At 36.2% G+C, this 56,221-nt stretch overlaps 2 protein-coding genes and 1 long non-coding RNA gene across 4 annotated transcripts; 1 reads left to right on the top strand and 2 right to left on the bottom strand.

The window, feature by feature from the left end:
- Positions 1-5,264: 5,264 nt before the first annotated feature.
- LOC107813887 (uncharacterized) lies at positions 5,265-11,465 on the bottom strand. Of its 2 annotated transcripts, none has more exons than XM_016639203.2 (5): positions 11,186-11,465; positions 8,869-10,163; positions 6,319-6,722; positions 6,147-6,207; positions 5,265-6,054 (listed from the first exon to the last, which is right to left on the bottom strand). In XM_016639203.2, exons 2-5 carry the CDS (start codon positions 10,072-10,074, stop codon positions 5,512-5,514), a joined length of 2,214 nt encoding a protein of 737 aa, XP_016494689.1. In that variant the 5' UTR covers positions 10,075-10,163; positions 11,186-11,465; the 3' UTR covers positions 5,265-5,511. The 2 variants fall into 2 exon arrangements, with proteins under 2 accessions (XP_016494689.1, XP_075078141.1); XM_075222040.1 differs by having other exon boundaries at positions 8,869-10,180; positions 11,186-11,322.
- A 10,562-nt stretch (positions 11,466-22,027) lies between these two features.
- LOC142164388 (uncharacterized) lies at positions 22,028-24,619 on the top strand. Its single transcript, XR_012695164.1, has 3 exons — positions 22,028-22,134; positions 23,658-23,719; positions 24,320-24,619. It is a non-coding gene; the product is annotated as an uncharacterized LOC142164388 (long non-coding RNA).
- Positions 24,620-25,350: 731 nt separating this feature from the next.
- LOC142164089 (zinc finger BED domain-containing protein RICESLEEPER 2-like) lies at positions 25,351-26,872 on the bottom strand. The gene is made up of 4 exons (XM_075221265.1): positions 26,313-26,872; positions 26,053-26,228; positions 25,658-25,861; positions 25,351-25,400 (listed from the first exon to the last, which is right to left on the bottom strand). Exons 1-4 carry the CDS (start codon positions 26,870-26,872, stop codon positions 25,351-25,353), a joined length of 990 nt encoding a protein of 329 aa, XP_075077366.1.
- Positions 26,873-56,221: the final 29,349 nt, after the last annotated feature.

The following is a 56,221-nucleotide window of genomic DNA, read 5'->3' on the forward strand; positions in this document are numbered from 1 at the left end:
ATATTTTATGGAAATTATATGATACTTATATGTTTTAGAAAGAATTTCTATAAAATTGGGCTGAATGCCATGTTTGGGCCTTGCGCGAGTGTTGTTTGGACCCTTGGGGGCTTTTTTCTTACTATCCTCTCATTGTTTTCGATTGAAAATCTATACTTAGTCATGTTTATACTTGTTTACCGCATAACTCAATTTTTGTGACTCTAATTTTGATGCATATAAATGTTTTGGGCCGAATGCCCTGTTTTACTGAAATGTCCGAGTGGCTTGAGAGGTTTATGACTGAGTGAGGCCGAGAGCCTGATTTGTGAGGATATTTATTCTCTCTCTCTCTCTCTCTCTCTCTCTCTCTCTCTCTCTCTCTCTCTCTCTCTATATATATATATATATATATATATATATATATATATATATATATATATATATATATAATATTATTGCACGTGAGTTGGCCGTGCAGATTTATATATTATACTATTGCACGTGAGTTGGCCGTGCGGATCCAGATATTATTATAGCACGTGAGTTGACCGTGCGAGATCCAGATATTATTATTGCACGTGAGTTGGCCGTGCGGATCCTTATATTATTATAGCACGTGAGTTGGCCGTGCGGATCCAGATATTATTATTGCACGTGAGTTGGCCGTGCGGTTCCTTATATTATTATTGCACGTGAGTTGGCCGTGCGGATCCAGATATTATTATTGCACGTGAGTAGGCCGTGCAAATTCAGATATTTATATTATGGCACGTGAGTTGTCCGTGCTTATAGCGCTTGGGCTGTACGAGCCCCTCATGAGTCTGTACACCCCAGTGAGCGCGGGTACCCATTGAGTGAGGGCTGGGAGCCCAGGGAGTGATGAGGGCTGGGAGCCCAGTGAGTGATTGTTGTTTTGAGAGGTTGTACTTAAATTCCATTTGTTGTTGCATTTAGTTGCTATCTGTCATTGTTGTGAAATCTGTGAAAGATTGTTGATATACGGATTACATGAACAGGAACTGTATAAAAATTGATTTGACATTAAACTGCCAGATTTGATAGCATGTCTATTCTTTTATGGGATTACTAGAAATGAACCATAACTGTGTAGCTCGTTACTATACTCAGTTCCTTATTTATTATTGTTACTTGCTGAGTTGGTTGTACTCATACTACACCCTGCACTTCGTGTGCAGATCCAGGTGTTCCCGGACATAGCGGATATTGATTCTTCCGTACAATTGATTTTTCGGAGATTCAGAGGTAGCTGCCGTGTTTCGCAGACCTTGTCTCTCCTTCCCTATCTCCGTATTACTGTAATTTTTGGTCTTAGACTATTGTAGACCGTACTTTTCCAGATTTGTATTCATATTAGATGCTCATGTACTCAGTGACACCAGGTTTTGGGGAGTGTTCGTGTTTGTATTTGGGAGATTTTGTATTGTATTTAAATATTATATTCTCAAACTTAAAAGAAATTATGGTTTAGTGACATTAACTGCTTGCCTAGTATCGAGATAGGCGCCATCACGACGGGTGAGATTTTGGGTCGTGACAAATTGGTATCAGAGCTCTAGGTAATATAGGTCTCACGCGAGTCATGAGCAGGTTTATTAGAGTCTTGCAGATCGGTACGGAGACGTTTGTACTTATCTTCGAGAGGCTGCCGAACCCTTAGGAAATACACGCGCACTTTTTAAAAGGGAGAGAGAGTGTGTGTGTTAGTGGGCCGAGCCCAAGGAAAACTCTGACAGTGTCAAAACAAAAGGGTATATCTTATATTGTGAGGGGAGAAGGGCAACATCCAGCAGCAAACAATAGAGAAGGGAAAATTTTGGACGAAATCCTTGAAAAGAAAGCTTAAGAAAACAAAGAAGAATTAGAAAGTTTTAATTTAATAATTCCTCCAGCTAATGTCTTCCTCGTCTCAAAAGGTCAGCTTTCTTTCTTTGATTTTGCACGAGTTTGTTTTCTTGTTTGGGGACTGAAAATAAATATTATGGGCTGTGATTCTATTTGCTTCTGGGGACTGGGGTATATATGTACGTATTTGGTATAACGTGGTGTTAAGAGCAAGATGACTATTATATCAATGGGTAGATTATAGATTTGGTTATAATGATACTTCTTAAAATTAATATATAGATTGGTTTTATAATAACATATGTAATTGATAAAGACGTCGAATTGATCGTCTGGTATTTCAATACGAATATTATGGGTGATAATATCACAACTTGTACTTTTATAACTTACATAATTTTCATGATTTGACAATGTAATGTGTTACCGAATATTTTAGAATATTACATCGGAGCAAGGGTATATACAGAATTTTGAAAAACAGTATCATCATTGGAATGAGCATTATAACATTAATTCAGATCATATTAATAAAAAATAATTTAAATACATTAGTATTAATTTTTTCGATAAATCTTTTATTTTTTTTAGAAAAGATCACGATAGCCTTATTAGAAATGTATTACATAATAAGCTGAAATAAGAAATTATTACTATAATTATCATGAAAGTACCTTTGACTGTCAGAAATTACCTCGTCCTTACCTCATACATCATGTCTCTGCATGTCATTATTCTTTTGAATACTCCCTCGTGATCCAAACACATAAAAAATTGTTAAGTATATGTGAAATTTTACAATCTTTCACATCAACTAAGTATCTATAGCTTGGACCATCTCCAACCCTTACCTCAATTTTTTTCTCCAAAATACAGTAATCTCCAAAATGCAGGAAAGTTACTCCAATTATTACTTTATTTTTTACTCCAAAAAAATATATTCCATTTTATATATTCTTCTCTCTTCAATATTATATTATTATCTTTATATAAATTTTATTTTCTTATTTCTATTAAAGAAAATCTATCTTTTTTTCTTTTTTACATATTCATCACATATAATTTAATATAAAATTATTTTACACCATAAATTTTTAAATAATATAATTTGTAAGCAAATATTATACATTATATATATTAAAAGATAATTCAAATAAAAGTGAAATCATTGAGATACATATTACATAATATTACATAATGGTAAAATTCATATTAAATATTATAACTTATAATAAAATTAACTTAAAATTTTACATAAAAATAATAAATGCATGAAAATTAATTTATCAAAATTATACGCCAAAGTTAAGATGTAAAACTAATATTATAAAGATATTACATAAATATAATTAGATATATAAAAAGAGATAAATTAAAAGAGTTAAATAATAAAAAATAAAAAAAATGCATGAATAGTAATGGAGAGATGAATAGTGTCCCACATATTTGGAGGAACACTATTCGTCCCCCATTTTGGAGGCAAAAATGGGGGAGGGTTAAGTTGCCCCCATTAGGGAGAAATGGGGAGGTTTGGAGATGACCTTATTTAAATTAAAGAAAGATAAATCTATTTTAGTTTTTATTTCAAATATATAACAAAATTTAAATTATAGAAGGATAATTTTTTTTAAATTCACGTATCTAACAGAAGAATTAGAAGGACTCCACTTATCAAAGATACTAAACCAGTATGAGAAGTAGTTTTAATTCGATCATAATTTTATTTTTCATTCATATATCCGTATTTTAAATTCAAAATTTTATTACAACGATGAATAGTTTTGTCTTATGATTTTCAAGTGGCCTATATATATATATATATATATATATATATATATATATATATATATATATATATATATATATATATATATATATATATATATATATATATATATATATATATATATATATATATATATATATATATATATATATATATATCATGTAAAATTGTGATCTACGAGGTAAGGACAGGGTAAACTTATCAGTAAAAGATACTCCATGATAATTACAGGAATACTTATTTATTTCAGCTTATTATGTTCTAGTATTATTCCTAATTAGGCTAGGGCTGTGCATAATTTGGTAAATATCGAATTACCGTATCGAAACCAAAAATTTTGGTATTCGGTATTCGATATTTTGGTATTCGGTATGTTATTTGGTTTATGTTTTAAAAAAAATTTGGTATTAGGTATGGTATTTGATATTTTAAAATAAAATACTGAAATATTGATATCGTACCGAAATATATATTATAATACACAATACACATTTTATTAATTATAACATAAGTATAAGAAATCTAAAATTTTACTTTCCTTTATTCTCTAAGTTCATCAATTAACTCTAAGCAAGTAACAAAACATTTCTCTAAGTTTTCTCTCTCTAGGTTGGTATATGTTAGTTTTGGACAAAACTTTTGTCAATAAACGTTTTTAGTTTTGTACTTTTGAATATTTTAATTAAGAATATTACCGTCTATGACTCTATGCACTAGTTAGTATTCAAACCGAATAAACTGAAGTTACCGAACCGAATAAACCGAAACCGAATATCGAAAATATCGAACCAAAATATCTAAATACTGTACCGTACCGACCGACGAACACCCCTAAATAAGGCTATCATGAGCTTTTTTCTAAATAAAAAATTTATCAAGAAAAAGTTTACCAATGTACTTTGATTTTTTATTTTATTAATATGATTCGAATTTTGTTTTCTTAATAAGATGTTGTGCTGATATGTTCATTCACTTTTTAAAATGGAGACTTCACTTTTTAAAATTTTTGTGTACGCCCTTGGATAGGATCTCATTAATCTTAATAAGATGTTTCGGGTCTGAAATTTAGGTATATAAAAAATCATGGTACAGAGAATCCCAGATGCAACATTAAAAAAAAACTTGTGTTTTAATCTAATAAGGTACTAAACTTTATTTTTGCAGAAGGTTTAGGTGACGGAAAATATTTCAAGAAACTTATTTTTTGAATAGTATTTTCGATGTTAGACAGTGAAACAATGTTTCCAATTTTTTATTTATTAAAGATTGAGAATAATCTTGGCTAATCGGATAGTATTTCGATATATTTTTCGGAATATTAAAGAATAAATTATGACAATTCATTTAGCCAATTCCAACTTTTTGGGATTGAAACATAATTGTTATAAAACGTGATACATGAAGATTCACATAGCCAATTTCAAATTTCGTACTACTTGTTGTTCGTTGAACTTTACACTATTTTCCTGCTTGAATATATGTTTTATGATGTCACTCAATATAAATAACTGAACATATTATTCCAGCCCATTAAGATCTCTAACTCATTTCCTAGCACAATCTTAAAAACATCAAAAGGCTTGACCTTTAACACAACAAATTTTAGAACCTTAAGTTGCATTTCCACAGAGCAAAGGCTAGAACATATGTTAATTCACTTGTATTTGAGAATCATAATTCAAGAGCCTCTTCAAAGAGCTTTGTCATAATATACGGATAAGCCCCCTATACTACATAAATGACAATCTACAACTATTTTCCCCATACCTTTTTGGTGCCTTCCACTACTCAATATATCAACAAAATTCAGCACATTTATCTTGTGATATCATTGTGTGTCTTAAACTTAAACCAACTCAACAATTGCCATAATAAACCATTCAATCTACAAAGTCATGAATCATCTGACCTCCAAACTGCTGTCTGAGTCGATGTTCGTGTAGTTGCTGCAACTGTTGCTGTTGTTGTGCAGCCTCAGCATTTTGCCTTAGACCCAATGTCAACGACACAGCTCCTATACCACCGATTTCAAGTCCATTTCTCTGGTAAGGTACAAACCCCATTAACGAACCGTCCATGCTAGCAGGAATGTGACACTCTAACCTTGACCGCTTTTCTTGATTCTTCCACAACATATCTTCGTCTAATCGTTCCGAGGGACCGATCCCTGGGCAGTCATCTTGCTTCTCTGACATGCCACTCATGTTGAGCACATTGAAGTGTTGGCCACAATTTGAAATGCTGATGCTACTTCTATGCAATCCATCATTTACTTGGTTTGGTCGTTCTGTCACGAGCTTCCCCTCTGATCTTCTGATACTAGAACCGGTTTGATCTCCCAATCCTTTAGTCTCCAGTGTATGAATTTCTTCAACCATTGGTTTCCAGACACGAACACGTGCATTAATGAACCAATTAGAAACCTGTATTAAACATATCAGGCTTCGTTTTCTGTAATATCATGAATGTAGAACATAAAGTTTAGGCATTTCTTTCGATACGCTGCAAACCGTACCTGGTTTCTAGTTAGGCCAGTCTGAGTGGCCAACATGTGTTTATCACTATCAGTAGGATACCTAAAAGTAAAAAAAATTCATTCATTCATAACATTATCAAATGGAGTCAAATGCGGCAGTGGATTTTCAACTATTTAAAAGTGAAGAGGGCGATAGAGGATAGAGATTTACGGGTGAAGGAAGTGGTCGAAAAGCCAAGCTCTAAGAATAGCCACAGCACGCTCGGGTAAGCCTCGTTGGGGCCTCCAGACATGTTGCTGGGATTCAAAAAAGGCCACCCCGGCTCCACCAGCTTTCTGCTTATGTAAGTTCTGGTCAATGAATTTCATCTTCGATGAAGTTCCATCACCTTTGCTCATGCCAGTTGTTGCAGGGGAAGGCAAATCTTCACCTAATGCTTGCCTTATATTCTTTAGGTTATCCGAGATGGAATTCCTCAGTGATCTAAAATGTTGCGAGATCGATTTGAGAGCTAAGGAAATGTAAGGGGTCGCTGCACTAAGCCCAGCCACAGTTTCAAAGGATGAGACCACCATTTGCATTTGCTGATGATACTGTTTATATCTTCTACAAATCTGTCACAAGTATATTTAAGTCAATTTAAAAAGTTGTCCTCTAAATTAAATGTGCACCAAATATAAAGAAGCAATATAGTGGAAAATGTTCCATTTGTTGCTTCTATTTCTGGACTTTACTATAACGAAAATTTCAAATACAACTTTGAGCCGAAGGTCTTCGGAAACAGCCTCTCTACCTCCACAGGGCAGGGGTCAGGTCTGCGAACACTACACTCCCCCGGTCCCACTTGTGGAATTATACTTAGTTTGTTGTTGTTCAATTTAATCCCAATAATTTGACAGTGAAGTTGGGTTAATCTGTGGTAGAATGTCAAATCAATTGGTAGAACAAGTAATTTTTTAATAAATGTCGGCAACAGAGGTACTTGGTCAGGACATTGCTTTACAACTATGAGAACATCAAAGTATGGTCTTTAAATGATGAGATTCTACTTTAATAAAGTCACTAAAACATAACATCATTGATTGAAAATCATTCTATTCAAAGCAATGCTCTTTGTTGAGTAAATAAATATGTTCATGCTGATGGAGAACGTAGATGTTAAAGGCACCAAATCATATAGATCGGCCGGCAAAGAAAAAAAGAAAGTAGGTTTAAAAAGGTAAAACTATGTCCTACAACAAAAGCAACCAACAGTCTCTTTGCCATGTACCTTTAACAAGCTGCATATTTGCAAGAAACAGTAACTAAAGCTGAGAGCCATTACAAGTGTAAATATTAGGCAGCGAAAACCCCACGAAATCACCAATCTAAGAAAATAGTCTTAAGCAAGGGAGATTCAATCCCAAGGAGTACCATATGTTGTGATACTTTGAGAGAGTAAAAACATATATGATGTTTATTCAGCCAAGTGAACGAACAAACTGCGCATTTTGATTATAGTATATGTTTTTTAATAAATCCTATATCTTTTCCAAAAGAACGAACAACTTCCTTCAGTTTTATGGAGCTAGTGTACAATACATCATATTAAGAACAGTTTCACAGAATTTGATCGGAGTCTAATTTTTATTATAGCCAGGTTTAATATCAATTTATAAAAGTAGGATGCAAATAAGTCAATGTACCTAACATGAATTTTATACTGAAGGGCGCACTAAATACTATAACAAGTGCTACTATCGATAATCATCAAAGTTTCTAGTTCAGAAATAGGGCTCTTGATTTATTCCAACTATTAGAGATACTATACCATGTCCCATTTTACATAAGAAAAGTGACATAGTGAGATACCATTATTTCATCAATGCTTCAAGTTATAAGTTTAGCTACAACGGTTAGCTAAACTGATGTCTCTATCATATGAAACTGAAAATGGAATATCGAGCCTATTAGAAACTACTCCATCTGTTTCAATTTACATGAACCTATTTCCTTTTTGGTCTGTGCCCAAAAGAATGACCCCTTTTCTTAAATGGAAACAATTTACCTTTATGCAATGATTTATACCCCACAAAATATATGTGACTCAATTTACACCACAAGTTCAAAAGTCTTCTCTCTTTTCTTAAATTCAGTACCCGGTCAAATGGGTTCACATAAATTGAAACGGAGGGAGTAGAAAGTAGATAACCGTACAAACGTCCTTCAAAAATCCGCATACGAATGAAGATAAATGAAAAAGCAATTCCTAATGTATGAAATATCTTCATTCTTGTTCTACGGATATTTTGAAGGATACTATCATTTGTAAACGTTGCCAGGCCGGGGCGGTCTAACTGTAAGAGCACAACGCGTGATGTGTGGGTTGGGCGCAAGTCAACTTCTCAAAGATTTGAGCTGCACTGCAGACATAAATCTGAGATTTAATTATAGAAGGGTAGAAGGATAAAAGGGCAAGCTCATTATCCCCGAGCTTCAAACCGTACGCCACTATGCCTTCGGGCTTTGTCAGTTGTAAAAAAAAGTAGATAATCTACCCAGTAAAAAAAATCCACAAGACATAACGGTGGGGATGCATGCAAGAAAAGGATTCACCGACAGAAGAAAAATGAGAACTCTTGAGAAATTCTAGACCTTACGAAAATTACATTATACATCAGATTAAACATTTTTGTGATTGGAAGTATGCTATGCAGGAAAACTAAAACATCAATTGTGTGACATTAAATTAAGCTAGATAAAAGGAAATATTGCACAAACCTCATCCTGCATATATATTAGCTTCGCCTTCTTTTGCAAATAATCAGGCCGGCCATTGGATTCGGCTGATGAGCCACCCGAATCTCCGACAATGGCTCCTGATGAAGACTCAGCAGCATTACCATCACAAGAAACCCTAACACCACCCTCACGAACTTTCTTCGAGAAAATGCAACTTTTAACGGCGTTTGATCCAGCTGCAAGATTGCAAAGTTCATCCATCAATTGTTGCGCCGGCCTTAGAAACTTTGAGCTTTTCAGTATAGTTGCATAACCAGTGAAAGGACCAAGTGGCACTGCACTCCGATGTGCAATTGCAAAATTCTCAGATAATGGATTTCTTTTTTCCATCTGTACCATATTTGTTTTTGATGTTGGAACCGGCGAGAGCGAAAGAGCTAACGCCTGAGCGTTAGAATTATCAGGAGCAGTACTATTTGTGCTCACATTTGTACCCAATTCACAACTAATCCATTGATGACATCTCTCAACCGGCCTGCTTACTAAGTCAGAAGAGTTTTTCACGTGTAACGGGCGAGAATGATCAACATAATTTGGAAGCAAAAGAAGTTCATTCCCGCTCTCCGTCCAAGAACCACGACCAACCATTTCTACACCTTGGGTTCCAACAGTAGCTGAAGTAACAACTTCTTGAAGAGTGTCATGGTAAAGTACTGAAGTGGAACTAAATTGCATATTACTCGACGAATTAGTCATGGGAGAGTGCTGAATTTCTTGATAATCGAAAAAATTGGGCTTCACATCAATGGTAGAAACATTATTCAAATTCAATGATCCCGATAAACCTTGATCCTCTACAAACATTGGAGTACTTAAATTGCTTTCAATAACAACTCCAGAACCACTTGAATAATTTCCAACATTATTCCAATTACAATTACCGGTCTGTTGCAAATCAACGCTTTTCCAATTGCTACAATTTTGTGTAACATCATGACTAACTCTATGATCAAGCCGATCACTAGCAGCTCGCAACTCTAGATTATGCATCATCATAGTATCCTTATTTGACACTACAACAGGTTCCGTGCTTGTACCGAAATTAAACATTTCAGTTGACAATACAGATGGATCATAAGATATATTTCCATATTGATATGGTTGAATTCCTTGCTCCGAATTAAACCTCAACCTTTCTCTCCTGCTTTGTTGTGCTACATGAAATTCAGACGTTTGGTCGCTCATCTCCAACTAGAAAATTAAAAACCCAATCACTCAAACAATTCTATACTTTTTTTGATATGATCCACTTTTAATCTTTTATCATTCACTGCCTGCATGGTCCAAGAAACTGGAAAATTTAAAGTTCAGCAGAAAAAAAGGCGTAAACGAAGTTGAAATAAATATCATGTTATAATGTTAAGAGTAGTATAGTAACATGAAATAGCACTGGAAGTCTAAGTTTGGTAGGTACAATAGATACATAGGAAGCAGATGGGAAATAATAAATGAGAAATTAATAGAGTTACAGTGACACAAAACAATAAAAAGATACTACAACAACAAACCCACTATAGTTTCACAAGTGGAGTCTGGGAGGGCAGATAATACGCATACCTTATACCTATAGTGAATGAGACTGTTTCCGATACACACGCTAGACTATCGGCAAGAGAAAAAAATGTGAAAAGAACGCTGTAACACACAGGGACGAAGAAGGGAAGGAGACACAAATTCCAGTCCAAAAATTTAGTACTGTTAAAAGTTTTCCCAGTCTGAAATGCTAGGCAGTAATGTCTCCTACAATTAGCCTTATAGGACAAGCAACAACATTTTACCACGCTATCTCTTCACAACAGTTGCCACAAATTGATTAATAAGTGTGTGGAAGGAAAGATTTACCACGAGTAAACTTACACCAAAGAAGTTGCTAACAAGAAAAAAAGAAAACATACTGTAAAACGTAAAGAAAGAAAAGAAGATGTTCCTAACAAGTAAAAACAAACCCTAATTATAACCCCAATATGAAAACTTTATATTTTTTTTATTTCACTTCATTTCCCGCGGTTACAAAAAAAAGTTGCGAATAAGCAAAAGGACCACGAGTTCTAAAACTAGGAAACTAGAAAATGGCCGCGACAAAATTTCATGAAAGTCTCTTTTGAGCTATAACTAGGCTTAAACAGTCTTTCTAAACACAGAAATACGTACACAGTTAAAACTTTCGAAAAGAATTCTTGTATAAAGGAGAGGAATAAAAGACAAGTGATTTAGTTACACAAAACCAACCTAAAAAGATTGAAAACAAAAATAACAGTGTTACAGTAGTAAAAGTTTCAAGTAAGAAGATAATTACCAGTAAACAAATATATGATCAGTAAGAACTCGGTAAAACTTGATATAGAGAAAAATCCATTAAGGAGAAGAATACGCCGGCAAGATTATTTCCCGATGAGTTTTCCGGCGAGAATATAAGTGGAGAGAGCTAGCTGTAGTATAGAACTAAGGAGAGGGAAGTAGTAGTAAGTAGGACAATGATTGCCAAAGTTGGGGGTGGGGTTGGAGTGGGGGGTGGGTGTGTTAGAAGTGATAATTGCCAAGAAATTTTAGCTTTAACGTGTAAGAGAGAGAGAGAGAAGTAGTACTTGCGTAGTAGGTTAGCTTTTTAAGGGTTTTTGGCGGACAAGGGATGGGATTTTAACGTCTCTTCGACGTTAGATTTGACGGCGAATATTGTCACAGTCAATGAATCTTCATGAAATGAAATGGATTGATTTGAATTGAACAAGAGCCTTTTGGACAAAATATTATTTAACCATAGTTTTAAAGGAGAAGAAGCTTCAAATTTCTTTTTTGTAATAAAGTATAAACTATTACGAGAAATATAAAATTATAGTGAATGTCTATTCTTCCTCCATGGTCTCAACCCCGAAAAGGTCGAATTCGTGCAAAAAAGTAACATCCGAGATTTGTGAACAAACCGGCTTGGGACAGAGAAATTCGGATGAACACCACAAGGGGGGCATAGGGCTGTGTGAACGCGACTTTCATTAAGAGAAAGACGTGTTCATCTCAAATGCTTAATGACATATTCAATGACTATTTTCTTTACTTTTCATGCCTATACAAAGGCCTTGTAATAGATAGGATAATACACATAATTGAAAAAAAAATAAGAATCTCTTCTCTATATATATATATATATATCTCTTAGCTTATTTTTTCTTGTTCCATTTTGTTACTTTGAGTTATATTTTATAACAAGTTATCAGCACGAAGTTCTAGCCAGCTGAGTATCACGACCCAAAACTAACCCCTGTCGTCATGGCGTCTATCGTGGAACTAGGCAAGCCGACTCATTTCTAAAACAAAACGATATTTTCATTTCAAAGATAATTTCAAGGTTATTTAACATAAAACCTCCATTTAAAGAGTTCAAATCAAAGAAAAACAGAAGTGCGGAAAAGAAAATCCCGACATCGAGGTGTCACTAGTCATGAGCATATACTACAATCTGTCTAACAATATCAAGGCTAACTCAGCCCGGAAAATAGCTAAATAAAACTAGAGGAAGATAAAAGGGAGAAGAGCAGGGGTTGCGATCGCCAAACAGCTACCTTGCTATCTCCAAGAAAATCTGCAATCAGATCACTCAATAATCGCTACCGTGTCCAGCTACACCTGGATCTGCACACAAGTTGCAGGGAGTAACGTGAGTACGCCAACTCAGTAAGTAACAACAATAAATAAAGACTGAGCAGCAGTGACGAGCAATAAAGTATATAACGTTCATATCAGAAAATCTCAGTAAAATACCACATACTCTTAAAAAAATCAGGATTTGAATCAAATATCTCGTTTAAACCCAGTTCTAGTAAAAATCATTTAAAGACATTTTTTTCCAACAGTTTTTCAAATAAAGGCTCAATGCAAAGGTGAGCAAAAATGATGAAATCATAAACAACCCCTCGGGCAAAACATCACTCATATACAGCCCCTCGGGCAAACCTCACAGTCACTCGTGTCACTCGGGCATACCTCATAATCACTCTTGCCACTCAGACATACCTCACAATCACTATTGCCTCCCAGTCACTCGGCACTCGTACTTAGTAAGTACCTGCGCTCACTGGGGGTGTGTACAAACTCCGGAGGGGCTCCTTCAGCCCAAGCGATATAATCTGCACGGACAACTCACGTGCGATAATAATAAAGTATGCTGCAGGCGGGCAGCCCCGATCCACACTCATCCTCACCAATCAGGCCCTCGGCCTCACTCAGTCATAAGTATGCTGCAGGCGAGCAGCCCCGATCCACACTCATCCTCACTAATCAGGCCCTCGGCCTCACTCAATCATAAATATCTCAAGCCACTCGGGCATTTTAGTAAAACAGGGCATTCGGCCCAAAATATTTATATACATCAAAATAGAGTCATAAAAACTGAGTTATGCGGTAAACAAGTACAAACATAATTGAGTATAGATTTTCAATCGAAAACAATGAGAGGATGGTAAGAAACAACCCCTAAGGGTCCAAACAGTATTGGCGCAAGGCCCAAACATGGCATTCAGCCCAATTTATAGAAAAGCTTTCTAAAATATATAAGTATCAATGGTTTCAACAAAGTATGCAACTTTACAGTTGCTACGGGGCGGACCAAGTCACAAATTCCCAACAGTGCATGCCCACACGCCCGTCACCTAGCATGCGCGTCACTAAAAATAGTAGAATGATATAAAATCTGGGGTTTCATACCCCCGGGATTAGATTTACAATCGTTACTTACCTCAAAACGTGAAATTTTTTACTCTGCTATGCCTTTGCCTCACAAATCGACCTCAGAATACCTCGAATCTAGTCACAAATAATTTATTTCAGTCAATAAAATTTATTGAAATTAATTCCACAAGATAATAATAATTTTTCCATAAAAATTTGAAAATTAGCTCAAAAATCGCCCATGGAGCCCACATCTCGGAACCCGACAAAAGTTACAAAATCCGAAAGCCCATTCAACCACGAGTCTACCCATACTAATTTTACCAAAATCCGACCTCAACTCGACCCTCAAATCTATAAATCTTATTTCCAAATTTCTAAGTTCCAATCTCTGATTTACACCTCAAAATCATGTAATCTAGTTGGATTATTCGATGATAATTCAATATTATGGAGTAGAAATGATCACAAGGGACTTACCTCAAGTTTTCCTTGAAAATATATCAAAAATCGCCTCTCCTCAAGCTCCAATTCGTCAAAAATGGCAAATGGGACGAAGTCCCTGTTTTTATAATTCTGCCTAGACATCCTCGGTTCTGCCTTGATCTTGGCCTTCGATCGAGGTCCTCGATCCTGGTCCTCGGTCCTGCCCCTCGATTATGTCTTCGACCCGGCCTTCGACCGTGACTCTCGACCCTGGGCTCGATCATGCATTCGATCGTGGCCCTCGACTCTGGGCTCGATCATGGCTTCGATCGTGGCCCTCGACCCTGAGCTCGATCTGGGCTTCGATCGTGGCCCTCGACCCTGAGCTCAATCTGGGCTCGATTTCTGGGCAGAAGCAATTTCCAATAGAAGGAAATTGCAGCAGCTGTTCTAGTTCAATATTTGATCCATTAACCATCCGAAACTCACCCGAGGCCCTCGAGACCTCAACCAAATATACCAACAAGTCCTAAAACATCATACGAACTTAGCCGAATCCTCAAATCACCTCAAACAACGCTAAAACCATGAATTACACCCCAATTCAAGCCTAATGAACTTTGAAATTTCTAATTTCTACAAACAACTCCGGAACCTATCAAATCACGATCGATTGACCTCAAATTTTGTACACAAGTCCTAAATGACATAGCATAGGTATTCCAATTTTCAGAATCGGATTCCGACCCCGATATCAAAATGTCAACCCCCCGGTCAAACTTCTCAAAAATAAAACTTTCGGCATTTCAAGCTTAATTCCTCTACGGACTTCCAAATAATATTCCGGATATGCTCCTAAGCCCAAAATCACTATACAGAGCTATTGGAATCATCAAAATTCAAATCCGAGGTCGTTTACACATAGGTCCATATTCGGTCCACTTTTCTAACTCAAATTTTTTATTTTTTTCAATTATGAGACTAAGTATCTCATTTCACTCCGAGTTCCTTCCGGACTCGAACCCACTAACCCTATATAACATAATATAGCCGAATAATACCAAAAAGAAGTAGGAATGGGAAAAACGGGGTTATAACTCTCGAAAGGACCGGCCGGGTCGTTACACTGAGTTGTTATGATGCGGCCAATGCCAGTAGCGTCATTTAATATTAATAATATGGTAAGAACGATGATGATATAAGGTGTACAACGCCAACATATATTCGGCCATCACAATTAGCCTTTTCTAATTAGTTTTCAAGTTTCTTTACACTTTGCTATTTATGTTTCCATAGATGAACAAACTTGCTTTACGGAAAAGTTTTTCTTGAAAATTCATCAAGTCATGTAAGGATTTTTGGTGTAAAGAACGATAAATATTTTTCCTATAATAAGTATTATGTTCCTATGTGTTAATATTAAGAAACACGAAGTGAAGACTTTTGAGAGAGCACATATTTTTCCTTTCTATTTTATCGCATATCTCTTTCATCTTAAAGTGGGATAATTATCACAAAGGACACATAGATTTTAATTGATTATGTATTTTTCTATATTTGCTTGATACTTTTTATTTGATTGAGCTCAATTAATGAAAGTTCGCATATGCAAATTAAATTTAATCGTCACCAATAGTGAAAACCCGTCCCATAAGTCTAAAATAAGACATGATGTTATCGTGGAGGTATGAATGGACGAGGACGTGGTAATAGACGAAATTATAGTCGTCATCATTATGGTAATGAGAACAATAATGGCTCTCAAAATAATTCTTCACTTTGTGAAAGTGATGTTTGCCATTGATATGGCATGAGATTTTATAAAGCACATATAGATTATTATGTTCTATTCCTGAAGTGAATGTGAAAATAATGTGATAATCATTATGAATACATATTCATTATTGGAAGAATATGAACGTGCTAGTGGTAGTAAATATACCACACTCACCTCGAGGAGGGGGTTTGAGATGAAATAAGAAAATAATATCATTATTATGGCATGAATGGTCATTGGTCACGTACCTATTGTACGCCAAATATTATGGCAATGTGATTATTAAAGGGCAACAATAATGCAAGAAACAGATCTTGCATCTTATTTTGACCATGACCATAATGGTATAACTTTCTCTTTAAAAGAGATATTCACCATATAGACGTTGATGAATATATGGTAGTACAAAATTAATTGAAGGCTCTAGAAGAGCTACTATAACTCTGCCTAAGGGAACAATACTTATCATAGAGAATGCAATGTTCTCCTCCGAGTCCAAGAGGAACTTGTTGAGTTTTAAAGATATCTTCCGAAATGGATTTCATATTGAGACAATAGATGAGAATAATCTCGAATATCTCATCATTACCAAGAAGGTCTCTGGTCATAAAAGGGTTATTGAGAAGTTCCCATCTTTATCTTGTGGCCTGTATTGGATAAGAATTAGTGCAATTGGGGCACATTCTATCGTAAACCAAAAGGTTACTGATTTCAATACTTTTGTACTTTGGCATGATCAATTGGGACATCCTGAATCAATTATGATGCAACGAATTATAGAAAACTCAAATGGGCATCCATTAAAGAATTTAAAGATTCTTTTAAATAATGAAATTTTTTGCAGTTCTTGTTATCAAGGAAAGTTAATTATTTGACCATCACCAACAAAGGTTGGGATTGAGTCCCCTGCATTCTTGGAATGTATACAAGGGGATATTTGTGGACCTATTCACCCACCTAGTGGGTCGTTTAGATATTTTATGGTCTTAATAGATGCATCTTCTAGATGGTCTCATGTATTCCTATTGTCATCTTGCAACCTGACATTTGTAAAATTAATGGCACAAATAATCCGATTACGGGCACAATTTTTCGATAATCCAATTAAGTCTATTAGACTTGATAATGCCACTGAGTTTTCATCCCAAGCATTTAATGATTATTGCTTATCAATTGGGATAAAAGTGGAATATCCTGTAGCTCATGTTCACACTCAAAATGGCCTTGCAGAGTTTTTGATTAAATGTCTGCAATTGATAGCAAGACCATACCTCATGAAAACCAAGTTACCCGCTTCAGTTTGGGGTCATGCCATTTTACATGAAACAATGCTAATTCGTCTCAGACCGACAAATTATCATAAATATACCCCGTTACAATTAGTTTTGGATCATGAACCTAATATATCCCATCTAAGAATTTTTTGATGAGTTGTATGTGCCTATAACACCGCCATATCACACCAAGATGGGTCCCCAAAAGAAGGTTAGGAATATATATTGGGTTTGAATCGCCCTCTATTATTCGCTACCTTGAAACATTAACAGGAGATTTGTTCACTGCTCGATTTGCAGATTGTCGATTCGATGAGACATTTTTCCAAAATTTGGGGAAGAAATTAGTAAAATCAAACGTGAAATTTTATGAAAAAATACATCATTGTCTCATCTTGATCCATGTGCCTCTATTTGTGAAAAAGAGATGCAAAAGATTATCAATTTGCAGAAAATAACAAATCAAATGCCAGATTTATTTACGGATCTGAAAAGGATAACAAAATCACTTATCCCTGCAGAGAATGTTCCTATACGTATTGATGTTCCTGTTGGACAATCTTCTAGTGTCATAGCTAATGAGTCAAAAGCACGCCTAAAGCGTGGCAGGCCATTAGGTTCTAAGGATCAAAATCCTAGAAAAAAGAAAATAAATTATCAAGATGACACTACAAATGATAAATTATCAAGATGACACTACGAATGAGTCTCATAAAGAAACTTATGATTTAACCAATCCTAAAATTCAAGAGAAAATCAATGAGGCCGAGACTCAAGAAAATAAGGAGCTATCAATAAACCCAATCGATATTGAGACAGATTAGAATCGATTGAATATAGTTGTGGATTATGTATTTGTATACAATGTTGCATCTAGCATTATGCAAGATAATGAGGATCTTGAACCTCAATCCGTTGGAGAATATCGACAAAGACGTGATTGGCCAAAATGGCAAGAAGCAATCCAATCTGAGTTGGATTCACTTGCGAAACGTGAAGTTTTTGGGTCTGTAGTCCAAATACCTAATGGTGTTAAACCTGTTGGCTATAAATGGGTCTTTGTACGTAAAATGAATGAGAACAATGAGGTACAAATATATAAGGCACGCCTTGCTGCATAAGAATTTTTACAAAGGCCTGGTGTGGATTATGAAGAGACGTATTCTCCTGTTATGGATGCTATAACGTTCTGTTATCTCATTAGTCTTGCTGTCCATGAAAATCTTGACATGCATTTAATGGATGTGGTTACAGCCTACATTTACGACTCACTTGATAATGAGATATAAATGAAAATTCCCGAGGGATTTAAAATGCCTGACGCATATAATTCAAAGTCTAGGAAAATATTTTCAATCAAATTGCAAAGATATTTGTATGGTCTAAAGCAATCAAGAAGAATGTGGTATAACCGCCTTAGTGAGTATTTATTAAAGGAAGGTTGTATAAATGATGCTATTTGTCCCTGTATTTTTATAAAGAAAACAACATCTGAGTTTGTTGTACTTGCCATATATGTTGATTACATAAACCTTATTGGAACTCCTACAAAACTCCAAAAGGCAATTGATTATTTAAAAAAGGAATTCGAGATGAAAGATCTCGGAAAGACAAAATTATGTCTCGGTTTGCTAATTGAACATTTGAAAAATGGGATTTTTGTTCATCAATCTGCCTACATAGAAAAGGTATTAAAATGGTTTTACATGGATAGAGCACATCCATTAAGTACTATGATGGTTGTTCGATCACTTGATATGAATAAGGACCCGTTCTGACCTCAAGAAAAGAATGAAGAGCTTCTTGGTCCTGAAGTACCATATCTTAGTGCAATTGGTGCACTAATGTATCTTGCTAACACTACAAGGCCTGACATAACTTTTTCAGTTAATGTCTTAACAAGATATAGCTCCGCTCCTACAAGGAGACATTGGAATGGAATCAAACACATATTGCGGTATCTAAAAGGGACTACCAATATGGGCTTATTTTATGACAATGATTGCAATCTCGATCTTGTTGGTTATGCCGATACTGGATATTTACTTGAACCGCACAAGGCTTGATCTCAAACAGGCTATGTGTTTACACATGTGGAGACACTGCCATATCTTGGCGATTGACTAAGCAATCAATCGTGGCTATTTCTTCTAATCATGCCGAGATAATTACTATTCATGAAGCAAGTCCAGAATGTGTTTGGTTAAGGTATATAATACATCTTATTCGAGACAAATGTGGTTTGAAGTGTGACAAACTACTCACAATTTTGTATGAAGACAATGCTGCATGCATAGACCAATTGAAGGGAGGATTCATAAAAGGAGATGGGACAACACACATTTCACCAAAGTTATTTTTTTACACATGATCTTCAAAAGAATGGTGATATCAATATGCAACATGTTCTTTCAAGTGATAATATGGCTGATTTGTTCACCAAATCTCTACTGACGTCAACCTTCAAGAAACTAATGTACAAAATTGGGATTCAAAGGCTCAAGAATGTGAACTGATGCTCTCATCAGGGAGAGTTAATACGCGTTGTATTCTTTTTCCCTTACAAGATTTTATCCCACTGGGTTTTCCTTGCAAGGTTTTTAACGAGGCAGCCAAAAGGCGTATTTCTAAACATGTATACTCTTTTTCCTTCACTAGTTTTTTTTAATAGGATTTTTTTCTAATAAGGTTTTAACGAGGCACATTATCTATGGATATCCAATGGGGAGTATTATAAGAAATATCAAATTATGGTGAATGTCTACTCTTCCTCCATGATCTTCATCTCAAGTGCTTAATGACATATTCAATGACATATTTTCTTCACTTTTCATGCCTATATAAAAGCCTTGTAATAGATAGGAAAATACACACAATTGAAGAAGAAATAAGAATCTACTCTCTCTTTCTCTATATATCTCTTAGCTTGTTTTTCTTTGTTCCATATTTGTTACTTTGAGTTATATTTTATAACATAAACGAAATAATTTTGTGAAGTTTTCATGTATTTTTGTTCGATTAACGTTTTTATTCTGTATACTTTTTGAATACAAATTTTAACTTTATATGAGAGAGTACTTTTCGCAATTTAGATGAAGCTTGCCCTTTAAACTTAAGCTAAACATGCATAATACATTAATTTCTAATTTGATGATATCTAAAGTCTTCAAGTAACATGTAGTTTAACCATGTTAAAATACGGTGTACAAATAAATAAAAATTCCTGTATTTTAGGTTTTTTTTATATATATATATATATATATATATATATATATATATATATATATATATATATATATATATATATTATAAACTCACGTCATCTAGAAAAATAGAAAGTCATATCCTAATAAGTTGGGCGATGTTACTGACCAAATAAATGGTAATTTATCTTTCAGTAGAGAAAGAATAAACTATTTCCTCACAAATTGAAGACTTTTATATTAAGATCCTGTGAAATATTATATTTTAGTACCTTAATAAATCTTGTTATTTCTCTATTTACTCTAGCCTCAATTCGATCGGCCATGGGGTTTTATCTCTGCCAAAAGTTGAGGAAAATAATTTCATTGCTACTCAGTAAAAAGATTCAAAGTGATGTTTTGAGCAAAGAATTTTATGAAATTTATTTCCTTTCCCTAATTTAAATTTGAAATCCTACACAAAATTGAAATAGATTAAAAACAAGTTCTAATTTTGGCATAGACTAGGTTCTTGAAAAACATAAGAAATCTTTAAAATCATAAATAGATTGTTGAGGAATATTTTCCTGAACTAACGAATATTAATTATTCAAATCTTTCTGAATTTTAATTTGCCAGAAAACAAAAATCGTGAGAAACTTGGCCAATTATATCAGTACTTTACCATACGCAACTCGCTTGAGCGCCATATGTTACACGTATAATAAAACCGTATTGTTTTTTTTTCGTTCACATATTTAAGAATAGTTAAAGGACTGTAAAAATTTAGTAACTATAAATTACTAAATTTTTTAACTTGCTGAAATAATTCGTGGGCATATTTGAACAGCTAAGTGGGTCCATCAACTCCTCCTCCTCCAATCTCAAAAACACAAAGGTCCTTTGAGCTTGCTCTCATTTTTGGAAAATTTGCGGTGTATCTTTTGTTTGGTCTTTTTTTCTTTTTTCTTATTATTATATTCTTTTTATGTTTAAGGACATCCTTATGCAACATTTTTCAAATAAAATCTTTGGGAAACGAATGAACATATTTTAAAATAAAAAAGATCCAAATATGCTATTGAACTATGAGAAACAAATATGATTTGTCCGTCATTAATTTGTTTTGCACAAACATATATCTATCATCCAATACTTGCTCCTAATAAAGCCCTTATTTTAAACGGGGCCATATGGACTGCATATTAGGTTCCACGCGAATATTTTGAGTGTATATTTTATCCACTACATTTCTTATGTTTTTCTGGTATTGAAATATCTTATTTGACTAATGGCAATAAAATAAAAGTTTGTAGTGATAACATCTCCCTCAAATCGATTGTTTTCCTTATGTAAATTTTAAATACGAACAACAAGGAGTAAAGTGTAGAAAAATCTAAATCATTTCCTAGAATGCCTAGCAGAGTACTATCGATACTATGAAGGCAAAGATATAGTCACTCGAGGAGCATGTTGATGCTAGTGTGATCGAGGCAGCCAACAATATTCCAAGGTGTTCGTAATGCACAAAAAGTGGAGAATTTCCATTGGTACTTGGAGAATTACTTCAAGCACGACAAAGCGAGGGACGATGAGACCAAGATCAACACTACTGTGTTGTACCTCTCATAGATCGTCGCGCTGTGGATGCTTCAAATGTTATGTAATGTCTCGTAATATTCTTTTTTAAAAAAGGCATATTGATCATTTTAGCAAATTAATTAAAAAAACCCAAAAAATAGGGAATTAGGGCCAAAGCCCATTACGGGAGTCATAAAAGGCAAAAGATTAGTCTTAGAAGCCATTAAGCTTCGGCAGAAGCATTCAAGGCAATAGAAAAAAGAAAAAAAAGATGAAGGCACAGAGGAAGAAACAAAGGAGAAGAAGAATAAGGAGGAGGTTGGAACCAAGCTTTGGTAAATAGGTAACAAAGTATTCTTATAATTTTATTCCACTGACATAACTTCATACACCTTGTCATGGGTTGAATTAAAGGATAATACCAACAATTTGGATTTAAAAATATCAATTTGCTTGGATATGAGGAACCCATGAACAAGAGTCAGATTTTTATATCCAAGATATGCTAAGTAATGAATTAGTCAAATTGGATCAAAAATATATATATATATATATATATATATATATATATATATATATATATATATATATATATATATATATATATTTCAAAAGACCGATTAAGCAGACAATGATGCTAAAAGTAAAAATCTTCTGCTTGTACTATATTCATTAGGAAGATATGGGAAAGTAAACTCAGTGTTACTATTTAACTATAAGTTTCCGGTATACTTAGTAAATAAGTTGAAGTAAGGTTTGAGAAGAGAAAAGCAAATTTGCGATAGATTTACTTAGAGAAATAAATTATAAAATTATGGATGGTAACATTAACGTGAACTTCCACGAAGAAACAAGTTAGTTCATGAATAATATAAACCTGTAATGAAATAGTTGTTGAGAACTAGTTTTAATAATGTTATGAGTTTCGAACAGATGATATTTTTAAGTGACACTAAGTCATGGGTTACTGAAATTATAACTCGTTATCACTTAAATTCAGTAAACTTGGGGGTTAGAAGATAGTAATACTAAAATTATATTGATTTATAGATTGCATACGAATTAAGCAATTGGACGATAAGCAGTCGAGCTTTGGTAAGTTGGCTTCGAGAGATGAATAGTAATCTTACCGCAATTTGTGTTTTCATAACCTGCATGATTTATACTATATTTTGAAAATAAAAGGTATTACCGAATGTTTGAAATTTCATGTGGGACATGTCCTTTACTTGATATGATACTGAATAGTTTACTTGAGATATTTACAGTTATTTAAAAGGTTCTCAGTGTTACTAGATATGTTTTACTCTCACTTGAGATATGATTACCATTACCGAAATTTGGATTACATGATTTGATAAGAATTAAAATTCCTGTACTATTTTGAAAATGCTTCCATGTGAATATTTACTGTTTACAAAGAAAAGTAGGGAGGAGAATTTGAAGGATCTCGTAGCTAACGGAGGGTTCGTTAGACCTAGTTCACCTTGTATTTACCAATTACCGAGTATAGTTATAGCCCTCACTAGTGGAAAAGTAGAACTAGCATATAATTATAGTTTTCCCTCGACTAGGGACCTACAGTTATATTTGACTTCTTTTATGAAGGGGCCCACATAGTGATACAAATTACATGATCCTTTCTTGGAAACCTCCCAAACATAAAGATTTGCTATGAGAAAGTGTTTACTAATTTTATTATCGATTTGTTAAATTGATTTATGTTACAGGAAATATATGAAAAGATTGATTATATTTACTGTTTTAGAAATGGCATTATTATGATATTTTCTGTTTGATATACTAGCATATTTTTTGACTTGTTACTCACTGAGCTAGTGACTCACTCCCCATTATTTTTTACAGATACCGCAGTTGATGCATGAGGAGATTTCGTTAATTAGAGCGCACAAGTTGATAGTTTTTTGGTGAGCTTTGCACTTGTTCACGTGGACGGAGAAATTTTTTATAGTTATGGTCTTTTCTTTGAACTCTTAGAGTCGCTCCATAGTCATTCTTATAGTGTCATGAGTATTCTTTCGTTATTATAGACTTATGATGAGTATTGCACTTATTGAACTTGGAGATAAATTAGTATTTCTGGTTGTTAGTGGGTTGATTAGTAATGGTGGAGACTTATTTTGGTTAATTGATAAGTTGTTGATTGTTTGGTTTGATATTAGGATGGTTAGTTGTTGATTTTGAAACAGGAAATTCTTTTGGATCGTCCAAAGCAGGGAAAACTCTGTCTGTTTTTCTGTAAAATACCGATAAGGCTTTCTTTGGAGCACTTACTCCTAAGCGCTGGTCACGATCTTAAATTAGGTCGTGACAAAGATGGTATCAGAGCTTAGGCTTTAAGTCCCGAGTCATGGAGTAATGCTTAGTAGAGTCTGGTTCATGAGTATGTAGGTGCCCATACTTATGATCTTGAGGCTACTGAACATCTAGGAATGTTTTCCCTTCTTTCATTCTTTGATCGTGCGTTGAGATAACTTGAGATTGACTTTGGAGTATTTCTTTTGCAGATGGATAGGACACGCATACCTTCATCTGCTGGACATGGTGCTGGACGTGGTGCTACCCGAGGTGGCGGTCAAATTGGGGCTCATCAGACTAGAAGACATGCCCCTCCTCAACTTGAAGTTGCAAACATGGGTCAACCCAGGCTGTTATGCCAGATCATGTGCAAGAACTAGGGGTGGGCATTCGGTATTTGGTTCGGTATTTAAGAATTTCGGTTTGGTATTTCGGTATTCGGTTTATCAATTGTATATACCAAATATCGTACCAAATTATTTCGGTACGGTTCGGTATTTTTTATTTTAGTTCGGTACGGTTTCGATTTAATAATCGCTAAATAAGCAACACTAACGAGTGACAACAGTGCACAACGATTAACAAGTGCACAATTCTGTGCAACAGTACACTGTGCACAACGATTAAGGACTAAGGAGTACAACATCTTCACAATGTATAATTCAAACTCCAAAGCTGCCAATTCAAAGTGCACATTGCACAATTCAAAACTTAACTCACACAGTGCTGCAGAATTCAAAGTGCACATTGCACAATTTACAATTCTGCCTAACTCACACATTGCACAACGATTAAGGACTAAGAAGTGCAACATCTATACAGTGCACATTGCACATTGCACAATTCAAAGTGCACATTGCAAAATTCATAATTCTGCCTAGCTTACACAGTGCAGCAGAATTAAAAAAAATAGAGACTCTAACAGTGCAACAGTAGTAGCAGAATTAACTTAGTCTTAACAGTGCAACAGTAGCAACAGACTCTAACAGTAGCAGCAGAATTAAACACAGTGCAACAAAAACAGAGAGGGCATCTGTCAATTCAAGCTTACACTAATAGTCTCGAATCAACTTAGTTTTAATTCTTAAATACGGATTTCAGGACGCTCAAGACAACACCTAATATGCTTCCTTAAACAATATGTGCCATCCCTCTTTGGATGAACATTATAGACTCGACCACAATGCTTGCACTCTACTTTGCGAACTTTTCTGTTATCTTCTTTCACCTCAAAGTGTTCCTAAATATGAGAGCGTACTTTAGGAGCACGGGACATGATTGCACTTGAACCTAAAAAAAAAGATAAATCATAAGTTAGAATATTATTTTTTGATAATAATAAAATAAAACTACAAAAGTATATCACCAAATAAATTGAGTATTAAACTTACCACTCAAGTTGCAAGTTGTAACTATACATCAAACAATGCTAGTAGTGCTTTCATTATTTTCCATATCTAAAGATAATTCGACCAAATATGTCATACAAATAAACAACTATGATATATTATTTTGAACTAAAATACACACAAAACATTAAAGCTTACCAGGCTCGAGTTTCTCAAGATACTCCAAGTCTTCTTCAACACTAATATGATTCTTCTCTTCTCTAAGCCAATCTTGAACACAAACAAGAGCTTGCACACATTTAGGAGTCAATGAACTCCTAAATGAATCAAGAATATGGCCACTGGTGCTAAACGCACATTCCGATGCCACACTAGAAATTGGAATAGCCAACACATCACGAGCTAATTCCGAAAGAATAGGAAATCAGGAGCATGTGTTTTTCACCAACTTAAGATATCAAATTTTTAACTAAAAGGCTCTTGTTCTTCACTAATGTATTTATCCAACTCCGATTTAGCACCCCCACTTCCATTGTCTTTCTTTTATTTCTTCAATTGAAGCTTCGTCCTTATTAATGATGCAGTTATAATACTCCCACTAGATGTATTAGATGCGTTACTAGATGAAGTAGAACTAGATGGAGATTGAGGACAAGATCTAGTTGAATAATTTTTTAGATACTCTTCAAACAAAGAATTCATATAAGCATACACCTCAGTATTTATTTTCTTCCCTTTTTCCTTCCCAAAAAGCTCTTCAAGTGCAAGGCTAACATATTCAAATTTGTTACGTGAATCCAAGACGGAAGCAATAAAAATTATTTTATTCATCTTTTCAGGTTCACCCTAATACTTCTTGAACTTTTCTTGCATCCGCTCAGCCATTTTTCTCAAATGCTCATCCTCACTAATTAAACACATTTTCAAATGACAATAAAGTTCAGATACATCCTCAAAATGAGAGTTACAAGTGATATAACGTGAACCTAAAACTTTTTTTGTGAGCTCGTGAAATCTTGCAAGAAACTCTATCACATTCCTCACATTCACCCAATCATCAAATTCAAGAGAACCTGCACTACTACCATCTTCACAAAGATGAGAACATTGATAAGCAGAAAATCCATCATCAAAAAGATGAAACTTGTCAAAGGCCTTTTCAAAGTTTTGTGCCGTATCCAACATCAAATAGGTGGAATTCCACCTAGTAGGAATATCTAAACACAATATTTTGGTACATTCTACCTTTACATGTGCACAATACTGTTTAAACTTTAAGGTCCTTGCAGGCGAAGATCTCACAATATTTCTAATACGTGTGACAGAAGCATCAGTTTCTTTCATACTATCTTGCACGATTAGATTTAGTATATGAGCCATGCATCTCACATGAAGATGTTTACCACTCATCATATTAGTTTTTCACATATCTAACTTTTTAGACAATTCTTTGACTGTGACATCATTTGAAGAAGCATTGTCCACGGTAATAGTGAACACCTTGTCTAATTTCCATTAAAGCAAATAATTATAAAAAGCTTTAGCCATCTCTTCACCCTTATGACTAGTGATAGGGTAAGCATTTAGTATTATTTTATGCAACTTCCAATCTCTATCAATGAAGTGGGCTATCAAGCACATATAATTTATTCTTTGCAACGAAGTCCATGTGTCCGTTGTGAGGTAAAATTTTTGGTTGTGCTTCTCTAAAAGACCTTCTTAGATTTTGCTTTAATTCACCGTAAACTTCATAACAATCCCTTGTTATTATTCTACGAGAAGGAAGACGAAATAGTGGTTGAGTTATTCTCATAAATTTCATAAAGCCTTCCTTTTCTACAAAGCTAACTAGTAGTTCATCAATAACTATCATCTCAATTAAGGCCCTTCTAACCACTTCTTGATTAAATTTTCAAAGTGATCCTCCATCATTTTGGCAAGATTAAAAATTTATCTTTGTTTGACTATTATCTTTATTAATGTTAAGTGAGTATTCTTTGCATCTAGCCAAATAATTTTTCAATCCCTATATTCCATTCCTAGATGTATTAGTAGCATAAGCTTGCTTACAATATCTACACCTTGCTTTACCGACCCCATTTACCTCAAATTTATCAAAAAATTTTCAAACTTCGGATCTAGGTTGGATGACTTTTCTTTTCTTAGAATCTTGAGTATCAATTGTGTTGGTGTTGCTATCTTCAGTAATAGATAAACTTTCAGTTGAATCAGCATCACTTACTCTACTTTCATCGGCCATCTATACAAAATTAAAACAAATATAAACACAAATTAAGACTTATATTTCAAACTTCATTCGAGATTTACACTATTAAAGGTAAAGGGAATACCTAATGAAGAAAACTAGAACAAAGAACTATAAAGTTAAATTCTGAAGGTTCTTTACATAATGCAGCAGACATACTGATGATGTCTTTCGGGAGGAATTCTCAAAGGGGAATCAAGAAAGCTATTGAAAGAGGAATTCTTACAAATTCAAGTGGTGAGGATTTGAGTCTAAATATGATGCCATTATCATTTTGAGCTGTGAATTTATGAAGATTTGTCCAATATTTATGATATTGGCCTATTAGGCTTCTTCATAGTATTAACAATGCATTTTTTTCCAAATTTTAAGAGCTGTAGAGGAGTAGAATCTAGATAGCTATTATTCTGTACTAAAGTTTTTGTAAATAGAACTTCCAAATAGAATTAATTCCAGATTTACTTTTCTGAGTATTAAAGTATTTCTGAAGCGAAAGCAATGGACATTTACTTTTCTGGAATCCTTCTGTACATTGAATTTCTTTACTGTAAGCAATGGACTTCCAAAATTTAATGCTATATATTTACTTCTCTTCATTCCAGATTCATCCAATCTAACTCTTAATATGAATCCCCACTAACTTAACAAGTGCAAAAATAGAAAATTCAGCATTTTAAACTCCTGAAATTAACCTAATACTAACCCAATTAATCAGAGAGAAAAATAAAATTAGAAAAGAGGCAAGACACATATTAGCAGTGACATAATTAATCAAATCAACCTAGTTAAGCGACGATACAAGCAGAAACGAATTAAATGAAATAGAAAAACGAGACATGACTTAATCCTAAATTATACCCCAAAATTCAACACTACATCTATATCAAAATTCATACCCCAAAATTCAAAATAACATTCCTTCTCCAATAGTACAACTATTATTATAAAACAAACTGAAGATTGAAGAATGAAAAGTTATGAACCTGTTGAAGAGTTGACGATTGAAGAATTAAGGTAAAAAATGAGGAAATCAGCAGCAGAGTCGTCGGCCCCGAGGTCGTGAAGTCGCCGTGACGTCGTCTGACTCGTCTCTATCGTGCCGAGGTTCTCACTTCTCTGAGTTCTCTCTCACAGTCACAGCAGCCGATATCTATTCTGTTAGGTTAGGTTTCTCCGTTTCTGTTTCTCCATTTCTAATTCCCTAATCCCTATAGTGAAAGACTAAAGAGGTTTCTGTTAGGCCTTATTGGGTAGGGCTGGGGCGTTGGGCACTAGGGCAATGTAGAGAATTAGATATACAACATATTAGGTTGGGCTGGGCAATATAGGTCCAACATAAAATTCTTTAAAAATTCGGTATTTCGATATACCGAATTTTCAAGATCCTAATACTAAGGACCGTACTGTTATACCAAAATACCGAAAATAAAATATCGAATTATACCAAAATACCGAAAAAACTGAAACCGAAATACCGAATTAATTCGGTCCGGTTCGAAATTCGATTTTTTAGATTTTATTCCCACCCCTAGCAAGAACAGGGAGTTCAGGACGCTCCACCACCAGTGCCAACTGTTGTACCTATTGTTACCTTACCAGCAAATGTAGTGGAAAGGTTATTGAATGTGTTAGAGGCATTGGTGCCTACTCAGGGTAGAAGTTTAGCTCCTCAGGCTACCTTACAAACACAAGCACCTGCACTGACTCAGACTTTCGGGAATAAGAAGGTATCCCTACAAGAGTTCCTAAAATTGAAATCACCAAAATTCATAGGTTCTGATAATTCAGCAGATCCTCAAAGATTCTTGGATGGAACACTTAAGGCATTACGTGCTCTAGGATGTTCTAGTGAGAGAGTCGTAGAGCTCGCATCATACAAACTAGAGGATATGGCTACCACACAGTATGAAACTGTATTGCTAGGAAGGCCAGCAGGAGCAGCAACACTGACATGGGATGAGTTCAGTTAGTTGTTCATGAATCATTTTCTTCCAGACAGCCTGAGGCAAAAATATGCTAGAGACTTTGAGAGATTGGTTCAGACTCCAGATATGGATGTGTCAACATGTAACACCAAGTTTTTTAATCTGGCTAGATATGATCCTTACTTAGTGCCTACCCAAGAAGCTCGAGTTCAAAGGCTTCTTGATGGATTGGTTGGTTGTCTATACACTGCATTAGGTCCATAGATGAAAACTTTGTCCTACTCTGATGCAGTCGATCTCGCTAGAAAGATTGAAAACAAGGGACGTGATGAGCGTGCATCCAGTGATTTACTTAAGAAGGCCAAGATAGGAGGATCTTTCAGTGGCGGTTTTAGTGAAAATCGCAGAGCAGGAAATCAGGGACAACAACAACAAGGTTCTGAGATAGGGACACACTTGTCTTCACAGTCCACATACAGACCACATTATAGACAGGGTACTAGGGGACCATCATCATCTGGACATCGTAATTCTGTGCAGATATATGCCACTACTCCAGTCTGCTAGACCTGTGGTAGATTCCATTTGGGCCAGTGTCGTGTTCTGACTAGAGAGTGCTTTCGGTGTGGCTAGTTGGGACATCACTTGAGGGATTGCCCTCAGCCTCTGAGGAATTTCAGCCAGGCTTCTATCCAGTCAGCTGCATCGACTCAGATTACTCGTAATACTTCAGGTGCTGTAGGTACAAGAAATAGAGGTTGAGGTGCTAGAGATCGTGCTACTGTGAATCAAGGGCAAGGGAATGCTGGTAGAGGTCAGGCGAGAGTTTTTGCATTTACTAGACAGGATGCTCAGGCCTCGAATGTTGTGGTTACATGTATTCTTTCTGTCTGTACATTTGATGCACTTGCGTTAATTGATCCGGGATCTACTCACTCCTATGTGTCCTCGTACTTTGCTTTGAGGTTTGGTAGACAACCTCAGCTATTAAATGATCTTTTTCTAGTTGCTACTCCTGTTGGAGAGTCCCTATTAGCTGAATACATGTACGTGCTTGTCAGATTCGGGTTAAGGGTAGAGATACTCTAGCTGACCTTATTGTACTTGACATGATTGACTTTGACATACTGATGGGAATGAATTGGTTATCTTCTTGCTATGCTATCATCGATTGTCATGCAAAGATAGTTAAGTTTGAGATACCAAACGAACCTAGTTTTGTTTTAAAAGAGGCCTAGTTCCAGAGATTTGCAAAGTTGTATCTTTTATGAAGGCTCAACGACTTTTGAAGAAAGGTTTCTTGGGTCTCTTAGCTATTGTAAATGACACAAGAGAGGAAACAATTAGTATAGAAAATGCACCAGTAGTGAGAGAATTTTCTGATGTATTTCTTGAGAATTTACGAGGATTGCCTCCAGTACGAGAAATAGACTTTGGTATTGATTTGCCACCTGGCACACAGCTCATATCGATACCCCCATATCGGATGGCACCAGCAGAGTTGAGGGAGCTAAAGCAACAGTTGCAAGATTTGTTAGATAAGGGTTTTATCAGACCTAGTGTATCACCATGGGGTGCACCAGTATTGTTCGTTATGAAGAAAGACGGATCTCTGAGAATGTACATTGACTACAGGCAGTTGAACAAGATGACAATACGCAATAAATATCCTTTGCCTCATATAGACAACATGTTATCATCAGCTTAGAATCAAATATGAAGATATTTCTAAGATTGCTTTCAGGACTCGCTACGAGCACTATGAGTTTCTGGTGATGCCTTTCGGACTGACTAATGCTCCAGTTGCATTCATGGATTTAATGAATAGGATGTTCAAGCCATTTCTGGATAGATTTATAATAGTATTTATTGATGATATCCTGATATATTCTCGTAGCCAAGGTGAACACAAGAATCATCTGAGGATTATGTTGCAGACATTGCGAGAACATCAGCTTTATACTAAGTTCTCAAAGTGTGAATTTTGGCTACACTCAGTATCATTTCTGGGACATATTGTATCCAAGGATGGAATTATGGTAGATCCTAAGAAGACAAAAGCTGTACAGAAATGGCCCAGACTTACTTCTCCTACATAGATTCGCAGATTTTTAGGCTTAGCAAGCTATTACAGGCGTTTTGTGCAGGATTTCTCCATAATAACAGTGCCACTAAGCTAACACAGAAAAATGCAATGTTTCAGTGGACGGAAGAATGTGAGAAGAGCTTTCAAAAACTCAAAACGTGTCTGACAACAGCACCAATATTAGCTTTACCATCGGGTTCTGGAGGATTTACGGTGTTCTGTGATGCATCAAGGGCGGGATTAGGGTGTGTTCTCATGCAAAATGGTCGCGTTATAGATTATGCTTCGAGACAATTGAAAAAGCACGAGCAAAACTATCTTACACATGATTTGGAGATGGCTGCAGTGGTATTTGCTCTAAAACTTTTGAAGCATTACCTATATAGCGAAACTTGTGAGATTTATACTGACGATAAAAGTCTGAAGTATATCTTTCAGTAGAGAGATCTGAATCTTCGGCAGCGTCGGTATATGGAACTACTCAAAGACTATGACTGTTCTATTTTATATCATCCAGGAAAAGTCAATGTGGTGGCTGACGCATTGAGCAGAAAATCTATGGGGAGTTTGACACATATAGCTCCTACAAAGAGACTTTTGGCCAAAGATATTCAGAGACTAGAAGATATAGGTATCAGATTTAGTGTCGGAAATTCAGAGGCATTGTTGGCTTTTTCTCAGGCTAAGTCTTCATTAGTTGAGCGCATTAAAGCCACCCAATATGAGGATGAGCGATTATACAAATACAGAGATGAGGCCTTAGTTGGTAAAAGCAAGGATATGATTGTTGAAAGTGATGGTGTTCTTCGAATGGGTGACAGGCTATGTGTAGCAAACGTAGATGGGTTGAGACAGGCTATTCTTGAAGAAGCTCACAACTCTAGATACAATATACATCCTGGATCCACAAAAATGTATCATGACCTAACGCAATTTTATTGGTGGGAAGGTATGAAGAAACATGTTGCTAATTTTGTTTCTATTTGTTTGACTTGTCAGCATGTCAAGGCTGAGCATCAGCGACCAGCAGGACTACTACAACAAATTGAGATTCCGGAGTGGAAATGAAAAAGAATTACCATGGATTTTGTGACTGGAGTACCCCGTAGCCTTAGAGGTTATGATTCGGTGTGGGTAATTGTAGATCGAGTGATGAAATCAGCACAGTTTTTGCCAGTGAAGACTACATATGGTGGAGTGAGGTATGCATAAATATTTATGAACGAAATTGTCCGACTTCACGGAGCTTCAGTATCCATCATCTCTGATAGAGGATCACAATTTACTTCACACTTTTGGAAATCTTTTCAAGAGCATTGGGTACACGAGTAGATCTTAGTACTGCATTTCATCCATAGACGGACAGGCAGTCAGAACGTACTATACAGATCTTGGAGGATATGTGCGTGCATTTTTGAGTTTGGAGGTAGTTGGGATGTTTATCTACCTTTAGCTGAATTTGCTTATAACAATAGCTTCCAATCTAGTATTCAGATGGCACCGTACGAAGCATTATATGGTAGAAGATGTCGTTCTCCGATCGGATGGTTTGAAGCTGGTGAAACTAACTTATTGGGATCCACATAGTACAAGAAGCTATGGACAAGGTCCAGTTGATCAGACAGAGATTGCTTACAGCTCAAAGTAGAAAAAAGTCTTATGCAGATAAGAGAAGAAGAGATTTAGTATTCACAATTGGGTTCAAAGTGTTCCTACGAGTCTCCCCTGTGAAAGGTGTGATGCGGTTTGAAAAAAAAGGCAAGTTGGCCCAGATTTATAGGACCGTATGAGATACTAGACCGAGTGGGAGCTGTGGCTTATCGTTTGGCTCTTCCTCCCGAGTTTTCCTTTATTCATCCAATATTTCATATCTCAATGGTAAGAAAATATATATCAGACTCATCTTAGGTGCTTGAAGCATCAACTATACCGCTTGATGAGAAGTTGTCTTACGAGGAGGAGCCGATGACTATTGTTGATAGACAAGTAAGAAAGCTACGGTCAAAGGAAATTGTATTCATAAAAATCCTATTGAGAAACCATACAGTTAAAGAAGCCACATGGGAAGTGGAAGATGCTATGCGAGTCAAGTATCCTTATTTATTTCAGTCTACATGAACGTACTTGGATTAAATTCGGGGACTGAATTTTTATAAGGTGGGAAAAATGCAATATCTCGTAATATTATTTTTTAAAAAAAAGGCATATTGGTCATTTTAGCAAACTAATTAAAAAAAACCAAAAAATGGTAGATTAGGGAAAAAGCCCATTACGAGGCACAAAAGGCAAAAGCCTACGCTTAGATGCCATTAAGCTTCAGCAAAGCATTCAAGGCAATAGAAATAAGAAAAAAAGATGAAGAAGGCGCAGAGGAAGAAACAAAGGAGAAGTAGAAGAAGGAGGAGGTTGGAACCAAGCTTTGGTAAATAGGTAACAAAGTATTCTTATAATTTTATTCCACTGACATAACTTCATACACCTTGTCATGGGTTGAATTAAAGGATAATACTAATAATTTGGATTTAAAAATATCAATTTGCTTGGATATGAGGAACGCATGAACAAGAATCAGATTTTTTTTATTCAAGATATGCTAAGTAATGAATTAGTCAAATTGAATCAAATATATATATATATATATATATATATATATATATATATATATATATATATATATATATATATATATATATATATCAAAAGACTGATTAAGCAGACAATGATGCTAAAAGTAAAAATCTTCTGCTTGTACTATATTCATTAGGAAGATATGGGAAAGTAAACTCAGTGTTACTATTTAACGTAAAAATCTTCTGCTTGTATTATATTCATTAGGAAGATATGGGAAAGTAAACTTAGTGTTACTATTTAACTACAAGTTTTCAGTATACTTAGTAAAGAAGTTGAAGTAAGGTTTGAGAATAGAAAAGTAAATTCGCGATAGATTTACTTAGAAAAATAAATTGAGAAATTATGGATGGTAACAGTAACGTAAACTTCCACGAAGAAACAAGTTAGTTCATGAATAAATATGAACCTGTAATGAAGTAGTTGTTGAGAACTAGTTTTAATAATGTTACGAGTTTCAAACAAATGATATTTTTAAGTGACTCTAAGTCATGGGTTACTGAAATTATAACTCATTATCACTTAAATTCAATAAACTTGGGGGTTAGAAGATGGTAATACTAAAATTATATTGATTTATAGATTGGATACGAATGGAACAATTGGACGATAAGCAGTCGAGCTTTGGTTAGTTGGCTTCGAGAGGTGAGTAGTAATCTTACCGTAATTTGTGTTTTCATAACCTGCATGGTTTATACTATATTTTGAAAATAAAAGGTATTACCGAATGTTTAAAATTGCATGTGGGACAAGTCCTTTACTTGATATGGTACTGAATAGTTTACTTGAGATGTTTACAATTATTTAAAATGTTCTCACTGTTACTAGATATGTTTTACTGTCACTTGAGATATGATTACCGTTACCGGAATTTGGATTACATGATTTGATAAGAAGTGAAATGCCCTGTACTATTTTGAAAATGCTTTCACGTGAATATTTACTGTTTACAGCGGGTTCGTTAGACCTGGTGCACATTGTATTTATCGATTACCGAGTACATTTATAGCCCTCGCTAGTGGAAAGGTAGAACTAGCATACAGTTATAGTTTTCCCTCGACTAGGGACCTACAGTTATATTTGACTCTTTTTATGAAGGGGTCCACACAGTGATACATATTACATGATCCTTTCTTGAAAACCTCTCAAACATAAATATTTGCTATGATAAAGTGTTTACTGATTTTTTTACCAATTTTTAAAATTGATTTATGTTACAGGAAATACATGAAAAGATTGATTATATTTACTGTTTTAGAAATGACATTCTTATGATATTTTTTGTTTGATATACTAGCATGGTTTCTGACTTGTCCCCAATAAAAACGGTGGTGGTTAAGTGTTATTACTCACTGAGCTAGAGACTCACTTCCCGCTATTTTTTTTTACAGAGACAGCAGTTGACGCAGGCAAGGATTTCGTTAATTAATGCGCACAAGTTGATAGTTCTTGGTGAGCCTCACACTTGTTCGCATGGGCGAAGAATTTTTTTATAGTTATGGTCTTTTCTTTGAACTCTTAGAGTCGCTCCATAGTCATTCTTTTAGTGTCATGAGTATTCTTTCGTTATTATAGACTTATGATGAGTATTGCACTTCCTTATCGAACTTGGAGATAAATTAGTATTTCTGGTTGTTAGTGGATTGATTAATAATTGTGGAGACTTATTTTGGTTAATTGATAAGTTGTTGATTATTTGGTTTGATATTTCGATGGTTGGTTGTTGATTTTTTAACAAGAAATGCTTTTGGATAGTCCAAAAGCATGGGAAACTCTGTCCGTTTTTCTGTAAAATACCGATAAGGTTTTCTTGGGAGCACTTGCCCCTAAGCGCCGACCACGATCCTAAATTAAGTTGTGACATGTGTGCTGACATGGAGAAAGGGCTATGCATGATTGAGACATAGGAGCAGTTCAAGAAGGAGTTAAAGGAGCAATTATACCCGGTAAAAGTGATGTATGAAGCTAGGCGGAAGTTAAGGGAGCTCCGAATGACGACCACACTTCGGGGGTATGTGCGCGAGTTCACTACCTTAATGCTGCAAATCCCGTCGTTGTTTGAGGAAGAATCAATCTTCCACTTCATATATGGGTTGCAAAATTAGGCAAAATAAAAGTTAAGAAGACATCAAGTATCCAACATGGACGAGGCTGTACCGGTAGCCGAGTCGCTCGTTGACTTCAAAATGGAGCCTGCCAAGTCCAAAGAAGGCAACACCGAGAGGAGTGGGGGAGATCATGACAAGGACAACGAGAAAGGCATAGTCGAGGTATACAAAGGCAATGGCGAGGTGCCATTCCATAACAAACATGGGTCCAAGAGAAACGACAAGGGGCCAAAAAATGGTAATGAGTACGTGCCTAAGAGAGGGTGCTACTTTTGTAAAGGATCACATCGGGCAAGTGAATGTCCAGAGTTGGGGAAGCTTGCAACAATGATCGGGAGCGTTGCTCAGGCACACAAGGGTGACACATGAGAGATCGCCTGCATTGGGTGAAAGCGCTTGGAATCTAAAGCCTATCTTGGCGCCATGTAAATAGATCATGTTGGTAGCAAGAAACGTTGGACGGACATAGTTGAAGAGGATGGCAAGTTACAAAGTGATGGCACACTATCAGACTTAGACGATGCATCAAGTAGAGGGGTCAAGTTTGCTAGCAAGGCTGGGACTGCGAGGGCAGCCAAATTGGGAGTGGAAGCATGGACCCGATGCTTGAGAAGTTGCTAGACTTGGTAGAGTCATGGGGAGATTCAAGCCAAGAGCAAGGAGAGGAATCCGATGGGCGGAGGATCGAGGCCATCATTGCTAGCCGTCCAAAGTACAAAAGGGGAAGGAAGAAAAGTGACAAGTACCTTGTAACATGGGAAGGCGAACCGCTCCATAGGGTATTATGGCTAATTGGCAAAATCTCCGGCGACACCAAGGCGAGGTGAGCGCGTACGTGTCGATACTTTGTGCCGAGGGCGGCGCAAAATTGGGTGGGGGAGCGTGTTATGGCCCGCCACATCATCATGACACATAGGTATCACTTGGCATATATTTTTGCCATATGGAAAGCTTATATAGGAAAGAGGCTACACGTGTAGGAAGGTTCTAGAAAAATATAGAAGTTTCTCTCAGAAGACCCTAGAACCTTATGAAATTGCTAGGAAAGTCCTTGGAAGATCCTAGCTATGTATAAAATTCTAGAGAGTGTACTTATTTGTAAATATGGAAGGACTTCTGGAACAATTATTATTTATACACTAGCCTCTAGGTGACTAGTATAAATATGAGACATTCATATGTAACTCATCAAGCAAAATAATCAAGTTCTCTACAATAAAAAGCTTCATTTGGAAAATTTCTCTTGTGTATCATATTTGACATTCCCTTAGTGGCCTTGAGTGTAGCAATTTTAGGCTGACATGGCATAACAGAATCATGAGCAAGTTGTCAAGTGCCGCACGTGTGCTTAGTTAAAGATTAAGGACGTGACAATATGGTATCAAAGCCAGGTTACAACTAAGGAAATGGCGAACGATGGAGAGATTAATGCTGTCAACATCCAAGCCAACATCATCCAAGATGCTGCTGGCAAGAATGGCCGTAACAAAAAGTTAAATTCCACCAACAAGAGCCAAGAGGTGCCGCCCGAGGATGTTCCAAACGAGGGGCTTACATCCCAAGGACCATCTGCCACTAAGGCGAGCGAGAAAGAAGTATAGGACCTGCTTGAGGACGTTTCGCTCGGTAAAGAGTGGGTGATGAAGGTGAACGTGAGGATGGATGCCGTCAAGATCTTTGGCCAACACTTGGGGAAGGTGGAAGACACCCTTAGTGCTCTTGAGAGACACACACTTGAGGAGATTGAGAGTATCCTGGAATGACATGGAGAGACGTACATATACAAAGATGGAGCTAAGGCAAACCATCCTTGCCTTGGAGTGCAGATTCATGGAGGCGTTAGAGTACTATCGATGCTATGAAGGCAAAGATAGAGTCACTCAGGGAGCAGGTTGATTTTGGCATAATCGAGGCAACAAACAATATTGTTGTGAAGAGGGAGACTAAGATCGAGGCTCCCAAGCCACCAATATTCCAAGGTGTTCGTAATGCACAAGAAGTGGAGAATTTCCTTTGGAACTTGGAGAATTACATCAAGCACGACAAAGTGAGGGACGATGAGACCAAGATCAAAACTACTATGTTGTAACTCTCATAGATCATCACGCTGTGGTGGCATCAAATGTGTGCTAATATGGAGAAGGGGCTATGCAAGATTGAGACGTGGAAGCAGTTCAAGAAGGAGTTGAAGAAGCAATTATACCCGATAAATGTGATATAAGAAGCTATGCGGAAGCTGAGGGAGCTCCGAAAGACGGCCACACTTCGGGAGTATGTGCGCGAGTTCATTACCTTAATACTACAAATCCCATTGTTGTTCGAGGAGGATTACCTCTTATACTTAATAGATGGGTTGCAAAATTGAGCAAATAAGGAGTTAAGAAGACATCAAGTAGCCAACATGGACGAGGCCATACCGCTAGCCGAGTCAGTCGTTGACTTCAAGATGGAGCCTGCCAAGTCCAAAGAAGGAAACATCAAGAGGGTTGGGGGAGATCATGACAAGGACAACGGGAAAGGCATAGTCGAGGTATGCAAGGCCAATGGCAAGGGGCCATTCCATAATAGACAGGGGTCCAAGAGAAATGGCAAGGGGGCGGAAAACGGTAACGAGTACGTGCCTAAGGGAGGGTGCTACTTCTGTAAAGGATCACATGGGGAAAGTGAATGTCCAGAGTTGGGAAAGCTTGCAACAATAATCGGGAACATTGCTCAGGCACACAAGGGTGTCACATGTGAGACTACCTGCATTGGGAGGATGCGCTTGGAATCTAAGCCGAAAGTAGAGGCTTCCAAAGCCTATCTTGGCGCCATGCAAATTGAGCTTGGTGGTAGCAAGAAAAGTTGGACGGTCATATGTTGATACCTAATTTTGCCCTCATATTTTTATAAATATCATATATGCTTTTAAAATATCATTCCTGCATCATCACCAATTTAAAAGAGTCATATAAGTATTTTCTATAATAATTTCCAAATATTTTAAAGCTTTAAAATTAATTTTCTTGCATTTAAATTATTTGAATATGTATTAATTACCCCTTTAAATTATTTTGTGATTTCTTAATTATCTAAATTTATTATTTTAATCCACATATATGTTTCATAATATTTTACCTTATTTTCATATAATTATATTTGTATTTTCAAGCTATTTACACAATTTTGCAATAATAGCTTATATGCTGTGCATAATTACATTTTATTACATTAAACTAGACAACCCTTTAAATGAACCCGATCGCGACTCGTGTAAACGACCAGCCCCCTTTTTCTTTGATCCTGGCCGTTGATCTCAAATGATCAACAACCTATAATAAATCCCCACCTTTCCTTTTACCCCCTAACCCAAACCCTAATCCCATTTCCCCACTCCAGTCACCTCTGAATCCTCTCTGTTCCATTCGTCTCTGAGAAACCCTAGACGCCAAACCCTTCAATCACTCCGAACTTAATATGGAATCCCTCCATGATTCTCCTTCCTTATATGTTCTGTCTCCGTGTTACTTATATGATATTGGTATCACTTAGTACTTGCCTATTTTTTGGCAAGTACCAGGCCTGAATCATAAAACCTTCTTCAATCTCCAAGATCTAGACGGTATTTTGTCTGTATACATTCATAGCAAGGTGATATGGGGCCGATTCACAAAGATCTGTGGTCGATTTTTGATTTCTATCGAACTAGGGTTTATCTGGTTTCTCTTTTATTCTGATTCGAAATTGATTTTTTCATGATAGTCTTTCCTTTAATATGTTGATTGACTGTTTTCCCTGTTCGTTCGTTTGAATTTTACTACTATATAATCCCCTTCCCTAATTCCCCAGAAGAGAGCTTAATTACTGAAATTACTACTATTCTCTTATTCTCACTTGTCTTATACTACTGTGAGGCTTAATCTCTTGGCCGGCTGAAAGCCAAGGCTACCAGAATTTGATTATCGGACCTTTCTCAGCCTGAGCATTGCCCGGGGTTCATTCGAAACCCTTGGGAACTTTGACGCACTTAGATTCCTAGGTTCTACTGTTCATTTTGCTATTGACATTTGAGTATTGCTGAAATTATTCCTCTTGTTTACTTGTTCATTAATCTGTAACTGGTAAGTACCTATGACTCTTTCAATTTCATTCTCCTTTCGTTTGAGTTCCTGCTCTGCATATCTATGTCTCTGAGATTTTTTTTCTATGACCCAACATGCTATTATAGGCTCTCAAGCTATTCTCGAGGCTCTATACCTTCTAGAGTTTAGCCTTCTCCTTGTTTTATATTCTTGTGATAAGTCGAGTTATGCCCAGAACATATTCTAATGCTTGTTAAGTCATTCATGTGCAACTTAATACTTTTCTAGAGTTAACTCGTGATCGTGTTATTAGCCCAAACATGATTTCCCTGATAGTGTAAATTAATGTGTGTTCCCTGCCTTGTTTGATATGGTGTTCTTTAATACTGTCTAAGGATTCGAGGATGAAATTCAATATCTGGCCTCTTCTTCTATATGTGACTAAGCCTAGTGCAGGCAAGTCATGTTAACCTATATTTGACATATTCTTGTCCATTATGAGTTCTGATGCTATTTAAACCTTCGTGTATGATTGATAATGTTAAAATTCCTCATGCCCAGTTGAGTGAATTGTTGCAGACCCTTTTTGTCAGCCTGTTTGTTATGATCATACTTGCACTAGACCCTCATACTAGAAATTTCCATATGAAAACCGCTAAATTACTTGCTTCTGTCTGTAATTCTGCAAGATTCTTCTGTCGAGATTGTACTTAAGCTGATCTTAGATCATATTATATCTTGAACTTCTACTTGGGATTGTCTGTTAGTTTGTGATGTTCCATCCTATCTTTTGAACTTCTAGCGTCTTATGTATATAACTTCGTGTGATCTCGACTATCTACTCTGGTTTAAACTATTGTTAGTTACAGTCCTAAAAACTAAGTGTGTGGACTTCAAGTGGTCTGATCAATTTATGTACAATTTGTTACTCATATGGTTAAGTTTGATATTGCCTGGTAAGTTAGCTCCCCCTTTAGACTTGGTGTGGGTCTGTGTTCGAGTCATGCAGCCGATACACTCTAATGTCCTGGGGTGTACCTAGACCTGGGTTTGCTATTTTGTGTGAATAATGAGATTACTGAAGACCTCAAAGTTACTAGGTTATTCCTCTTGGGGCCTGCTCTGCTTATTGGGCCTGTACTCATTTTAGTTTGTAATATTTGAGCATGTATTCTCTCTTTAGGCCTGCAATAATATGTAATAACGAATACTGGGTTGCGTATTCTAATATTTGCATGAAAGGATAGAAAATATGTCTATAGGGTCTGTGTGTTATATTTGCTATTTCGTTCAGCATGCCTTGTTTGTTATTTCGTTTGGTATGTTGCACACTAATAGAGACCATGCATATAGGAATAATGCACACCTCACTTGTACACTGTTCAAGCACGTTTCTATGTTACTACTGTGCATATAGATAACATGCCTATAGGATGTATAACATATGCTTTGTTAACCTAGATACCATGCTTATAGAACTTCAAATAATCAATTGGTCAGTTGCTTCTATTACTTTTAGTGTACTGCTCATCCAGATATCATGACTATATGATTCTAATCTTTTGATCAACTACTTCCGTTATTGTCATTATACTGCCCCGCCTAGATGACATGCCTATAGGAATAAAGTGTTATAAAAATCAAGTCTAATTATCAATTGTTAGAAATTATTCATATAGGATGTTGTCACTCGCATAAGAGCTGTTTATATGATCAACGTCGTTAATGCTGGAATCTTAAAGCTGTTTCACTGCCTAATTATGCAACTATTAGAAATCATGCCTATAGGACAGTTTCACCTGCCTAAGACGCCTATTTATAAAATCAGCGCTAATAATCCTGAGTTAGAAAACAACTTACAGTCTCTTTGTCTAAACCATTTAGAGAGAGCAATAACATTGATGCTGGAATTCAGAATCACCTAGAAACCATGCCTATAAGACTTTAAGTCTTAATTCTAAAACTATGTACCGCCTAAACTGCCCGCGTGCATTTGTTGTTTATGTGTGAAGGCTAACTTGGGCCTTTAATTGTCTTTATGTGAAGTCTTATATGTTTTGAGTGTCGCCTAGTTTTATCATTTTGAGCAACCTAATCTGAGTCTAGAACCACCTAATAGTAGGTCCAAAGCCTCCTGGACCATAAGCATGGGACGGGTAGTGCACGCGTAGGATACAATTTAGAATTGAATTAGAACGCCTATAAGTAACAACTTCAACATAGTAATTGGGTAGCAGGAGATGATAGTCTGTGCCCGCTGAATAATATGAGCAACACCTACCTTAAGTTGTTGCGAAGTATTATTTATGTTACACGGGGTGATCCTTTAGGCTAAAAAACTTAGGAACCCCCCATCTTATTCCCTTTCTATATTTGTTATTCACACTTAGTCATTTAACATAGACCAATGCAATTGTACCCTTGTAATCTTTAAGATTTGTACCGATCATTTATTCTTATGTGTTATAATAGATCCTTCAACTTCTATATCTTTCTTTGTTTATCCCTTAGCTTAATCATCTAATCCACATAGTTTTAGATGGCCACACTTCGGGAGTATGTACGCGAGTTCACAACCTTAATGCTACAAATACCATCGTTGTTAGAGGAATATACCTTATTCTACTTCATGGATGGGTTGCAAAATTGGGAAAAGCAATAGTTAAGAAGACATCAAATAGCCAACATGGATGAGGCCATACCGGTAGCCGAGTCGCTCATTGACTTCAAGATGAAGCCTGCCATGTCCAAAGAAGGAAACACCGAGAGGGGTAGGGGAGATCATGACAAGGACAACGGGAAAGGCATAGTCGAGGTATACAAGGACAATGTCAAGGTGCCATCCCATAACGGACAAGGGGTCCAAGAAAATGGCAAGGGGCTGAAAAGCGGTAACGAGTACGTGCCTAAGGAAGGGTGCTACTTCTGTAAAGGATCACATCGGGCAAGTGAATGTCCAGAATTGGGGAAGCTTGCAGCAATGATCGGGAACGCTGCTCAGGAACACAAGGGTGACACATGAGAGACCGCTTGTATTGGGGCTAGCACTTGTAGGAAGGTTTTAGAAAAATATAGAGGTTTCTCTAGGAAGACCCTAGAACCTTATGGAATTGGTAGGAAAGTGCTTGGAAAATTCTCGCTATATAGAAAATTCTAGAGAGTGTATTTATTTGTGAATATGGAAGGACTTGTGGAATAATTATTAGTTACACACTAGCCTCTAGGCGACTAGTATAAATAGGGGGAATTCATATGTAACTCATAAAGCAAAACAATCAGGTTCTCTATAATAAAAAGGTTCATTTGGAAAATTTATCTTGTGTTTCTTATATGACATCCCTTTAGCGGTCTTGAGCGTAGCAAATTTAGGCTGACTTAGCATAGCAGAATCGTGAGCAAGTTGTCAAATGCCACACGTGTGCTTAGTTAATGACTAAGTACATGACAATGCGGTATCAAAATCATGTTGCAACTAAGGAAAAGGTGAATGACGGAGAAATTAATGCTTCCAACACCCAAGCCAATATTATCCAGGATGTTGCTAGCAAGAACAGTCGTAACAAAAAGAGGAATTCCACCAACAAAATCAAGGAGGTGCCGCCCGAGGTTGTGCCAAATGAGGGGCTTACATACTAAGAACCATCTGCCACTAAGGGGAGCGAGGAAGAAGTGGAGGTCCTGCTGGAGGACGTCTCGCTCGGTAAATAGTGGGTGATGAAGGTGAACGTGAGGATAGACTCCGTCGAGATCTTTGGCCAACGCTTGGGGAAGGTGGAAGGCACCCTTTGTGTTCCTGAAAGACACACTCTTGAGGAGATTGAGAGTATCTGAAATGACGTGGAGAGATGTACACAGACTGAGATGGAGCTAAGGCAAACCATCACTGCCTTGGAGTGAGGACTCATGGAGGCGTTAGAGTACTACCAATGCTATGAAGGCAAAGATAGAGTCACTCGAGTAGTATGTTGATGATTGCATGATCGAGGCAGCCAGAAATATTGTTGTGATGAGGGAGACTAAGATCGAGACTCCCAAGCAACCAATATTCCAAGGTGTTCATAAAGCACAAGAAGTGGAGTATTTCCTTTGGCACTTGGAGAATTACTTCAAGCACGACAAAGTGAGGGAAGATGAGACCAAGGATCAACACTACTGTGTTGTACCTCTCATAGATCATCGCGCTGTTGTGGCGTCGAATGTGTGCTGACATGGAGAAGGGGCTATGCAAGATTGAAACATGGGAGCAGTTCAAGAAGGAGTTGAAGAAGATTTATACTCGGTAAATGTGATGTATGAAGCTAGGCGGAACCTAATGGAGCTCCGAAGGACGTCCACACTTTAGGATTATGTGCGCGAGTTCACTACCTTAATGCATAAAATCATGTCGTTGTTCGAGGAACATTCCATCATCTACTTCATACATGGGTTGCGAAATTGGGCAAAAGAGGAGTTAAGAAGACATCAAGTAGCCAACATGGACGAGGCCATACCGGTAGCCGGGTCGCTCGTTGACTTAAGATGGAGCCTGTCAAGTCCAAAGAAGGAAATGCTGAGAGTGGTGGGGGAGATAATGACAAGGACAACGGGAAAGGCATAGTTGAGATATACAAGGGCAATGGCAAGGGGCCATACCAAAACGGATAGGGGTCTAAGAGAAACAGCATTAGGACGGAAAACGGTAACGAGTACGTGCCTAAGGGAGGGTACTACTTCTGTAAAGGATCATATCGGGCAAGTGAATGCCCAGAGTTGGGGAAGCTTGTAACCATGATCGAGAACGTTTCTCAGGCACACAAGGGTGGCACATGAGAGACTGCCTGCATTGGGGGGATGCATTTGCAATCTACACCGAAAGTAGGGGATTCCAAAGCCTATCATGGCGCCATACAAATAGAGCATGTTGGTAGCAAGAAACGTTGGGCGCACATAGTTAAAGAGGATGGCATGTTACAAAGTGATGGCACGCTATCGGACTTAGACGGTGCACCAAGCAGAGGGGTTAAGTTTGCGAACAAGGCTGGGACCACGGAGGGCAGCCAAATAAGGAGTGGAAGCATGGACCCGATGCTTGAGAAGCTGCTAGACTTGGTTGAGTCATGGGGAGATTCAAGCCAAGAGCAAGGAGAGGCATCCGATGGGCGGAGGATCGAGGCCATCATTGCTAGCCGTCCAAAGTACAAACGGGGCAAGAACAAAAGGTGACGAGTACCTTGTGACAATCAAGTTCTCTACAATAAAAAACTTCCTTTAGCAAATTTTTCTTGTCTTTCTTATCTGACATTCCCTTAGCGGTCTTGAGTGTAGCAATTTTAGGCTGACTTGGCATAACAGAATCTTGAGCAAGTTGTCAAGTGTCGCACATGTGCTTATTTAAAGACTAAGGACGTGACAAGGTGGTATCAAAACCAGGTTGCAACTAAGGGAATGGCGAACGACGCATAAATTAACATTTCCAACACCCAAGCCAACATCATCCAGGATGCTACTAGTAAGAACGACTGTAACAAAAAGAAGAATTTTCCCAACAAGAGCCAGGAGGTGTCATCCGCGGGTTTGCCAAGCAAGGGGCCTACATCCCAAGAACCATCTGCCACTAAGGCGAGTGAGGAAGAAGTGGAGGTCCTGTTGCAGGACGTCTTGCTCGGTAAAGAGAGGGTGATGAAGGTGAACGTGAGGATGGACGACGTCGAGATCTTTGGCCAACGCTTGGGGAAGGTGAAAGGCAGCCTTAGTGTTCTTGAGAGACACACTCTTGAGGATATTGAGAGTATCCGAAATGACATGGAGGGACGTACACAGACTAAGATGGAGCTAAGGCAAACCATCAATGACTTGGAGTTCAGACTCATGGAGGCGTTAGAGTACTGTCGATGCTATGAAGGAAAAGATAGAGTCACTCGAGGAGCATGTTGATACTGGCATGATCGAGGTAGCCAGCAATATTGTTGTGACGAGGGAGACTAAGATCGAGGCTCCCAACCAACTAATATTTTGAGGTATTCGTAACACACAAGAAGTGGAGAATTTTCTTTGGCACTTGGAGAATTACTTCAAGCACGACAAAATGAGGGACGATAAAACCAAGATCAACACTACTGTGTTGTACCTCTCATAGATCATCGTGTTGTGGTGGCGTCGAATGTGTGCTAACATGGAGAAGGGGCTATGCAAGATTGAGACATGGAAACAGTTCAAGAAAGAGTTGAAGAAGCAGATCTACCCGATAAATGTGATGTATGAAGCTAGGCAGAATCTAAGGGAGCTCCGAAAGACTACCACACTTCGGAAGTCTGTGCTGAGTTCACTACCTTAATGCTGCAAATCCCATCGTTATTAGAGGAAGATTCCCTCTTTTACTTCATAGATGGGTTGCAAAGTTAGGCAAAGCAGAAGTTAAGAAGACATCAAGTAGCCAACATAGATGAGGTCATACCGGTAGCCGAGTTGCTCATTGACTTCAAGATGGAGCCTGCCAAGTCCAAAGAAGGAAACTCCGAGAGGGGTGTAGGAGATCATGACAAGGACAACGGGAAAGGAATAGTCGAGGTATACATGGTCAATAGCAAGGGTCCATCCCATAACGGACAGGGGTCCAAGAGAAACGACAAGGGGCCGGAAAACGGTAACGAGTACATGCCTAAGGGATGGTGCTACTTCTGTAAAGGATCACATCGGGCAAGTGAATACCCAGAGTTGGGGAAGCTTGAAGCAATGATCAGGAACACTGCTCAGGCACACAAGGGTAACACATGAGAGACCGCCTGTATTTGGGGGACACGCTTGGAATCTAAGCCAAAAGTAGGGGATTCCAAAGCCTATCTTGGCGCCATGCAAATAGAGCATGGTGGTAGCAAGAAAAGTTGGACGGACATAGTTAAAGAGGATGACAAGTTACAAAGTGATGGCACGCTATCGGACTTAGACGATGCACCAAGCAGAGGGGTCAAGTTTGCTAGCAAGGTTGGGACCATGGAGGGCAGCCAAATAGGGAGTGAAAGCATGGACCCGATGCTTGAGAAGCTGCTAGACTTGGTTGAGTCATAGGGAGATTCAAGCAAAGATCAAGGAGAGGCATCCGATGGGCGGAGGATCGAGGCCATCATTGCTAGCCGTCCAAAGTACAAATGAGGCAAGAACAAAAGGTGACGAGTACCTTGTAACATGGGAAGGATAACTGCCCCATAGGACATCATGGCTAATGGAAAAAGATCTCCGGCGACACCAAGGCGAGGTGAGCGTGTACGTTTCGATACTTTGTGCCGAGGGAGACACAAAATTAGGTGGGGGAGATTGTCATGGACCGCCACATCATCATGCCACGTAGGTACCGCTTGGCATATATTTTGGCCATATGGAAAGCTTACATAGGAAAGAGGCTAGCACTTGTAGGAAGGTTTTAGAAAAATATAGAGGTTTCCCTCGGAAAACCTTAGAACCTTATGGAATTGCTAGGAAAGTCCTTAGAAGATCATAGTTATGTAGAAAATTCTAGAAAGTGTACTTATTTGTAAATATTAAAGGACTTGTGAAATAATTATTATTTACATACTAGCCCCTAGATGACTAGTATAAATAGAGGCATTCACATGTAACTCATCAAGCAAAACAATCAAGTTCTCTACAATAAAAAGGTTCATTTGGCAAATTTCTCTTGTGTTTCTTATATGACATTCCTTTAGCGGTCTTGAGCGTAGCAATTTTAGGCTGACTTAGCATAACAGAATCCTGAGCAAGTTATCAAATGTCGCATGTATGCTTAGTTAATGACTATGTACGTGACAACGCAGTATCAAAGTCAGGTTGCAACTAAGGAAATAGTGAACGACGGAGAAATTAATGCTTCCAACACCCAAGGATCATCCAGGATGTTGCTGCCAAGAACGGTCGTAACAAAAAGAGAAATTCCACCAACAAAATCAAGGAGGTGCCGCCCGAGGTTGTGCCAAACAAGGGGCTTACATATCAAGAACCATCTGCCACTAAGGGGAGCGAGGAAGAAGTAGAGGTCCTGTTAGAGGACGTCTCACTCGGTAAAGAGTGGGTGATGAAGGTGAATGTGAGGATGGACGCCGTCGAGATCTTTGGCCAACGCTTGGGGAAGGTGGAAGGCACCCTTAGTATTCTTGAAAGACACACTCTTGGGGAGAATGAGAGTATCTGAAATGACATGGAGAGACGTACACAGACTGAGATGGAGCTAATTTAAACCATCACTGCCTTTAATAGAAAGCTTCCTTTGGCAAATTTCTTTTGTCTTTCTTATATGACATTCCCTTAGCGGTCTTGAGTGTAGTAATTTTAGATTGACTTGGCATAGCAGGATCGTGAACAAGTTGTCAAGTGTCGCGCGTGTACTTAGTTAAAGACTAAGGACGTGACATTAGGGACAAATAAAAGCAAAGTATAGAAAAACTTAAACCATTTATTGGATGAGAAACCTCTCAAATTGGCCGGCCAATATATAGGTTTCTCTTTCAACAAAATATAATAGGTTCTTCAATACTTTACGTCTCTTCGTTCATATTTAAGATTTACAGAAAGAAAACTATCGGTTTGAGTGGGAATTATTATTACAAACTTTCATTACATTATCATGAACCAATCAAAATAACTCAAGAACATAAAAGGTTTAAAACTTTAATGGGCCAATTATGCCCTCATAGTATGCGCGTGAGACCAAATATGCCTTCCATATGCAATTGTTTAATAAGGGCATATATGAAGCAAGTATTGAACGATAGGGATATGTTTGTACCGAAGTATTAATGACGGCTCACATCCGCTCAATTTTGCATAGTTCAAGATATCCAAACTATTTTTTTCTTTCAAAAATTCACCACAAATTCTTTCCCGGAAGAGCATTTTCTTAAAGATGTCCAAACGTGAGTTATGATCCATGGATCCTACTGGCAAAGATTTATAAGAGTTGTGACTTTGAGCCACTACAAGAGCAAGGTGGAGAGTTTTTGGAGGGAGGGAGCCGAAAGTCTATCAGAAACAGCCTCTCTATCCCAGGATAGAGGTAAGGTCTGCGTACATACTATCCTGTCCAAACTCCACCAGTGAGATTATACTTGTCGTACAAATACTCCGAAAATGCGGAACCTTCTTTCTATTGAAAATGATGTTGCCTTTAAATGAGCATCTTCAAAAGAGATTCCACCAACTTCTTTGGCCTACACATTTAAAAAAAAGTTGTACTATATGTGCATGTTAGCTTTTCTCAATAAAGTGAGACAAAGGTAGCCAATATAGTATGTCTTCATAGTTTTATCATTTATGGAAAATATGCTATGAAACCAATCCCCAAAAAAATAACATTCTTTAGATTTAATCAAATATTTTGAGAGATTTTTAACGAAACCCATATAGTATATAATACATGTTTGAAGAAGTACAATTTAAGAATCATGATAATCTATTTCACATAGCTTATGAGTTTTGTTTTCGTTATCAGTTAATAATTGTAGATTATAATATCCTTTGGTTATAAACGTAGAGTTTCTGCTAACTGGGAAAATAAAAATCTTTCATGTTTAAGCTAACAAGATATCAACAAAGATTTAAACATTATCTATCCAATGTTGGACCTCCTTTCATATCATCGCCCCAATTTTTGTTGCAGGCGCACCATATGGGCTAACATCATTTTCTTCCTGTAATAAGCTTTAAGTAGGAATCAGATTAGTCAGAGCTCCAAAATAAATACCAAATATTAGTGAAAACCGGAAAAGAAGAAGATTATATACTAAGAGCTCGTTAGGACATAAGAAAATTTTTCTTTATTTCAAATTTTTTTTTGAAAATAATTTTAGCTATCAAAATCTTACAATTTTTCCAATCTCACTTGAAAATGCATTTTTAAATTTGAAAAACTGGTTAATTGAAAATAGGAAGGTTGCTAGTGCTTAGTTGCAAAATATGTTAAAAAAAAAACATCCAAATATGTTGCAAAAATTATAACCAAACACAACTTTATCTTCAAATTTTAGTAAAATTCTAAATTTGAAAAAAAAAGTTAGAATTCATGTCCAAACGCCTACTAAGTGAGTGACCTCGTTGAGAGTTTTGTTTTGCCAAACGATTGTTAGGGGGTTTATAAGATACGTTGTCAAAAGGACGAGGATATCTTAGAAACTTTTGTCCTTCAAATCAGATCATTGTCCTCAATATATTCATTTTATTTATCAAATTAAAAGTTTTTCCGCTCATCTCTCGCTTTTTCCCCCAACTTATGCAGTTCTGCCTATCTCTTACAATTTACAAATAATTCATGGTAACATTTACTTAGTTCATCCTAAATTCCTAGCACATTACTTTTTTGTGCAAAACGCAAAATTGGTCGATGGGTCAAATTAAATTGTATTTGATGATCGAAGGGGAGGAGCATCTCAAAGTATGGGGCAAAGGATGTTACGTTTTGACTTTGTTTCCCGGGATCCACCACAGGTTGGATTTGAGAGCCGTGTGATGGGTACCTTTTTACACGAATCCGACCTTTTCGGGGTTGAAGGCTTGAACCCTCATCCTCAGCCTTAGCAAGACTAGCTAAAAATTGAATAATATATATATATATATATTGACTAATATTTTGGGAGCATCTAAAAATATACATTACTTTACTTTTATGATCTAAAAAAGAATGTTTATTCTCTTAAATAAAAAAAATTCTAATTAGTTCTAATCTGACCAAGAACTAATCGTAATCCTCTTTCTTAATTTTACATCCATAAAGATATGGACAATCTTTGGCATCTTCCACTTATCTTTATCTGTGATCTTTTATCATCAAGCATGTTTTATCTATTATAAATTCTTTCGGTTGCTGTATTATATATTTCTCAAGAAATAAGGTATACAATAGCATCTAAAATTTGGAAAGTCCCTATTTAAAATTTTAATATTGTAATTAAATATTAATTTTAACTGCAGATGCCATCTCTTTTTGTTTCTTAATTATGTCATTCTCTACCAAAATCTAAAACCTTAACGTATGACTATATAGCCTAACCTTTTGGAAAGTTTGTCTTATAATTTGGTGTTCTTCTATAGGTTGGTGTTATCTTGCTATCCTTTTTTTTTTCTCAAATTAATATTTTTAATTTTTTTTTTCAAAAAGCTGGGCATTATACTACAAATCACCACAAAAAAAAAAAGAAGATAAAAGTGTTAGGAAGTCTAATTGAAAGCAACATTTTCACTGTTAATGTTCGTGATGAAACGAAAGAATGTTGATTAAAATATATATTTTTTAATTGATCTTATTCGGTGCAAAAATACCAAATAAGAAATTCAAAAATAAGAAAGAACTTATTTTCAAAAATAGTACTCCCTCTGTTTCAATTTACATATTTCGAATATCGAGAGTCAATTTAATTAAACTTTAAAACTAAATTAGATTAGTTCAATTCAATATTTTAAAATTAAAATTTAAATATTTAAAATTATACAAAAGTATTTTAAGTGACAATTTTTTTCATGTAAATATAATAAAAAAAAATATTTTAAAGTATTGATCAAATTTTACATAATTTGAGTCTCGATAAACGAAATATATCATTTAAATTGATGAAGTAGTTAATTATTAATCTAACAAGTTAAGAGGTCAAATTTACTTTCCATCTAAAGATAAAAGAGTTCACGTGGTGTTTTTATCCCAAAAATGTCAATTTAGGTAAATGCATAGACCTACTTGGCAAACCACTGTGTACACTGCTGGTTATTTGATTGTGATAGTAGTAGCTGTTGAATATTTTTCACCATTAACCATTACTATCGAAACCTCTAATCGAGAAAACTGACAATTTCCCATCTTTTCTTTCTGTTCCTAGTCATTCCATTCTTTTCTTTTCTTTTACTTCTCACTATCCCCCGTAAGAATATTAAATCTCCTCTTACGTACACAATTTCTCTCGATTTCTTCACCTCTAGTCCTTCCTACTTTATACTCCCTACCGTCCGATTTTCTTCATCCAATGGTTGGGGTAACGAGATTTAAACAGTGATATCATCATCTACAACTTATCTAGAATTGGAAAAGAAAAAATAGTGAATTTTGCAGGCTTTTTTACTGAGGGGAATGAGAATTAGCAGCTTTATTTTTTTTATTGGTAATTGATAATATGGCTACTACACTGAAGCAAAAGATCTCTATGATTTTGGTAAGAGAAGTGTTGTACTAACTTCTACGTGTAAAAGCAAAGAAATATAACAGGTGACGCAATCATTAGTAGCCCTGCTATTTGCTAGGTTGTCCTCTTCTGATCTTCTTTTTTGTAGAAAATATATATTTTGGTACTATCAATGGATATTAATTGGCTTATAAGCAGCGTGAATTTCTGTAATAGCTTTTTACACAAAGAAAAACAGTCACTTTCTTCCTTTCTTTAGAGAATTAATCTCGGTAAATTCAATATGACACTTTGTTTGGTTGCTTCAATGAGGAGAATTAATAGCATCGTTAATAGCCTATTCGGCCAATTTTTTTCCTTCAAAATACTACTCTATCTGTTTTAATTTAATTGAAACTTTTTTTATTAGTCCGTTCAAAAAAAAATATATTTTTATATTTAGAAATAATTTAATTTTGAACTTTTCAATTTAACCGTTTTATCATTAACGAGAAGCTATTATAGCCACATAAATATTAAGGCCCAACAAAGCTTTTACCCCTTATACTTTTAGGATTACATATTTCGAATTCTTTTCTTTTTTAAACTTTGTGGTTAGTCTAACTCATCTAAATTGAAACAGATAGAATACTTTTTTTTTTCAAAGTTTAAATGTTTGGCCAAGCTTTTAGAAATTTTTTTTTTTTTGAGTAAAAGCATAAACAGTTTTGGAGATTGCAGAAAAAATTAACTTCTCTCCAAAAATACTCCATCCGTTTCAATTTATGTGAACATATTTTATTTTTAGTCTGTGCCAAAAAGAATGACCACTTTCCTTATTTGGAAACAATTTACCTTTATGCAATGATTTATAGCCACACAAAATATATGTGCCTCATTTTATACCACAAGTTCAAAATTCTTTTTTTTTTCTTAAACTCCGTGCCCAATCAAATGGGTTCACATAAATTGAAACGGAGGGAGTATTTTTTTTTAAAGTACTTTTGAGAAAAATACACTTAGAAATACTTTTTAAAAGTTTGGTCATACACTAATTGCTGCTCAGAACTGCTTTTCAAATTAATTAATCAAATACAAACTAATTCTCATCAAAAGTACTTTTGAAATTAAGCATTTCTCAAAAAAAAAAAACTGATTTTTGTAGTTTGGCCAAACAAACTATAAATCTTAGCATTACTTAGAGTGAGAATAGGTGTATTAGCAACTCTTTTTTACGCAGTGATGATCGAACTAATTTGCATGCATTTCGAATACGCATCATGCATCTGCTGCCTTAAATCAACATAATTATTGAGTAGTATTTTAAATATGCATAAATACCTTCAAAATAGAATATATATATATATATATATATATATATATATATATATATATATATATATATATATATATATATATATATATATATAATGTTGGATATAAATAATTTAATGTTAAAATTTTCTACACAGTTCAAATTACCTCTTGTATAGCGATACCCTCTTTATCATTAATCATATATAAAAATTTTGTATTATTAATCATTACATAACAATTTATATATTGGAGTACTAATCATCGCATAAACAACCCCTTCTCTTTGTTTAACACGGATGATATTAGATATTCCACTTGACTAATCTAAAATACTAAATTGGTATCGTATAGACGTATACGATTCATTTCCTCATGATGAATATGCTGAGCTCCACATGAACGGAGTGGTATTGCATTGGAAAGTGATTGCAAACACAGTAGAATCATATGAGTGAAGTTTGGGGAGCCTAGTGTATATATAAATCTTATCCCAATTATGTACCGGTAGAAATAATATTTTCAATAAACCTCCGACTCAGTATAATTGCATCATTAAAGCAAAGGAAATGTAGATAATGAAAAAGACGTGCAGAAAAATAATAACAGCAACAAAACAGTAATAAAAGCAAAGCACAAGCAACAACAGATAAATAAGGATCGTTTGTGTTACACCCCATATTTTCGTACGTGAGAGTACATTATAAGTCAATTGATTTAAGCTCAAAAATGAGATCGTATTTGAAAGTACATAAAGTAAGTTAATCATATTACCTTGAAAATTACAAATCTTTAAGATCATGGATAACAATTACCACGAGGGTTGAAAGGCTTAGGAGCTAAGCAAATTGAAGAAAATAAGTTTCGTCGAATGTCGACAAGTTGGTAATGTTATAACATGTACTTTTGGGGTAATACTAGGAGGTTATGTTATGAGTTATTTTAGTCGTATGACAGTCGTGTGTTACATTTTTAAGTCAAGCGAGTTTTGGAACAAAAGTTGGCAAAAGTTATCACAAGTTACATTCATAATGTGTTGAATATTAGGTCAAATGTAGTAGAGCTCTTCTCCTAATATACTTGGAATTACATGATTATACACATATCAAATTTAAGATCTACGAGTCTAGTTTCTAATGCATTAAATTGTTCGTCGATACGGCATCAAATTAGAGAGATATTTGCAGTTTCGCAAGACTGCGCTGACTGCATAGGTGACAAGTAGGTGGGTCACTAAAGCTTTTTGAGCAATACCTTTAATGCGTTATATGAGTCTTGGAATGCAGTTTCCAACGCTTTTAACCGTTCATTCATAAGACATGCGGATAAAAGGATATAAGTGTTGGAAGAAGGGTCAATGCTAGGGTGTGAAGTAGCACCTTTTTGACTTTTCAACAATTCAGATATTTATATCCTTTGTGTCTTCTCTTTCTTCATTTTTTCATAGACCACGATCAAATAAGACCTATAATCTTACCCTTATTCTCTCCACAAGGGTTTCAAAGAAGATTAACATCCCGAGTACTATCACGACCCAAAACCGACCGTCGTGATAGCGCCTATCATGGAACTAGGCAAGCCAACTACTCAACCAATTCAACCAAATAAAAGCTTTGAAAATTTAATAGAAGCAGTTAATATTTAAGAAAAACCTTTTAAAAATCAAAATAAAACCACAACGCCATATATAAATCTCCCAAACCCGGGGTGTCACCGAGTACATGAGCATCTATACCAGGATACATCCTACTACAATGTCTGAGGAATAAGAACTGAAATACAAATAAAGATAATGAAGGGGGGTCAAGGTCTGCGAACGCCATGCAGCTACCTCGATAGTCTCCGAGATCTCGACTCCTTACTCAGCAGCTGCCATAAATGGAAGCACCTAGATCTGCACACAAAGTGCAGGGTGTAGCTTGAGTACAACCAACTCAATAAGTAACAAATCCAAACCGTAGACTGAAAGTAGTAACGAACTCAAACGATACAGTTTAATACAGAAAATAACAGTACAGAAATGTAGACATGCTTTCAAGTTCGATAGATATCTCAAAACAGTAAAAATGGATCAAATCTGAATGATATGAAAAATATAACTCCTTTACTTCTACATGTCAATGCACATGCTATATGTGATGCACCATGCTGACAACCTCATGTGCTCACACTCTCAAATGCTCAATCACTCGGTAATGTATATGGCCCATACAACCCAGGGAAGATTCATCCCAGAATATATACATCACTGACCTTCCGTCACC

Source organism: Nicotiana tabacum, chromosome 9 (assembly GCF_000715075.1).
Source record: "Nicotiana tabacum cultivar K326 chromosome 9, ASM71507v2, whole genome shotgun sequence".
NCBI classification, from domain to species: domain Eukaryota; kingdom Viridiplantae; phylum Streptophyta; class Magnoliopsida; order Solanales; family Solanaceae; genus Nicotiana; species Nicotiana tabacum.

Bases quoted from the DNA above. Each gene is read 5' to 3' on its own strand.
- LOC107813887 (XM_016639203.2), bottom strand. From the start codon at position 10,074: ATGAGCGACCAAACGTCTGAATTTCATGTAGCACAACAAAGCAGGAGA. The intron at 6,723-8,868 runs GTTTGTGCAATA...TACTTGTGACAG, and splicing joins TAATATATATGCAGGATGAG to ATTTGTAGAAGATATAAACA. The intron at 6,208-6,318 runs GTAAATCTCTAT...TTTTACTTTTAG, and splicing joins TTCGACCACTTCCTTCACCC to GTATCCTACTGATAGTGATA.
- LOC142164089 (XM_075221265.1), bottom strand. From the start codon at position 26,872: ATGATGAGTGGTAAACATCTTCATGTGAGATGCATGGCTCATATACTA. The intron at 26,229-26,312 runs GTATTAGGGTGA...TGAATATGTTAG, and splicing joins ATGCAAGAAAAGTTCAAGAA to CCTTGCACTTGAAGAGCTTT. The intron at 25,401-25,657 runs GTAAGCTTTAAT...CTTTTTTTTTAG, and splicing joins TCTTGAGAAACTCGAGCCTG to GTTCAAGTGCAATCATGTCC.